General features: G+C 40.2%; 1 protein-coding gene across 1 annotated transcript; it reads left to right on the top strand.

Moving 5' to 3' along the window:
* Positions 1–29,136: 29,136 nt before the first annotated feature.
* TSEN15 (tRNA splicing endonuclease subunit 15) lies at positions 29,137–59,792 on the top strand. Its single transcript, XM_075182667.1, has 4 exons — positions 29,137–29,261; positions 32,624–32,705; positions 40,620–40,755; positions 58,932–59,792. The coding sequence occupies exons 1-4, from the start codon at positions 29,175–29,177 to the stop codon at positions 59,134–59,136; spliced, it is 510 nt and encodes a 169-aa protein (XP_075038768.1). The 5' UTR covers positions 29,137–29,174; the 3' UTR covers positions 59,137–59,792.
* Positions 59,793–72,089: the final 12,297 nt, after the last annotated feature.

The following is a 72,089-nucleotide window of genomic DNA, read 5'->3' as shown; positions in this document are numbered from 1 at the left end:
GGATATCATCTATATTTGATCCACAATCACGGAAATGTTGCTATTCCCGGAGGTATGTGGTATTTGATTTCTAATAGCTGCTGAAGCGCTAAGAAGCTGTGCCTCTGTTGGATGTTTTACACACACAGTGTGGTTCTGCATACAGGATCACAATTGTATTCTAGTCATGACTACGGCAAGAGACTTCATTTTGTTGATTACCAATAATATCCAATTATCCCCTTTTTTTGTTTACTTACTGGATATCATCTATATTCGATCCTTATAAGGACAGTTTTTTGAAGATCAAAACTCCAAAAAGAAAAATTCCGCATGTACGTGTAATAGTTTAATTTTATTTTTATTTAACCATCTGAAGAGAGAATTTCTCTGCTTTCTTCATATCCTGCAGGATCTAAAGATTTGGATATCCCAAGTATATTTACCAGCTGGTGATAGATAGGTACATTGGGTTACATCACAATATATGTATGCATATACATGTTTATGAGGTCATGTGATCTGTTCTTAATTGAGATTTATCCAAATCTTTATTTTATTTTATTTTAGAAGAGCTAGTGTATACACAGTTTATGTCATACCACAATTATGTGGCTTTTTGTATGTGATACATGTATCTTGTAGTTTTCTGAGATTTTATTATTAAATTCCTATTAGGTACTTCTGCGCAACTCTGTTTTCCTTTTTGTCATCCTGTTTACTGCCTCTTATTTTCAGCTGCGCTACAGCTGCTAAGGATAACCTTTTACTACAATATAGCTAAACACCTGGGGGCATCTAAGTACCTGTGAGCGCATAAAGTTTATCCTGGTAACCGTGAGCCCTAACAGCGTCATCATGAAGTTCCTTTTCTAGATTTCATGGTAAAAAGTAGGGGAAAAGAACTGTTTTAGCTTTAATTTAAGGAACATTATTTAAAATGAGTAACATTTAATTTAATGAGGTCTAGGTGCATGGCTGGAATTAATTGTTCACTTAATAGTCATATTAAGTCCCTTAGGGGGAAGATATAGTAAATATTTGACAAATATTCTCTAATGAATTACATGACAATTTGCCTAATCTACTAAAGACAAAAACATCAAACGTCAATTTCCCTGACCCGAGTAAAATCGTCCAAAATCACTAAGAAGTAAAATAACTTAATTTGTGTTATGTACAAAACAGAGAAGGAAAAGAAAAGCCTCTTTGATGGGGGCACTCTCAGTGGGTTCACACTAATCAATTAAAATGTATAGTTCTTTATTTTAACATATCTACAATAATTCAAACTAAATATCTTTTATAACAAAATTGTAAAATAATATATTGAGAAAGTGAGAAAAAAATGAAAAAGTGAATTTAAAAGATTGTTAATTTACAATCTTTAGAAGTCTGTCAATGGGTTTGATCTATTTGCTGTGCCTTAGGTCTATTATAATTTATAATATTAAATGATGTCACCTACATGCACTTCTTTATAATATGTATCACTCCTTCTCTCGTGAGGGCTTGTCTCTCTTATGTTTCTGACCTAAATATACCAGGCTATTTTTTAAATTATTATAAGTTTGCTTTTTGTCATGGACAGCATGGTGGCTTAGTGGTTAGCACTTCTGCCTCACAGCGCTGGGCTCGATTTCCGACCATAGCCTTATCTGTGTGGAGGTTGTATGTTCTCCCTGTGTTTGCGTGGGTTGCCTCCGGGTGCTCCGGTTTTCCCCCACACCAAAAACATACTAGTAGGTTAATTGGCTGCTATCAAATTGACCTTAGTCTCTCTCGGTCTGTCTGTGTGTGTTAGGGAATTTAGACTGTAAGCTCCAATGGGGCAGGTACTGATGTGAGTAAATTCTCTATACAATCCTGTGGAGTTAGTGACACTATATAAATAGCTGATGATGATGATGATGATGATTTGTTATAATTATCCATGTTATTGAATCTACTTTTATGGTTTGTTATCCTTCACTGTTATAATTTGTTTTAGGATTTTATCAGATTCACGTGTGTCACATTATGCTTCTAGCCTTATTTTCCTTGGTTGTATGTTCATCATCAGATAAGTGATGGTGTAGGGATCAGTTTTTTTAAAAAAATTGTTTTGCGTAATTATGGTGGTTGCAGCATGTAGAGGAAAATAGCCCTGCTGGTTTATCAGTATTACATATCTGTCCTTGAATACCAGATCCTCTGCATATCTATATATTCCTTGCTATTTGTATTAGTATTCTTAGAATAAACTTGCTTGCTACCATAATGGTTCACTGACCATTTTTTTTTAATTGGTGTAATTATGCTGTCTACACTGCTAGAAAAATGATTTTATGCCTCAGTTAAGTGACATAGCAATTTATACAATCACGGCTCTGATACTAGCAGCATTTAGTTCATAAGTTCACACTGTCTCATGTCATTAGTCTAGTTGTTCATTAAAATGTATTCATTCAGCATGTCATGATTTCTATGTTACTCAAAGAAACAATCCTGTGTGATCTCTGAGCTGCACTACGTTTTATATGATAAGAGTTTTAATTGTTTGCGGTATTCTGTTAATGTAATCCATACTAACATTTATAAGGCTATATTTAGCCTATTTACAGAGTTAGCATTAGGATCAGTTTAATTTAAGGATTAATACTGCCTCCTATCATTCCTCGGGTGGTCATTCAAGGTTACTTTAATGTGATACGATTCTATTACCATCATCATTCAGAAGAGTGATTCTGTGTCATTTTTCAGTGATATTGTATTTTGCATAGTCACAGCATTTATATTATCAAAATTGTCATGTTATTGCAGCATTCAATTCCTTGCTAAGATCATGATTATTATTCCCATTAAACAGATTTCTTAACTAGCGTCATACAATGCTATTGACATATATTTTGCTACTGCTTCGTCTGGGTATACACCTGTAAACCTGCTCATTAATGTAAATATCTAATCAGTCAATCATGTGGCAGCAACTTAGTGCTTAAAAGCATGCAGACATATAAATAGCTGCTGCTGCTGATGGTCAAGAGGTTCAGTTGTTATTCAGACCAAAAACCAGAATGGTAACGAAATGTGATATTAGTGACTTTGACCGTGGAATGATTGTTAGTGCCAGACAGTGTGGTTTGTGTATCTCGGAAACTGCTGATTTCCTGATATTTTCATGCACAAGAAAAAACATCCAATGTGCGACAGTTCTGTGGGCGAAGACACCTTGTTAATGAGAGATGTCAGTGGAGAATAGCCAGACTGTTTAAAGCTTACAGGAAAGAGAAAGTAACTCAAATAACCATGTGTTCCAATGGTCATATGCTGAAGATCGTCTCTGAATGCCCAGATGTCAAATCTTGAAGTGTATGGGCTACAGCAGCGGAAGACCACATTGGGATTCACTCCTGTAAGCTAAGAATAGAAAACTGAGGCTACAGGCTCACCAAAAGTGCACCGTTGAAGATTGGAAAAACATGGCCTGGTTTGTCAAATCTTGATTTCAGTGTCAATGTGCAGATGGTAAGAATACAATTTTGTGCAAACAACATAAATCCATGGATTTACCCTGCCCTGTGTCAACTGTGCAGGATGGTGGTGTAATGATGTGGGTAATAGTTTCTTGCCACACATTAGGCCCCCTAATATCAAATGAGAATTGTTTATATGCCACAGCCAGCCTAAGTGTTGTTTCTTGTCATTTGCAAACCATTATGGCCACAATCTACCCATCTGCTAATGACTACTTCCAGCAGGATAACGCACCATGTCACACGTCATTTTAAACTGGTTCCATGAGCATGGAAATGAGTTCGGTGTACTGCAATGGCCTCCACAGTCAACAGATCTCGATCCAATAGAGCACCTTTGGGATTTGGTGGAACAGGAGACTCATGGCATGAATGTGAAGCTAACAAGACCAGAATCTCTAATGAATGTTTCCAGCACATTCTTGAATTCATGCTACAAATAATTCAGGCTATTCTTTGGGCAAAGGCAGGGTCCTACCCAGTACTAGAAAGGTGTATGTAATAAAGTGGCCACTTCATTGATAAATGCAATTCATTAATAGCCTATGAGGGTCTATATGCAACTAGCAAATAAGAGTGTTTTTTTTTCACTCTGATTGGCTAGTAACGGACAGGCTGTTTTTCATTTCCATCGCAGCTCCAATAGGCGCAGGGTATGGATTTGTTAAACAGGGATTTTTTTTCTTATCAGATTCGATTACAACAGGAAATAATAAAATCATAAGTTTAATAAATATTGGAACAAGGGATTGTGTATTAATTTCTAATTATTTCTAATAAAGTTTTTTTTAAGGGTGTCTGTGTGATAATTAAGTATTACTTAAGTGGGTGGAACTATTGGCTCCTGCATGCCCTGACTGCCTGGGCCTGCTGGTGCTTGCAGTTCTACAAGCACCAGCATGCTTTGGCAGCCACAGGCATACTTTAATTTTACAAACACCAGTATGCCCAAACTGTATTGCTGCCAAGGCTTGCTGGAACTTATAGCTGACATACTAACTTTAACACACTACCCTGCATCCCACCACGTCAATTTGATAATGACTAAGGTATGTTTGATACAGCCACATAAATAAAATGCTTACAGCGTATACTTACAATTGTATTTTAAGTATGAGACACCAATTTGCAGCCTGCGCTAAATCAGCGGATTTTGTTTCAGATTTGTTTGTTACCTATGTTTTCTCTCTATTATTCATTTTCTTTTTTGTTTTATTCTATACACCAGTGACATCCAACAACTAAACCATACATGGAGAGATCCCAGTGGTGTCAGGATAAGATTGTGGTATGAACACGATAAGGTAGGTAATACCTACAACAGCATGCACTTTTTATTTTTCACTTTGTAAGTACTTAATTTAGATAGTTTAATAAAACATTTAACAGTACATCTGGCGAGTGGGCACTTTTTTGCCATCTGAGCAGAAAATACTGTACATTTATTGTTCATTCATTGCTTTACACTGTATATAAAGAAGTCATCTGGTGAGCAGAAACCTATTACATCTCCAGAGCATCTGTTCCTTGCTTTATATTGTACTGAAAAAAATTATTCTCCACATATCATGTCATGTGGATTTAAAGAAATCATCTGGTGAGTGGACAACTAATATATCTTCAGCATCTGAGAATAGATACTACAGGGTTCACAATACCTAACACTGTATAGAAAATTTTACTTAAAGCCCTAGAATAAATCACAGAATTCTAGACATATATTGGTCTTTTCCCTAAGACAGCTAATTCCTATTTGGTGCTTTTATTCGTTCAGGTTTGTACATGTTGGGAGAATGCTCCACATCTCATTCAGCACTTGAGAAAGCTGGATGGAAATATCAAACCTAGACTTTGACAAACAGGGGACGTATACTGAACAAAATGTGCGTTCTTTAAAAAAGGCACGTAAATTGGGTATACGGACGTTTGAATGCAAGAAGGAGCGGATGTGAAGATACATGTGGTGATGAATACAGGGCTAGGTCTGCTCTGATCTGCTAGACAGGACATTGCAGGATATGTCCAATGCCTATGTGGAATATAAGCTCACAAAAGAACGTACAGGAAAAAAACTATTCAATTAATGTCACCTGTTAATATAGGCATTATTGATAAACATTAAAAATTTAAGTTTGTTTTTTGTTTTTTTCCATGAAATACATTTATTAGGATGTTATGAATGTCTACTGTACATAAACTACATTTCTAGAGTTGCTCCTGATTGCAAACACACGGCCTAGCATAAATACTCAGCCGTCTTCACTAGTAATCGGCATTTAGACTAGTACTGTTGCTGAAGCAGGAGATATGGCTTAAAAACAGGTACCTGTGAGATGTGCTCGAGCTTGGCATGCACCTACTGTACATTAACTATGTCCATGTGCCCCATCCCCACCCCGTTCCATCCATGAAATAGTTGCAATAAGTGTCCTTTGCGCTCGAGATTAACTGAATGTTGCTGTTTTCCTTGCCACAGGGTAATTGTACGGATTATACGCACACAATCGCCGTTTATGTCACTTAATGAGTCAGGCCAATAGGATCACATGTATAACTGGACACATTTTACGTCCAGTAAGCAGGCGTGAGCATACTATGTAAGATACATGTGCTGCATAAAGTTATGTTTAAAGCATATCATATCAACTTGATAATGTTAACTGGAATTTTAATTAAAAGAAAAAAAAAAAGAAAAAGAATGACATGTCTCTCCCACCAAAGTGATATAGCCTAAGCAACAGCACTCATAGACTGGGCTAGTTGCAACAAATGTGGGGGTGGTGCAAGGGCCAGCATATCCAACCAGGTTATGACTGCCAGTACTTGCTGGGATCAGTAGGAACACATACAAAAATGCTAAAATTCTATAATTTAACCCTTTATTACTCCAACACCCTCCAGGCACTGTTGTTGGAAAGAGCCCAAGTGCTTTCAGCATAGGGCTGTTTTTATCCTGGGGGTCGCTGTATTTTTTTTTGGAGGGACCTTCCCAAAGCAATTTAGCCCCATGATGAACAGGTTGGGTCTGTGTCACATTATGACAAGGTTATCCCATGGTTCGGGTGTCTCTATTACAGTATGGACAGACGGGCTTGTCATAGCCTGGTGCAGATTGCGTCTTTTGCAGAACCCCTCTGTTCGTCCCCCAGTGCTTTCCACAACCAGTTCAGCTATGAACACTGGTACTTAGATTACTTTTGGGAGAGGGAAGGCATGCCAAATTTTATAAAACATATTTATTTCTTTTAAGACTGCCAAAGTCCGTGCTAATGATTATAATCATCAGCATGGATCCTGCACCAGGGGTCCAGCACCCACAACAGATACGCCTCCTGACCTCATATCTGCAGCAGCTTCCCCTTCTGAATGTGCTGCAATTATGTGAACACACCTTTACGGTACTTGCCCACCCTTCCCTCCACCGTTCTGCCTCTCTAAGTGGAAAGAGTAGTAAGATGTGTCCGAGTCTATAAATGGATGCAAGCATACACAGTTCAACTCTACCTGAGCCCCATAGTATCAAGGGACCAATATTTTGAAATTTCTCTTTTATATGATTGTGCTTATTTAGGAAATGTGTGCCAGTACAACTACCTCTGTATATTGTGGTTCCATAAACCCCCTGCCTAGCTGGTATTCCCTTATACTGCTGTAACAAGGTATCCACTGGAAAGAATAGCAGGTCATAGATATAAGATAGATATAATTGCTGACATGACTTTTTAATAAGTATGAAGGTGGTCAGGAGATGGTTAACATCTGAAATTAAAACAAAATAATCGCCACCCATCCATGCTAAGTTTAGTAGATCCTAGTAGGGGTGTGCACCGGCCACTTTTAGTGTTTTGGGTTCTAATTAGCCTGAGGTTTTGGGTTCTGATTTGTTTTGCCAAAACACCTGACGAAAGGTTTTGGTTCTGATTAAGGGTTTTGGGTTCTGATTTATTTTTAAAAAAGCATAAAAAGTGCTAAAATCCAGTTTTTGGTTTTTTTTATCACTCCTACGCTATTATTAACCTCAATAACATTCAATAACAATCATTTCCACTAATTTCCAGTCTATTCAGAACACCTCACACCTCACAATATTGTTTTTAGTCCAAAACGTTGCACCGAGGTAGCTGGATGTCTAAGCTAAGCGACACAAGTGGGCGGCACTAACACGTGGCCCATCGTAGGTGGCTGTGTAGGCTTGAATGGCCTTTTTCTGCTCCTCCATCCTCTGCAGCATATAGAGGGTGGAGTTCTAGCGCGTCACTACCTCTTGTTTTCGCTGATGACAGGACTCCCCAACCACAGGTCCCTCTGTAGTATCTGGAGGCCAGTGCTGTACTTGATTGAGGAATTGATAATTCATTTTTATGAACATCATTTTTTCAACGTTCTGCGGAAGCAACCTCCTTCGCCGCTCACTGACCAGGTTCCCCGCTGCACTAAAAACTCTTTCCGAGTACACACTGGAGGGGGGACAACTCAGGTAAAATAGAGCCAGTTTGTACAGGGGCTTACAAACTGCCTTTTTTTCCTGCCAGTAACAATATGGACTGTCTGACATGTCTATTTGGATGGTGTCAGCAAAATAATCCTCCACCATTTTTTCAATTGTGACAGCATCCAATGTAGCGACAGTAGACATGTCTGCAATGGTTGGCAGGTCCTTCAGTCCGGACCAGATTTTCTCAGCATCCCCGCCAGCGGGTCTTTTAGGAAAACTGAGCTTTTTCCTCTCAGCTACAGGTGTTGAAGATTGGGCATCGCCCTTGGCAGACGACGTTGATGGCATTTCATCGTCTATGTCATGACTAGTGGCAGCAGCTTCAGCATTAGGAGGAAGTGGGTCTTGATCTTTCCCTACTTTATCCTCCGAATTTTTGTACTCCATTATATGCAGCACAAGAGAGCGTACCCCTAAACCACACACACTTTGGGACTGCAGAAACAGTGAGCGTAGTAATATAGATTGCAGTTCCTATTTTTTGGACTGCTGAAACAGTGAACGTAGTAACATAGATTGCAGTTCCTATTTTTTGGGACTGCAGAAACAGTGAACGTAGTAATATAGATTGCAGTTCCTATTTTTTGGGACTGCAGAAACAGTGAACGTAGTAATCTAGATTGCAGTACCTATTTTTTGGGACTGCAATAATATACTGCTCTATAATATTTTTTATAATTTTTAAATTATTTTTTTATATTTTTTTTTAAGTTATTTTTTTTTTTATTTTTTTTTAAGATTTTGGGATAATTATCAAATTACTATGGACTTAGCAGAAAAAAATACAGGACAAAAGTACCACTGGACTCAGCAGGACAGACACTGGCCAAAGCACCACTGGAATCAGCAGGACAGAGCACTGGCCAAAGTACTACTGGACTCAGCAGGACAGAGCACCACTTGACTAAACTAATCAGCAGAACAGAGCACTGGCCAAAGTACTACTGGACTCAGCAGGAAAAGCACTACTTTACTAAAATAATCAGCAGGACAGAGCACATTCTACTAAAATAATCAGCAGGACAGAGCACACTTTACTAAAATAATCAGCAGGACAGAGCACACTTTACTAAAATAATCAGCAGGACAGAGCACACTTTACTAAAATAATCAGCAGGACAGAGCACACTTTACTAAAATAATCAGCAGGACAGAGCACACTGTACTAAAATAATCAGCAGGACAGAGCACACTTTACTAAAATAATCAGCAGGACAGAGCACAGCATCACTATCTCTTAACAATCTCCCTCTACACTACCCACAGGGAGAATGAAGATGGCGGCCACGAGCGGGGCATTTATGACATCCGAGTCTCACGAGATCCGACGCGAGACTTGGATGTCATAGCCTCGTTTTGGATTCCTTTGGCGGCCGGAAGTACCCGAACAGTGTTCGGATCCCGTCGGATCCGCACTGTTCGGGTGGGCTCGGATAAACGAAATCCGAGCCCGCTCATCCTTAGATCCTAGTAACACAGATGGATGGGCACCTTAATAAATAAAGGGTATAAATGTGGGAGTAAAGAACTCTTGTCACGGTGATGGTGCCAGTTCCTCTGGGACAATGACATTTAACATTTTGGATTTGCTTAATTTAATTTATTAACTTGGAAGATCAACCAAAGCATTCCAGCTCTTACATAATGTCTGAAAGAGAAACTTGGCAGAGAGGATGTTACATAAAATATGTCATTGGCAAAGGCCGCTAATGGATGATTTTACTTTACTTTTCCTAACCCAGAAATGTTTGGGATCATACTGAGTGATTAAAGCATAGCCTGCAAAACCATGATAAAAATTAGAGAGATGAACAGCTATGCCTCTTTCCATTGCATTTAGAGACGCAAGCAAAAATGATTTTGGTGGTAGGGTTGGAAAGCTGGGTTATTACCAAAGCTATAATCCCAGTGACGGAGTAAATATACTTGAATGCATCTGTATACATAGCATGCCTGGGAACTGTAAACCCCACAGAACTTGCTTGGGATGCACCAAGAAAAAAAAGTTAGAAGAATTTGGATCAAAAATTTGTTTGAATGTGACCTTTTCGTTAAAGGCATAACTGCACTGCACAGAAAATAACTGTGAAAAGGATTGCCATGTCCATGTTGTATAGTGTTTCTGACAGTTGACTAAATGAGATTAATTTAGCAGCATTTTTTCAAATCCTTAACACTGACACCTCTGAGATAAAATAAAACAAGTGCTTTCATTAACCAGGAGGAGGTGGAGGTTTTTTTCTTTTATTTCATTAATAATTTTATGGATTTCCTTGCCATGCAGCCCTAGATGTAGAAGTTGCTGCTCACACTCGCACTGCAGTCCACTACATCTCAGTTAATAGGAAAAGGATAACAGCGCCATGCAGAGCTGTAGTACAACAAGGGTAAACATAACACAAGTAGCATTACAAAACAGGGTAGCATAACACAAGTGTTACAACAAAGTCACAACAATGATAAAATAACACCAGTAACCTAACAAAATGCAATTTGCAATAATAGCATGGATAGCAGAATGCAGGAAACGTAGTTAGACATGGATATTGCGTGGACATAAGAAGAAATAATACAGCAAGACTGGATAACAGGATAAATAGCAAAAAAAACTGAAGGATAAGGCAACATATAATGCACACAAAGGCTAAAGAACAAAAAAGGAAAAGGGTGTGGGGGTGGAAACAAGAGGAAGGAGGGTGCGGCTTGTGAGAGTTTATATTCTATAGGGGAGGGGTTGGAGATGAAACACATGAAGGAGACACATAGAATATAAACTCTCACAAGCAGCACCCTCCTTCCTTTTGTTTCCACCCCCACCCCCTTTTCCTTTTTTGTGCTCTAGCCTTTGTGTGCATTATATGTTGCCTTATCCTTCAGTTTTTTTTGCTATTTATCCTGTTATCCAGTCTTGCTGTATTATAATGAGGGAGGGGAGAAGGGGTGGGGTTAGGTGGTGGATTTGTAGGCTTTATTGTACAGAAGAGTTTTGAGGGAGAGAGTTTGAAGCAATGGAGGCTTTTGGAGAGTCTGATAGAGCGAGGGAGAGTGTTCCAGAAATGACAAGCAGTATGGGAGAAATCTGGGAGGGAGGAGTGAGGCGTAGATACCAGAAGGGAGGTGAGGCAGTAGTAATTGACTGAGAGGAGAGGGCGGGTGGGCATGTGGAGGAGAAGAGGATGTAGATATAGGAGCAGGGGAGAGCAATGGCCTTTTATGTGAGGGTGAGGAGTTTGAGTTGGATTCTATAGGGGATAGGTAACCAGTGCAGGGATTGACAAGGGGGGAACACGAAGCAGAGCGGTAAGAGAGGAAGATCAGTCTTGCCACAACATTAAGGAGTGATTGAACAGGAGAGAAGCAGGTGAGGCCAGACAAGAGTTTGCAATAGTCAAAGAGATGATGAAAGAGTGGATTAAAGAGTTTTGGTGGCATCAAGGGTGAGGAAGGGTCTAACCCTTTTGATGTTTCATAGATGTAAGCAACAGGAGTGGGTGAGGGACTGGATGGTGGGAGCGTAGGAGAGGAACAAGTCACTGATAACTCACAGGCAGCGGACAGGAAGAGTAGAGGATATTTTGGTGTTGTCACAGTGAGGGAGAGGTGAGTGGAAAGACAAGGGGGCTAATCATTAGGGCATACATTCTGAGCACAACCCGCACTCAGAATTTGACACCCGTTTTTAGGTATTGCGTGTGTCCAAATTCATCAAACCACAGGTCTCAATATTCAGGCATGGGGCTGCTGTAGTACTCGGGCGCTGCTGAGCCGGCGGATCACCGCCGGATAATTGGTCTCCTGACATGCCCCACAAATGTCCCGATTTTGGTGGGTTATCCCAAACCGCAGGCCACAAAAGGGAGCAAGGCTTAACAGGAAAGTGGGTGGAGTTTACAAAATATGTTCATTTATGGCTGGAGTTTGGGTGGATAGAGGGCAGGGCATACTGTGTCCTGCTTTCTGGCATGTTGGGATATATGTCCCTATGTTCCGCCCTCCACATCAGGTTAACTGATCTCCAACTCTTCAAAATACTTGTTTAATTTATTTAGTTTCCAACGCATTTAGTCCGGTAAATGTAACGGAATATATGTCTTCATTCTTTGTGTGATTTCTTTCTTAAATAGATCCTTGTGGTTATTGCACATAGTTAATTAGTTTGTGAAGCTACTAAAAGTTATTTCAGGATCAATCGCTAATTAATATTTATTGTTAACTTGCCACAAACAAGCTGTATTGTATCATACAGCCATTCGGTCATTAGAGAGCTAGCTCTTCAGTGATGTAGTGATGTAGGAACCAGGAGCTCCAATAAAGATCTGGACCAGAGCAGAGAGGATGCATTTCAGCACTCCTAAGGGTGCAGGCCATGTGGATGAAACTAGGCAATTCGTCCATCGGGTTTTGCAGTTGAGCAGGCCAGACAGTACTGATAATTGAAAAGCAAAAAAAGTTTGGGAATAAGGCGCAAATAGGACGGTAGGTTGGAAAAAAAACAGGTAACAAGTGCCAATTATGCATGTATAGCAATCAATATAAACACTGGGAAACAGCCAGTCACTGAAATAAACATGCAAATTAATCATATCAAAAAGCGATAACTAGCAAGCTCCAAAAGTCCAAATATAAAAGTCATTTTCACAGAAGCATCTCAATGGTGTTCATTATAATCAGCGAGAATCATCTCCTATGTCTTTTCAAGTTCCTCACCGAATTACACCACATGTAGAAGGGAGACAAGAAGAGACATCGGTGCCCTGATAGTGTAGTACTTTAAAAATGTTTAATTGACATATAATAAAATAAACTTATATTTGGTAAGTAAGAACATGCACATCAAGGTTTCTTTCAAAAATTCCTCCGATCCTGGTAAGTGTATCAGCTTAGCTCCGTACAGCAGGACTCACTTCCGGGTTTAGTTGCCCCGGTAACCGATCTCAGCTCTCATTGGGCCCTACACGTTTCGTCATAAAGACTTTGTCAGGGGATGACAAATGAGGGCTGAGTAATGCCTTTTATAGGGTCTGTCTATCCAAATCATCTGCGGCCACTAATGAGACCGTGAGAGTACGAATCCAAAAACACTCAATACCTAATAAGGAGCCCTATATGGAATACAAACAGTAAATTCTAATAGCGGTAATTTTACGGAAGAAGAATATGCCATAACAAATCTATTTCATCATATGAAATTGAATAAAAAATTTAAAAGGCTCATAAATCTATACACTTATCAAAGGTAAAATAACATATCAATTAATTCCCTTACATCACCTCTATCGGAGTACATAGACCAATTTTTACAGACCATAGTGCAACCACAAAAGTCATATCTGAGAGACACTACACAGATATTGAACCTTTTGAGTCAAGTCCACTGGGAAGATCCTTTTATACTAGTTACCAGTGATTTTACGCATGCTTTATACATGCATCAATCACCTAGATGGGATCCATAGTATTAGGTCTTTTTTGGAAAAGGACTCCAATATCCCACCTATCCAGATTGAGTTTATCATAAAAGGAATACAATTTATTCTCACACACAACAATTTTTGGTTTGAAAACTCTCATTACCTCCAGACAAGAGGAACAGCGATGGGGACCAAGTTTGCACCAAGCTACACGAACCTCTTTATGAGAAAATGGGAAGAAGAAAACATCTGGTCACACCATGGCTTGGTGGCAAACTTGGTCCTCTGGAAACGATTCATAGATGACATCCTATTTATCTGGAAAGGGGGAGAAGACTAAAGGAGTTCATTCAAAATATGACCACCCCACAGAAGAATCTAGAATTTATCACAAATTTCAGCCAAGAAAAAGTGATTTTCCTGGATTTGGAAATCTTCATTAAGAATGGTAAGATTGAGACGCAAACTCATTTTAAACCAGTTGACTACAATAGTTTTATATCTATAAACAGTCATCATCATTTCAATTGGCTGGATAACATTCCTCTGAGCCAGTTTACCCGGATAAGTGTTTAAAACACAATCAGAGCAGCCGGGCAGCACACTATCCCTGCCTGTCACGGCTGGACGGACCTGCACATAGTGTGCAGCCGTTGGCAGCCTAAGATGTTAGAAAGGGGGCGGGGCCTAAATCCCCCCCCCCCCCTAAATTGCCCCGGGTACAACAGTTTTCTAGATCCGCCCCTGGTAATCCCCAGGATGAAAGTAGATTTAATCACGAATCTCTGTACCTCTAGAGAAATGTGTCCATCATGCTAGGCTGACAAGTCACGACATTTTTTGAAAACTTTTTGTTACTTATATGCAAAACAAAAAGAAAATTAAATTGTGTTAGACAGTTTTTAGCAGACAAAATAAATTATTTAAAACAAGTCTGTTTCCAGGTTTAGAAAGTGGCTATTACGATATCATAGTCAGCAGAAGGGATCATCTTTGCTACCCAAGCACACGTTCAGTTTGTTAGGTCATAAATACGGGTGAATCATTACTGACCAAAAATGTTACTTATACCCCTTTCATACAGAGGCATGCACCCAGGAATAACCCAGGTCATGGGTCTGTATGAAAGGGGTCGCGACCAGGGTTATTCCAGGGTTGAAGCCAGGTAAGTTTCTCTCTGCAAGGTTAACCCTGGTCGACCTGGGTTCACTTAAAAGCAGCTCATTGGAGGGGAGGAAACACTCTCCGATCACATGCTGCACAACGGCAAAGAGAAGGAGATGGCGAACTGGCAGGACTCAGAAGTCAGAGAGCTACTGGCTGTCAGAGGCGAGGAGGAGATAAAAAAAACAAATTACAGGCACAGTGAAAGATGCTACTATATATGGGAATATTGCAAAGATACTTACCGATTGGGGGAATAAAGCGCTCACAGCTGCAAGTTATCAACAAGCTCAAAATCCTCAAGAAGCAGTACAGCAAAATGTATGACCACAACAAAAAGAAAAGTGGCAATGGCCACATGGAGTGGCCATATTATGATTTCTGCAATGTTGTAGTTGGAAACTCAGCCCTACCAACCCCATTCACCTTTCTTCATCAAGCTGTGCTAACAGTAATGCAACCCTTGAAAACAGCTGGCTTGCCCTCATCACAGATTGTGGCTGAAGAGATTGCAGATAATAGTGAATATTATTCATCTATTAATGAAGACCTAGGGAGTAGTATTGAAGAAACAGCGGAGCAGACTGATACACAGCCTTTGCGTTCAAACAGTAAGTTAACTCACTTTGGGGCCTATGTATTAATAATTACTTCTCTGCTGCGTTTTTTTGTGATACATTTTGCAATCAATATTTTCAATCATAATGAAAATATCCACACTATATAGTAAGTGTTAATTATCAGTGTTACCAGCTGTCCCTGCAAGTTACCCTGCATTTTGGATGGCTGGAATGTGACTCTGCGCATTCCCACAGGCGCAAGAAGACATCTGTCTGCAGAGGTTCTTGGAGCATGAACTGGAGCAGCAAAACAATTTTATGGCTCAACTAATGACCCTGCATGAGCGTATCAGAAGAGACAATAGAGAGAGTCAGATGTCTTTCCTAGATCATTTGATTACTAGAGTGCTTGAGGTCCAACAGCACATCCACACCTTTTCGAAACACTATTCTGTGGGAAATTATTCCAATTACGGTGGAGGTTCAAGTTATTTTGAACCCAGCACAATGGAAACTGTTCCCAATTCTGATGTAAAGATGTACAGGCAGCTGCAATAGTTTTATCAGGTTTCCCATTATAATTGTTTTTTATAAAAAATATTGTTGATCTGTGATTGCGTACATTTTTGTTTTTGAACAAAGTTTCTTTAGTTAACACAAAGTACACAGGCTATTGTGTATGCAACCATATTTACAATGAAACAAATTACTGTTCATAGGTTTAAAGTGTTTATAGAAATGGGCTGTAGTGTACTGATGTGAAGTGCAATTTTGCACAGGTGTGACTTGATAGCAATAACAAAAGTTTGCAAATACTACTAATACTGTCTTAAATATAATCATTCCTAATGCTATCTCTGTATCTAGCATCTCTGTGATGTTGGCATAATGATGCTCTGGACGAGTTCAGCACTGTTAGGTCGCTCTCCCTCATAGGTGACTGCATCTACCTGACTGTCAAGCAGTTCAGGCTCCTCTATATTCCACTCAGGAAGAAACTGCTCTTTTTGTATTTCACATATATTATGCAAAATGCAACAAGCAGCAACCACATCTTGCATTAGGTTGATGTCAATGTCATTCCTTTTTTAACAAACAACGCCAATGTCCTTTTAGTCGTCCAAATGCATTTTCAACCACAGCACTCTGTCATCATGTGCATGACCAGGCCAGCCAATATAAACATCTGTGAAACTGAAAAGAATACCTTTTAATATACATATTCACATATATAACAGTAGAGGAGATACATTATGTATTATCTATTTTTTAACCAAAATATTAAGAATATATTATGCTTACCAGAAATTGTGGTCAATTACAGCCTGTAGAATAATTGAATGCCAACCATTTCTGTTGTAGTAGTCTGCCGGGTTGTCCCTGGGATCAATAATTAGGATGTGTCCCATCCCATCCAGCACACTGTGGATATCCCCGCTACTTGAAACCTTTAATCGTGCCATCAGCTGTCCATGTGGCATGTAGATGAAATGGTGGCACAGAGTTTCCACCAATGCTGTTGTCACTTTGTGCACTAGAGTGCAAACAGTGGATAGCCCTACACCGAACATGAAATAGTGTGGTATTGTCCCAACACCTTCCACAGTAGACCAGAAAGCTTGTCCATGACGTTGTTCTCTGACCTACATTCTTCTGTTTGTCGCAATGCTGAATTTTAGTATGGTGCCAATTGTGAACAACATAAAAGCTATCCTCCTGTGTAAGTATTGGCGTTGAATTTTAGCCCTCTCAGCCAAAAATTTCACCGTTCTCCTGCGAAAATAATACTGGGCCTGGTTACAGACTGTAACCAGCTGCATTAAGCTTTCATTTGCATCCATAAACAGAAGGATTCCACAATAATACAGGAACTCCATACTGCACAGTAGCTGCTGATATCTCTCATTGACCATGGCCACTTTTTATGACTCATCTTTAAGAGCCTGCTATGTCATCTATATGAGCCTCTGCTATCCCCTTCATGACTCATCTTGAAAATGTAGGGCTGACACGGGTCTAGTGTTAAAGGCGGAGACCCGGGATATACACGGGTTCAAAGTGCGGTGTATGGATTTCAACATGGGTTGAAACCATGTTCATTATCCCGTGTCTGACCCAGGATTTTGGTGTGAAAGGGGTATTACTTTTATTTTCTAAAACAATAAAAACAAATGTCATGTCATCAAGCTCTCTGTCACGAAGGAGGTTTCAGCACCTGCAAGTATTGGCACAACTACACAAGGAGGCACCGAGTCTAACACGCCGCCGGTTTTCACCAGGGACCCTCGCAAGGAGGTTTGGACTTTGCGGCGAAAGACGTGCAGGTCGCGGCCCTCCCAGGTAGCTACTTGCGAGATGGCGGAGATATTCGTGGTCGTACAGGCAGAGTCAGGAACCAAGCGGGCAGATAAGGTACCGAATCAGGAAGTGAAGAATAGTCAACAGGCCGAGGTCAAACCAGAGAATACAATGCTGGACAGAAGGGAGATCCAAGAGCGAGGTCAGAGAGAGCCGGGTCGGTAACAGGAATCAGACAGTATATATGTATATATATCAAGTAATACTGGAGGCTAGATAACTAGTTGCTCTGGCACCCTAGTGGTGTCAGAGCGGGATATTTATAGGAAGTGGCCATCCCTCATTGGTGGGCAGTGGTTCGGCGGTCAGACGTGCTGACCGCCGACAGGAAGCTCAACAGCGCGTCCCGTTGCTATGGCGACAGGCGCGCATGCGCACGACGCTGCCGGAAGAAGCGTCCCCGTTGCTTAGTCCCCATTGCCTAGCAACGGGGCACTCAGACGGAAGCATACGTCCGTCCCTGCTTAGCTAGGAGGCGCGGGGACGACGTCTGATAGTACCCCCCTCCTCACAATTGGGGGAAACATCGGGTAATGAGCGCCGCTTAAGGAAGGAGGCTAACAATCTTGGGGCATGCAAGTCTTCTTTAAAAACCCAAGACCTCTCCTCCGGTCCGAAGCCCCTCCAGTGCACCAGGTACTGAAAACGTCCTCGGAATTTGCATTCAGCAAGGACTTGACTAACCTCATATTCATCGCCCATAGTAGTTGTAATGGCTTGAGGAACAGAAGTGGCATGAAAAAATGTGTTGAGTACCAGAGGTTTAAGGAGGGAGATATGGAAGGTGTTATGGATCTTCAGCGCAGGAGGGAGTTGGAGTCTAACAGTAACTGGATTAATCACTTGAGTCACCGAAAAAGGCCCAATAAAGTGGGGTGCTAGTTTCATGGAGTGAACCTGTAGTTTCAGATTCCAAATGGATAACCAAACCTTGTCCCCAACCTGGAGGACCAGCACAAGTCTTCTATGGTGATTAGCGGAAGACTTATAATGACGTCCGGATTTTAGAAGGTTCTGCTTTTTGGAAACCCATAGTTTAGCCATATCTTGAGTCATGGCATGGGCGGCAGGAACCGTGGGAGGTGGGGAAGAAAACGTGGGTAGAATAGGATGGGTCCCATACACAGTGAAGACGGGGGAATATCCAGAAGAAGAATGACTATGATTGTTATGGGCAAATTCAGCCCAAGGCAGCAGGAGACTCCAATTGGACTGGTTGTGTGAGGAAAAGCAGCGAAGAAATAATTCTAAGTCTTGATTTACCCGCTCTGTCTGGCCATTGGTCTGTGGGTGATACCCAGAGGAGAATTTAAGGCCAATACCTAGATCTTTGCAAAAGGCTCTCCAGAAGCGAGAAATGAACTGGACGCCACGGTCAGAGATTATTTCATGAAGGCAACTGTGGAGGCAAAAGATCTCTTTGATAAAGACTTGTGCTGATTTGGATGCAGATGGAAGACCTTTTAGTGGAACAAAATGGGCCATCTTGGAAAATCTGTCCACTGTGACCCAAATGGTGTTGAAGCCACTGCTGGGTGGCAAATCAGTGATGAAGTCCATCGAGATGCTAGACCATGGATGATCAGGAATTGGAAGAGGTTGTAACAGTCCTGCGGGAAGTTGCCTAGGTACCTTATTCTGGGCACAGGTAGTGCACGAGGCTACGAACTCCCGAACATCTGTACGGACAGTTGGCCACCAATAATGCCGAGATAGCAGCGAGAGGGTCTTCTCTGTACCGGCATGACCAGCAATTTTATAGGCATGTGCCCAACGGAGCGCCTTCAGGCGTAGGTGTGGTTCCAGAAAGGAGCAACCGACAGGGGGTGTACGAGTGATAGCCACAATACATGAAGGTTCTATGACCGGTGGAGGTTCAACAGTAGGTGGAGTATCGGAGAAGTCAAAAGAGCGAGAGAGAGCATCAGCCTTGGAATTCAGAGGACCAGCACGGTAGGTGAGTTTTAGATTGAACCGAGCAAAAAATGAGGACCATCTGGCTTGACGAGGATTTAGACACCGGGCATCCCGAAGGCAGATGAGGTTCTTGTGATCGGTAAAGACAGTAACCGGGTAGCGAGCGCCCTCCAGAAGATGACGCCATTCCTCAAGCGCAGACTTCACTGCGAGTAACTCTTTATCTCCAATGTTGTAGTTAGACTCAGAGGGGGAGAACCTCCTAGAGAAGAAACCACAGGGGAATAGTTTCCCAGAAATAGACTCCTGCGACAGAACTGCCCCGACACCAACTGAGGAAGCATCAACTTCGACTAGGAATGGTTTGTTCTAATCGGCCAGAGCAAGCTGTCACGAAGGAGGTTTCAGCACCTGCAAGTATTGGCACAACTACACAAGGAGGCGCGGAGTCTATCACGCCGCCGGTTTTCACCAGGGACCCCTGTAAGGAGGTTTGGACTTCGCGGCGAACGACGTGCAGGTCGCGGCCCTCCCAGGTAGCTACTTGCGAGATGGCGGAGATATTCGTGGTCGTACAGGCAGAGTCAGGAACCAAGCGGCCAGATAAGGTACCGAATCAGGAAGCGAAGTATAGTCAACAGGCTGAGGTCAAACCGGAGAATACAATGCTGGACAGAAGGGAGATCCAAGAGCGAGGTCAGAGAGAGCCGGGTCGGTAACAGGAATCAGACAGTATATTTGTATATATATCAGGTAACGCTGGAGGCTAGATAACTAGTTGCTCTGGCATCCTAGTGGTGTCAGAGCAGGATATTTATAGGAAGTGGCCATCCCTCATTGGTGGGCAGTGGTTCGGCGGTCAGACGCGCTGACCGCTGACAGGAAGCTCAACAGCGCGTCCCGTTGCTATGGCGACGGGCGCGCATGCGCACCATGCCACCGTAAGAAGCGTCCCCGTTGCTTAGCAACGGGGCGCTCAGACAGAAGCAGACATCCGTCCCTGCTTAGCGAGGAGGCACGGGGACGGCGAATGATACTCTCCCATATCTTAAAGAACAATTCCACTTGTTTTTAATTTTCCTTTTAGCAATGCAGTTTCAATCCAGTCCACAATAAGAACATTAATTGATTGATGTTGAATATACCCACATGCACAACATGGACTTTTTCGCTGCAGTAGAGACAAACAGCTGTAGTTTTGATAACTACCCTATGTTATTGGTGAAGTGATAGTAGAATAGTAGGACTAAAAATCAAACACTGATGATAGTGTAAAAATTCACTAGATGTTGGGATTACCTGCATTCAAAATGTCTGGATTAGGGGTCAAGTCCACAGTTTATGGTAAGAATCATCTGCAAGTGTATATAAAGCATCGGTGAGAAGTAGGCAGTTGTGGAGGCTGACGACTCTGGATAGACACCATGAAATATATTCAGAAACATCTTTCATGAGGTGGGTGGTGCAGTTTTCAAGGAATAGTGCAATAATTTTAACATGGACTCCACTAAACATGGCTGGGACTGGATCACTTCAAAATAACTTATGGTATAAATGTATTTAAAGGAAATAATGCAGGGTGGTTATTTATATAATTACCAATGCACCTATTTTTGATATTGTGTATATTTTGATATAGGAAATCGTTATTTCTGAGACCAGGGTAGAAAATTAGTTTTTTCTCTTTTAACCTTGCTAAAGGCAATGCCTTATTTCTGATGTATATATCTGATACAATGAGCCTTTGTTTAGAAAGTCTTTGTGTATTGTGATGTGGGGAAATGACTTGTTTGGGGTTTGTACCTTTCTTTGGGAATGTGTATTTTGCAACTGTCTGAAGAAACTATTCATGTGAATTAGATCTTTTCACTTGCTGTGTCTAAAAACATTAGGCAGCACATCACATGATGCAGGACATCACAGCGTTTCTAGAATTTCACAGATAAGTGTAAATATTGTTAGCTTTGCAATGCATGTAAATCCATGTTTGTGTACACATTGCATCCTGATTCTAAAAATAGCCTGTGTCCAAATCAGCATAAAAAGCATTGTCTTGTCCACTGAGATGTATCATTCTGATGTTCCATCTGACCTGACCACTGATATCTTCAATCAGTGGAACTGTCCTTGTCAGGGCACCTGAGCAATAAACATCGCTCTGCTTCAAGACCCTGCTTGACAACTTCTTCAATATTGCTGTAATCCTGTGACCTGCAGATTAGACCCTAAATCTAATCTGTTCTCCGGCTGTTTCTGAGGTTGGACCCAGCTCTCCAGTACCACCGCTCTGCCACTACCCAACAGCTTTGGCCAGTGTGATAGGCCAGAGGGATCCATCCACAGCACCCTAAACCATAGTAAGCAGTCCAGGGTACCAGCCCAAGTGTACCAGCACAGGAGTACACTAGCAGCAACAGTTACTCAGGAGGAACGTGGTTCTGGGTGCCATAAAGGAGTCCAGTGGTGGCAGCATTTGTAAGCCCCTCCTACTGCAGCAAGAGTGCGCATTTGGGATAATGAAAGGGAACAGTGGCAAAGTAAGCCTAGCCGGTTCCCAGCAGCAACAGAGAGGGTGGCATAGGCGGTCCATCCTGTTACAATGGCCAATAAGGAAGTCCAGTAGTTCTTTATGCATAAATGAAGTTCTCTATCATAAACTAATATAAGCGAGAAACTTTGTGTTTATCTGCATTTTGGGGAGGAAATCATTGTATCTATTGGATTATCCCAGTCTTTGTCATATAGTTATAGAAAACACTCCAGTTATTACAGGATATTTTCCCATTGCTGTTGTGAAGACTAGAGTTTTCTTTTTAATGGTATGTTAGGTGTTTAATGTATTTGATGCTCACTTTTCCCTCCTAGAAGTCTAGGTTTCCCACCAGTAATAAAAAATATAGCTGTGTGTGGATTTACCAAATTAGATCTAGGTGAATCATCCAGTGATTGAAGTAAAGAACATTACCAGTGAATGAATATTTTCAGGTTTAATTGTCACGAGCCGCGGCGGTACTCACAGCCGCCGCGGCTCGCTTCTGGCGTCCCAGCCATCACCTTAACGACCGGGACGTCATTTCTCCTTCCTGTTCAGCCGCCTCTCGCATAGCGCTGCCTCCCGGCAGTGTTGGAAGCCGGGCGCATGCGCGAAAACGGGCACAGCCTGTGGGCTAATTAATACAGGGGGCTGAAGTTACAGGCATTAGCCTGCAACTGTGTGTGTGTCTGTCAGGGACTAGCCCTGATTGGTCTGGCTCTATATTGCTGATTAGTCTGCAGGGGTGCATGCAAGCTCTGATTGGGCCATCTGTGTATTTAAGGCAATGAGGTCTGCTGCCTCATTGCCGGTTATAGCTTCTGTTGCCAGTCTGCTGACCTGCTCTGTGCCTTGTTCCTGTCTGTTGGAAATTCTACTGATTACCCGTGTATGACCCTTGCCTGGATTTGGACCCTGCCTGTGTTTCTCGTGACCTTGACCTCTGGCTTGAATACCGACCTCCCTGTCTGCTCGTGACCCCTGACCTCGGCTTGTTTATCGGATCTGCTATCTGCTGCCGGCCCTTGACCTCTGCTTGGACTCCACTCCGCTTGCCTGGGTTCTCCCCAGCCGTTACACACTTCACGACCCTCTGTCCGTCTGCAGCCCAGCCTGTCCCCACCATCAGGGGCTCCAGTGAACACCTGACTGGCAGAGTAGACTCCGGGTTGTGTTGTGTCGGCTGGAGGGGGTTTTAACATTAATGCAGTAAAACAAGTTTTAAACTTCTCAGCCAAACATAACAAGTGTCTCATGTTATGCTTTGAAGCTTTCTTGGTTTAGGTAAATTCTGAAGTTACATGACTAGATTGCAAATGGCTTCCTGTATCTGGTTGGAATGAGTCTGGTCTGCTTTCATATTAAAATACTAACGTAATGTACTGCTTAACTAAAAGTTTGATAAAAATACTGTTGACCACTCTCTTCTCATACAAACGCTACAATCCCTAGGTCTTCAAGACACTGTCCTATCCTGATTCTCATCCTACGTATCTAAACGCTCTTTCAGTGTCAATTTACCTCTGCTCCGCTTCCTTTATCAGTAGGAGTCCCACAAGGGTCAGTACTGGGTCCTCTGCTGTTCTCTATCTATACTACTTCTCTTGGCAAAAGTAATAAGCTCCTTTGGATTTCAGTATCATCTCTATGTGGATGATACCCAAATTTATCTGTCCTCTCCTGATCTCTCGCCATCTATGTTGTCCCGTGTTACTGACTGTCTTTCTGCCATATCACCTTGGATGTCCTCTAGCCACCTGCAACTCAATCTTTGAAAAACAAAGTTAATAATATTCCCACCCACCAACAGAAGTTACCTACCTGACATTTCTATTTCTGTTGACAAGATGACTATCCTTTGTTTCCCACATTAACTCTAAATCATGTTACATACATCTAAAAAACATTTCCAGAATACGCACATATCTTACACAAGACACTGCAAAAACTTTAATTCATGCACTCATCATCTCCCGCATTGACTATTGTAATTCCCTTGTTACTGGTCTTCCCCTAAACAGACTCAAACCCCTTCAATCTATTTTGCACGCAGACTGATTTTCCTTGAAAATCGCTATTCCTCTGCTGAGCCACTTTGTCAGTCTCTACATTGGTTGCCTGTTTTTTACCGAATCCAATATAATATTCTTCTACTAACTTATAAGATCATCAATAGAACTGCACCAACATACATCTCCTCACTTGTCTCAAAATATCTCCCAGCTCAACAACTCCGTTCTGCACAAGATCTGCGTCTCTCATCTATTCTCATTACATCCTCCCATTCCCGTTTACAGGACTTTTTTCGAGCTGCACCCACTCTGTAGAATTCCCTCCCTTGCACTATAAGACTTTCCTCTGGTCTACAAACTTTCACGCATTCTCTGAAAACCCACTGTCATGAATTGGGGTCTTAGCCCTGTTTATGCCACTCTGCGATATCATATCACCATGCAACTCCCTCCTGTCAGAATGCAGCATTCTAAATCCTGGGACAAAGCGTGACTTCTGCCTGCTGTACTGGAGTCTGCCATCTTGGGTGAGACATTTTTCTACATTCTGCTTATTCTGAACACCAGACTTCATCCACCAATTGGCTCCCTCTGCACACTATAAAAGTCACCTCCTACACTCAGCTAATTGCCAATGCAACATGTTCCTGGTTCTAGCTTGCCACTGTTGCTGTTTGTTTGATGCTTCATTCTGCCTGCTTTAATACAGACTTCAGCCATTAACCCTTCGTGTGAATTCAGCTTAATTTTGCCTGCTGTACTACAGAATTTGACTATTAACCCTTTGTGTGGATTCAGGTTCATTCTATCTGCTGCTGTACAGATTCCAGCTGTCACCCCTCGTGTGTATCCAGCTCTCTTCAGACTATTCCTGTCTCACCTACTGGTTATTTGAGGTAATAGGTTACTGCTGAGTCTTCCAACTTCTGAAGCCAACTCTGTGTCTCTGGGTACTGGCTTTCAGTTCCAAGCTAACTCAGGTTCTGAGTTGTCCAAGGCCATTTCCAGACTTATACAGCTCAGGAGGTAGTCACCACTGATATTCGGTTGCCTGAGTTCTGAGCCTTCCCAGTCCCAGGTTTGGTACTATATTCGTATGAGTTTCTGGATCCCTGGAGGTACTGAGTCTCTGGCTGTGGGTTTATTCCCTCTGTTCCTGCATCCAGGCTCCTATCCACCAGGCCCATATTCCAGTTGTTTATTTCAGTACGGAGTCCAGTCCAGCATTTGAAAAACTATTAGGTCTGGCACTAGTAGCAAGTCAAGAATTCAATTTTTTTTCAAAAGGCATTCTACACAACAAACTTTCAGTGAAGTTGTCAGATGGTAAAGAAAGGGGTCACAACAGTACTGCTTCCTAAAGAAAAAGTCAGACTAGAAACCTGGATTTAAATAAAGCCAAACTTGGATTTCCAATGCACCCAGATGAAGTAAAAGTTGCAGTATAAAGAATTTTAAAAAGTGTGAATAATCCATTTACTGTCTAGACCCATTGCTTGTTTAGAATATGAGACAGCAATGAAAGTTACAGAAAGTGAAATGATGTCTTATCATTTTTTACATGTGTGGCAGGCACCCCTGGATAATTGCACACGCGTTAGGAAAGGAGAAAAACTATATCTCCAAAGCTGGGGAGAGGCAACAGGAGGAGTAAAGCCAGCCCAGTGTCAGGGGCAAACGCAGGATTTTTAAGGGGGGGTTTCCGCTCCCCCCCCCCCAAAAAAAAATAGAGCGAGAGAGCAGCTCCATTTCGGCGAGTCTGAATTGTACAGCAGCCGCGGCGCTGTCAAAGAAGCGTCCGCGGCAGTGCTGTTTTGTACTACAATACGCTTCTTTGACAGCACCGCGGCTGCTGTACAGTACCGTTCGTTCGCGGACGGGAGGGGTTTCTGGAGAACCAGAAACCCCCCCTGCGTGCGCCCCTGAGTGTATATCTCTGCTCAAAGGGAGAGTGGCGCCAAACTAGAAGGGTGATCAAAGAGTGTGAGAAGAAATCTGATGGAGAAGGCTATGAAGATAGAGAAGCTCAGGGCGGAAGACAACAAGTTTGTGAGAGGAGAGAAAACAGAACTGAAGCAGAGAGAGACAGCAGCAAAGCAGTGAGAGAGAGGTAGTGTGAAGATAGGAAAAAACAGGAGCCTGAAGCTGACTGTAGGGACAGAGTGAAAGACAATAGTCATTGAAGGAGAGTTCAAACAAGGATCTTTGGAGATTCTTTAGATTCTTAGGGGGAGATTCATTCAGCGGGAGGTGTCTCCGGAATGTACGCAGAGAAACCTCGCTCCAATGTTATGGCTGGATTTGACCTTTCGTAATTGGCGGTAATGTCCGTATGCCACATCGCTGACAATTGAATCTCCCCATAAGGGTCTATGGACGATGTAAGAAAGATGTGTATTTTCATTCTCTCTTCTATATTTGAGTGGTAATCTGTTGGGGAGAGAGCCTGGACGAGGAGTTGGGGTGGAACTAAATTGTGCAGGTATGTTAATGAGATTAATCAGTACAATGTAGCGTGTGCATAACTCACCTCCTGCTTTGTGCATAAGAATCCTCACTTCTGTTTTGTGAACAGAAAAACAATTCTTATACATGGAGCTACTGTGGTCCAAAAACAGAGCACTGCAACTCATATATTAAGTAGAAATGTACCTGACAACAGTACTAAATGAAAGCCTAATTTATCCCAAAAAGGCTATTCCTAAAACAGTGCAAAAATCCAAAAGACTGCAAATTCTACCAGTGAGGAGAATATCACTTATGTTTTTATATGAACAGTTATTATAACACATAAAAGCTATTTTTTGGTGCCAAATTCTCACATTAAATTACAAAACCTGTATAGAAATCTATACTGTTTCAAAATAATGTTCAGCATAATATCAGTTTTATAATCTAACTTCCAGCTCCCACCCGTAAAAATTTTAGATTTCAGAGCAAGTAGAAGACAGAACACGAAGAAGCAGGATTCAGAGACAAGAAAAGCTAAGGAGCCCTAATGTAAGTATATTTATTTCTTAGGGAGGGGGGCTTTAAAAAATGATGGTAGGGGAAGGGGGGCTGTAAAAAGACGGTGGGGGGATGGGGTTGTAAACAAATTGGGGGGAGTCAGGTGGCTTAAAAAAAATGGGGGGAGAAGGTGCTGTAAAAATCAGGGGGGGGGGGCTGTAAAAAAGAACGGAGGAGGAAGCGGGCTGTAAAGAACAGGGGAGGGGAGGCTGTAAAAAATAGGGCTGGAGAGAAGGTGGGGTTCTTTGGAGTATATAACTATATACTACATTAATATAATAAGTAATTAATTATGAAATATAAATAAGAACTATTTTCAAAAAGGCGGTGACATGTTTATTAATAATAATAATCTCTATTAGGTGTGGTGGAAATTTGTACGCCATTAATTTGATTGTGGGGCTGGTGGGGGAAAATAGGCCTTTGTAATAAATGGCAAAGCTATTAATGCCGGGACTGGTGAGGGCTAAAATTGGTTGGTTTATTAAATGTGTTATTGATTGTTATGTTATTAATGTAATATTGGGGTTGATGAGGGGGAATATGTCTGTTAAATGGGAATGCTATTACTTTAATGTTGGGGATGATGAGGGCTGAAAATAAGTCTGTTAAATAAATGGGAATACTATTCACTTAATGTTGGGACTGGTCGGGGGAAGAAATCGGTTAGTTTATCTAATGTGAATGCTTTTAATTTAATGGGGCTGGTTTGAGATAAGGAGCAGAGTACACAAAAACAGTACAGGAAATATATGTAATTTCCATCACTTAAAGATAAATTAAATAATTTGTAGTTCAATTCAAAATATTTTTGGGTGTTTGGTTGCAATATAAAAAGAATAAATGTGCATATACAACACTCAACTAGTTATGTTCTAGTCTGACCTACGGTACTTCTCTCATTAGAAAGAGCTACATTTTGCACCCCAGTATTCATCACCACCTTCACTTGCTAAACATGAGAAAACTTGTATAAAGAGCACAATTTGGGCAAAAATAGGTCAATGACATCTGAAAAGGTATGTTTGCTGCCGAGACAACGTTTTACATCTGTGTGAGCATTACTGTGTTTAAATGTATTAAAAAGATAAAAACAGCAGCCAGAACAATAGGGTCAAGAGACAGTTAATAAAGCATTTTATGTATGTCTTGGTTTGATGTGGCCAATGTAGAACTTGGTGCCAATGCAGTTATAAGGACATAAAGATATCAGAAACAGGAATATTTTCCAAAAAGAGCTGGCCATCCTACATATGTCATCTGCATCTTAGTAGTGGCAGTAAAATATCACAGTTTTATCGTTTTTTTTCAGGGTATTTTGGTGATAGCTCAAAATGTAACTACCAGTTTTATCATTAAGTTTTAATGCCTATTCAGTAAATGTAAGTGGCAAAAATCCCAATTAACAAACTAAACGCCATAGTTGGCAGTTTTAAAATAACTTCCAGGTACATTTTGCTAGTGAGTGAGTGCTTCAATCACATTGGGGCCTATTTGTTAAGCCATAAACCATTCGGAAACAGATTTTTTATGTTGTTACTATGTAACAGTAGGTTAAGTTTCGCATTATACTGCAGTCCCCATAATTTTCAATGGGGACTGCGATCCGGAAGCATTTAACAAGCTCCAAAAAGTCTAGCTTTTTTGGAGCTTGAGCCCCTTGGTTAACACCATATGAAGATGACATTATCCATTCTAGCCTATGGGGAAAACATTGCTGAAGTGCGATCTTCGGATCATTGTTTTGCATTTTAATTACTCCCCATCAATAAGAAAGATCCTATAAAGCTAAGAGGGTAAAAATAGATATTGAATATTCAATACAATATTAAGAATACAAAGACTATTGTGCAGTCACTCCGTGCTGAAAAACAATCACTAGTCTTTAAAACCTGTACTGGCCCCTAGGCACTATAGACGGAACTAAGGAACACAGGTTATAATGAAACTTCAACTCGTGTTCTCCGCTACTTGTATACTTCATAACCTTCTAGAACAGTCGTATGCGCAATACCAAGTGCTTTATTATAATCAATGCTGTTTTAAATACATACACCCGTTCCGCACTGACAGACAATTATATCATCTTATTTTTACCATGAAGGAATGACTTATACAGGACGCTCAGAGGAGTTAGTGTTACTGTGTTCCCGGAACTCCAGCTATAAGGAGTATGTTACCGGGGGAAGAGTATCTGTGCGTACCGTTCAGTCCGGTTGTCATGGACGCCGGGGGATTAGGAATCGCTGCTGAATTAAGAACCTGTACTGGGGGAGATGAGGAGCCCTGGATTCTGGAACATCCAAAGGTTAGGATGTGTCCTGACTTTCTCTGTCAATGTCACTATATCGGGGCTGCAATTCTAACAGGAGGCATAAATACTCCTTGGAAGTACTATTACACGTAAAACATTAGTGGCTTCTATTTATATCGAATACACAAATACTATTACAAGTATATATTCCTGTAAATAATATCTTTATAAATGGTGAGTTCATTTGGAAAACCTGTGTGTTACAAGGAATAACATACTGCCTACTGTGAATTATTGAACATATTAGTTATTAATATAATAGGGAAAATAGGCGCAATAGGTAAGGATAGGGAACACGGGCAGGTAAAGATTGTGGTCCCTATTTATTAATGACAGCATTTTTAACATGAACCCTTTCAATCCTTAACGCAAAGATAAGAATTGAAAGGTCGTGTGTTTATTAAAAATCTTCAAAATGAACAGTAGTCACGGAAGACTGCTGTTCCTGCGAAGACCCCTCTGAGGGGAGAGCAGTAAGATGTGGTGAGGGATCCGAAGATTCCTCTACCGCAATGCTGTCCCAATAGAGCAGACCTGAAAAGTAATATATTTATCATAACTGCTGCGATGCTCTATTAATAATTTAGAATAATTCTTAGCTTTGCGTGTATTCCCTGAAAATGGCAGTTTTTGGGGAATTTACAGTAAAATAATGATTAATAAATAGGCCCCAATATCCCCTAGCACTCCAGTAGCTGTGCTGAGAGTTGTAGTGTTATTTGTTAAATGTTTGGTACTGTTGTTATACCATGTACAGTCTTGTTGTTTTCCCTCTGTACGGCACTGTGGACCTCATGGTGCCCTATAGATAAAGGTTAATAATAAATATAATATTATTGTTAGTATTATTTTTAAAGTATCGGTAAAGGAATTGATAAAAAATAATTTGTTTTAATAAGTAAGACGCTAAACCAGTGTGTAAAGATTCATGTGATGAGGATATTACAGGTTAGAATAATCTGTTCAGGTTTCTCAGTATCTTGCAAAAAAACTTGCTGCCCTAATACCATGAGTTTGAAATATAACATGCGCTTAAAATGAAACAAAATCAAGTTCCGATTCCCAGTGCAGGGTTAGAACACAGAGTCAATATTCTGTAATATCACTGAAGAAAAGAATGTCCATATATCCAGTGAAATACAATGTTCAATAAGTCTTATTAGTGATGTGTGCAGCTTCAGACCTTAATGAAATGAGCGATTCTTCTTAAATTTGTCTCATCTTATAGATGAACTTAGCACTGACTTAGTAACTGGCTTAATTAACCTGAGATCAAATAATGTATTGATGTAAAACACTAGTTTCCTATAAAGTATTAAATTAACTGAGCCCAGTTCATTCTTTCAGGTAGTGCTAGATTCAGGACAAATAGCTTCCAGATGCAATGGGTCAGTTTGATGTTTCTGTAACTGAAATATTTATGAAAAATGGGGCATAAATAATTGTTCAAAAAAAGTTCCTGTTTGCCAGACATTTGCCTTTGTTTTCTAAAATATATAATCTGGTCTCTATGGGTTACAGTACTTGGGTATCAACTTTCACAAATGCCCTCATGTCTGTTTTTCACATAACAAAAAGAAAGCCCAAGAATATATATTTTCATTTATGTCAATCCTCACAATGTTGTTCTAAGTGTAGAGACATCTAGGACTCAGTTAGAGTTAGGAGCAAAGCAAAGACATCTGTGCTTTACAGGGGCTGGCTGGGCTAGGGGGCAGGGGGCATCTGTCCCCCCAGGCCATTCAGTAGTGGGTTACCTTGGGCTGGGTCACTGCCTGGGCCACCTGCATCTTTTCCCCCCTTTAAAATAGATTGCTGAGTCGAGTCTTGCCCCCGGGCTAAAATTTGTAAAGCCCTCTCCTGGTGCTTTATGATGTCAAATGCCAATTTTTCTAGTTGTCTCTGAAAGCAAAAAACAGTGGAGACCAGTTTAAAGTAAGCCAGCAGGTAAACATAAAATATAACCACAGTGTTTTATCCACTTCATGATTCGACTGATTTTTACATCTTGGTGATATGCAGGGTAACATTTTTTTAATTCTTTAATTTACACAAATAAATTCAATATGATTATTTATCTGGACATAATGATCCCCCCTCTACACAATTCTAATTGACATCATCCAGGCATCTTCCTACCAATGAATACAAAATTGCATACAAATACATTTTGCACACTGCACTCATATTAAGCACTGTGTGCTGGTGATCGGAGGGGCAGGAACCCTTCAAAGGACTCCTCAACTGTTAATGACAGCCCAGGTCCAGTAATGGCGGAGCATGCGGCCTCCATTTAGAGGCTTTGTAATGAAAAGTCACCAGCCTACAATAAATCTACTGTTCATGGCACTTGTTTATGAGAATGTTTATTTGCAAATTGTACCTACATTAGCTGGACCAGTAGGCAAATGTATTGTTTGCTGTTTTAGGAATAACTGTATACTTAATTATAGAATTCCTTTGTTAGGGTCGTTGTTACGCATGTTGGATATTGGGAAGATAACTGCTAAGAGCGTGTGTGTATGTTCGCTACACTAACAGGACCAAATGTACAAGTGATTCCATTCAAGCACTGAACATCATTGTTACCATCAATGTGTATTGCCAAAGTGTACATTAATCCTGTTGCTCAGTGCTTGGGCCTAGCATCAGGATTGGCCCATTTGGCCAGCTGAATCATGGAAAAGTGCTTACGCTGCATCCACATTCACTAACGCCACAATAACTCATATTTTTACCAACCTGTTTGGTACTGTGACGCCTTTGATGACCCTGATGATACAAGATCCATTTTATTGTGAGAAATCCTTTGAAACATGATAAATATGAAATTCTGAATAGATGTAATGGAAACCCAAAGGGCATTATATCTAAGTTGTGTCACTAATAAATAAGTGCTCCTATATAAATATTATTTTAGAGATTTTCCTCTACTATTCGTACATTATGTGACACATGCAGCCTGGTGTTCTGACACACTGGTTTGGGAATCCCTGTCCAAACATAAGTTTTATTTCTACAATTATAATCCACACTGAGCACGTTGGGGTTACTTTTGCTATTACCATATAAGGTTTTAAAAAAAATAATTCTAAATTGATACTAATGCCTTGCAATCATTAAAGCCAAAAACATAGGTTATCACAATGTGGATCCTTACTTCCTAGTTAGTCCAGGATGTTTATTTTTGGTTTGGTTTTTTGTGTTTTCATGGGGGAGCGGGAGAAGAGCGTATTGACCTCATGACAAGTTGGTAGATCGCCCATATTATATTTTGTTTGCTGAAAACAACTCAAACTTTTACCACAAAGTCACATTACAATAAGGGGTTTTGTTTATTCAATTCTCTTTTGCAGTTTAAGGAGATGATGGCATTGGATGTAGCAGACAGTGCACAAGTTTATGCGGCCTTTCTAGTGTACATGGATCTTTTAGAAGGTAAGTTCAATAAGATTAAGACTGAGAGTAGTGCTGTATTTTTCCTCCATGTCTTAAAGACAGATAACAATAATGTATAATTAAGGCTTGGACAAATTTATTCTAAAGTTGGTATCTACCAATTTGTACATTTGACAATCCACACATATTCTTTTTGATGTGTGTTAGGTAAACAATATGTAATCAGCATATTATACCTTCCTGTGGCACCCTGTTGCAGTCTGTAACCTTTACCCCCATTTAGCACTTTTCAGTGGCCTGTGGCTCTCATTTTAGCACTGTGTAATGGTCTGTGACTCTACCCTCTAACACCATGTAGAAGCTTGTGGTTTCCTCCTATTTAGCACTCTCTGCTGAAGTCAGTCATCCTGCTGTTTCTGGCAAATGCAGGACCACAGCTCTGACTTCTGTAGTATTACTGTGTATGATAATGTTGCATCTGCAAGCTGCAATAGCTGTTGTAATGGTTTCTGTGCAAAGTTCATACCATGAAGAAAAGAAAAAGGAATTAATTACCGTTGGTTCCATTTTTCCCAAACCATTTGGTATCGGGACAGGCACTGGGTTATAATTCTGTGCTGACTGGAAACAGGAGAAATGTTTGAATTTAAATCTGACTCATCCACATTCCATTTTCTCATATGTCCAATTGGGGGACATTGCTATACATAAGAGTATAGTAGGTGGTGCCAGGAGTCCAGGCACTTAAACAGTTAAATCTGTGAGTGACACTCCACCCCTGCTATACCCCTCCCACAGGAAGGATATTCAGTTTAGTGTTAGTGTCTCAGGAGTCGGGCATGTTTAATGTTATTCGTTTTTGTTTTTTCTACAGGGGGGAAAATTCTGGGCTCAGGGATGCCTCTCAGGGGGTGGATAGTCTGCGGGCTTCCTCCACCCCGGGTCCCTGAGCTGGTTTTTCCCTCTTTAAAAAACAAATGAAACAACTTTCTTTTCCTCCTTCGGCTCAATTAATGGAAATTATTTCAGACGCCTGGAAAAAGCCTGATCAGCGTTTTTCCATGCCAGCGGAGTTTAAAACGCTCTATCCTCTTCCAGCTAAAGATTGTGACAAATGGGAGGCACTTCCAAGGGTGGAACCTCCCATAGTCAGGTTGACTAGAACAACCACTTTACTAGTTGAGGTGTTATTTCCCTCAAAGATGCCACAGACAAAAATTTTGATTTTTTTTTTTTTTCCGCTCAGGTCAGCCTCTGAAGCAGCTAGTAGTGTTTTCAGGCTGGCCATGTCCACGGCCCGGGTCAATAAGGCTATCCAAGCATGGTCAGAGCAGTTGTCAAAGGGTCTGTGGGATGAAGCCCCTAGTGACGAATTAATGGTGCTCTCTGATCATATTAGAGAGGCTTTGGAGTTTGTAGGGTAGACTTCTTTGGATGTCAATTCTCTCGCTGCTAAGCTCTTCCATTTGATGGCTCCTCTCTCTTTGGAGCTAGATTACCCCAGCTCATTTCGGAGGCTTTGGGAGGGAAGAGCCCTTTCTTGCCTGTCTCTCAGACCAGGCCTACACAGCCTAGGTTTCGGTCCTTTCGGCCCTTCCAGAGATCCAGAGGATTCCCTGCTAGGGGCAGTCATATGCCCCCGCTAGGGTCTGTTTCCGTAGGGGCAAGGGTACCTCATGTAGGGGACATCCTAAGCCGACAGAGTCGGCTTCAGCATGATGTGACCTTCACACACACAGAAATGTGGTGGGGGCATGTGTTTTGCTTTTTGGGGCAGATGGCTGGAATCATCATTATACCCTTGAATCAGTGGCATTGACACGAGGGGGTACAGCATAGACTTACTTCAGTTTCCTCGATGCCAGTTTTTCACCACAGGGCTTCCAGCCTGCGGTATTCTGTGCAAGGCCCTACAGATAGCGATCCAGACCTAAGGATAATGGTGTGGGCAGAGAAACACATTCCAATTATATCAGCATTATTCGTTCCAGGTGTGGACAACTGGGAGACCGATTATCTCAGCCGGAACAGAGTTCATCCAGAAGAATGGTCCCTTCATCCGGAGGTCTTCCATCTCCTGGTTCAACGCTGGGGTTGTCCAGAAGTAGATCTGATGGCCTCGTGTTTGAACTTCAAGGTTCCTCTCTTTTGCTCAAATACCAGGGACCCCGTGGCGGGATTCGTGGATGCTCTAGTGATCCCTTGGCAGTTTCACTTAGTTTACCTATTCCCTCCTCTTCCTATGATTCCGAAGGTTCTCAAGAAACTGAAGAAGGAACGTGTGAAGGTCATCTTAGGGGCTCCGGACTGGTTGCGCCAAGCCTGGTACTCAGACCTGCTAGGAGTGGTAGTAGAACCTCCGTTCACACTGCCTCTCAGGCCAGACTTAATCACTCAGGGTCCCCTTCGTGCCACTCGTTAGGTCGGCTGACTTTAACGGCGTGGCTATTGAAACCATGATTTTGAAGGGGTTTTTCTAAAGTAGTTAAGACCATGATCAAGGCCAGGAAGCCTTCATAAGCTGCTAATTATTACAGATCATGGAAGACTTATGTTTTATGGTGTGAATCAAATCATTTTCACACTTCCCGTTTCAAGCTCTCTAGGATGCTGGCCTTTCTTCAAGGGGATGCGTTTAGCCTCATTGAAATTGCAGGTTTCAGCGTGGTCCATTTGTTTCCAGCATAAACTTGCCTCCCTCCCGGAAGTTCATACTTTCTTTCAGGGAGCGCTTCATATTTTGCCTCCATTTGTTCATCCTGTCGAGCCATGGGACTTGAATTTGATTCTCCAGGCTTTGATTAAGGATCCTTTTGACCCTTACAGTCGGCTGAACTTTGTTCCCTTACTTGGAAGGTAGCTTTTCTTTTGGTGATGTCTTCAGCATGCCTAGTTTCTGAGTTGGGGGCTCTATCTTGTTCTTCCCCCTTTTTGAAGGAATGTAAGAACTCACGTTTCCTTATGGGTGATATAGGTTTCCCAAAGAAGAAGAGTGATCGTTGATATATAGATTTTGGCAAAGATGACCATGACTCTTTGCTGTATACTTGTTTAGAATTAGTCTAGTTTCAACAAGTCCAGAGCGCTCTTGTGTAGTGTGCTGAAACTGATTTTGAAAGGGGTTTGTCCTCCTTTTTTTTGAGCTGTGAAGATGATTAACTGACTGTTAGAGGAACAAGCAGGAGCCACCTTGGCCATGTAGTAAAAGAAGTGCCATCACCACATTGAGTTGTGTAGATATTTTTCTTTAGAATGTTTGGGATTGGGACAAAAAGACTACTATATATTGATTTATATGAACTAAAAAATTAAATTGGGATTAAAACTAATCAGAAAAGCTTTTGTCTATATGGAAAGCAACGTGTTCCTTAACAGAAAGGGCCAGTAACTCTTTCGGAACCCGGCCTGTGTTTGCACACCCCTTTCTTTCCTTGTTCCGCCTCTCCAGTTGTAAAGAGGTGCATGCGTCGGATACACGCAAGTTTGCATTGGCGCCTAGGCATCTTTTATCTTTTGTGGGTGTGCAGATTTGCGCTATTTATGCTACACAAACTGGCTTAAGTTCATCTCTGCGAAAGGCCCTATATTGTCTGTAGTAACATTTTCTTGAGATATTAGCTGTCCTAATAAAAATGACTTCTCATAATCCCATGATCAATGCAGTTCATATTGTAAAGATCAAAAATAATGACCATCTCATCTGCAGTTATTGCACACAACTATCGGTGTATTCCTTCTCTCATCAGTTTTTTTTTTTTTGTTTTTTTTTTGCAAGATTGCCCTGCTTTTCCAGGATGTTCAGTTATTGACCTTGGAAATACGGCTGTGACCAATGCTTTCTATGTGAGCTTCTGTCTATTTGGAAAATGACATGTTCCTTAACTGAAAGGGCCAGTGATTTAGGGACCTGTCTGGCAGAAGTGATACCCAACAGAAAAGTAACTTTTTTATGGTAACATAAAAGTCAAATTTTGTCTTTGATTCAAATGGAGGTTTAATTAGAGCATTGTTGAGGTTCCAGGGTGGGACAGGATCTTTAATAGTTGATTGAAGGAGTCCTGCTGCGGACTGATCTTCTTAATGTAAGGAGTAGCATGTGGATGATAACTTTTTAAGACAAAGCACATATGTGCACTTTTAACGTTTAGACAACTAGACCTTTTGAAAATCTAGGTTGGAGACAGTCCAGAATTTGAGAGATTTTAGCATCTGACCAGGATGCTTAAAATCACCTAAGTTACAAATATTATCTAGACCTTATTACAAATCCGCGATTTCTGAGTAATGTGGTCAAATAGTTAAAGTGAAGCATTGCTCTTTGGGAGGGAAGGTTGGGGGTCTCTGTGGAATTTTCCACGGTGTCCGAATGGACACATTAGGAGAAGGAAGTACCAACTGCAAGGCCAAGACAGTGCTATAAGAACTACATGAATATTCTCATTGTGGGACATGCACTGCCCCAGGTCCATGGAGTGACTACATAGATAACTGGAAGGTAGACTATCAAATCCCTGATGGAAAGTCATAGTAAGGCTCAACACATGAGAGACTGCCCATTTGAGGATCATCCATACTTATATGTAACTTTATGATTTGAATTCTTTATGGCTTGATCTAGATATTAATTATCCCAATTGAGAAGGTCAGGTTTGACTGTAATGAGCTCAAAAATGTTGATGGGGGAATTTTTGTATTTTAGACCCTAACACCGATTGTGTCTCCATATATGGATTAATCCTTTTCTTCAGTCTTTTGAGCATTTTGTGGGTTAAAAAAGTAAGTTGAGATAAATCTTATGGATTTTAGTTCCACCGATTGTCGCATACAGCTATTGCATGTTAACATGTGAAAATATACCAGCCTCTAGTTAACCTGCCATTAAATGCAGAATGTGAAGGTTGTCACTGTTTTTGCTTGAATTATGTTCAGAACAGTCTTGACTCTAGATCACCTTGAATAATTTCAGAATTTTGCCTTCTTGAAGAAACACTTTCCCCTGATTTTGTTCTGAAGACTCAAAATAGTAATGGAATGTGAAGGTTCCAGAGACATCTTGGGATAATTTCTTATCCGCCTGAAGTTTTGAATTGTTTTAAGTGATGTTCATTTGTGAATAACTTCCAATACTTTTATTAATAAAGCATTTAGATTTGCTGTTAAAGATACGCATTCCTCCTTGGAAGTCTGGAAGCAACCACTACTATGACTTCTGAAAACTCTTGGTAACCATATTAACCCAAAAGCTAGATCTCTGAATTCACGATTGGGAATAAAATGTGAAAACGTGAAACTCAGGATTGGGTGACGGATACCATCCTTTTTTGGAAGAATATACAAGTTTGAGTAGTAACAATTTAGCACAGTGTTGAGGACACAATTGTCTGAAATATGAATCCCCAAAAATAGATAATCTGGTTTAGACACAGTTTCATTGGTAATTTAGTTATTCTAAAACTCAGAACCAAAATTCAGTCATCCTTGAAAGGGAACTGAGATTAGATTATTTTTGAGGAGACATCAGTTGACCAAGTTTTTATCCAGAGTTTGCCACAAGTTTCCACTAATATATGTAAATCTTGCCGTGAGTAGAACGTGAATGACAAGTAAAAGTCCAGAGCCTTATCTACATGTTTTGTAATGTATGTGGATATAAAAATGTTTTTCATTTCCACAATTTTCTGGAAGAAATGGTGCATTATTACACCCGTCCCTCCAAAAAAAAGCAAAAACAAAACAAGCGTGCCAATATTTTTGGCCACGACTGCACCTAACTTAAAATTAGATTATGATGTGGGTTAAAGTCTACAACGCATAATTACAATTTTAGAATGCAATTGTGTGAACTACATTATTGAATGGTAGCTTGTTATATTTTAGCGCATTTTTCTTGTGTTAACGCATAAAATGAGTATTAAAAGCCACTAATTCCGCAGCGCTGTACTCGCACACATCAGTCACTGCTCTATTGGGGCTTACAGTCTAAATTCCCTAACACACTCACAGACAGAAACACAGACTAGGGTCAATTTGTTAGCAGCCAATTAACCTACCAGTATGTTTTTTGGAGTGTGGGAGGAAACCAGAGCACCTTGAGGAAACCCACTCAAACACAGGAAAACATACAAACTCTTCACAGATGAGGCCATTGTCAGGAATTGAACTCAAGACTCCAGTGGTGTAAGGCAGAAGTGCTAACCACCGTGCTGCCCATCATCATCATCTGCCCTGTAGCAGGTGAAAAAGATACACCTCTTAACAGGCATATATTGGAGTTTCTTCAGGTCTGCATGAGCTGCATCTGCATAAAAATGCCTTTACTATTCTTGGTTAGCAATAGAGCGGTTCTCCCTTCCTTTCCAGGTGTAAGCAGGCATAAGTGCCAGAATGGTAAAAGTCTGCATAGGCGTTCATGTGTGTGCCAGTTTTCTGGACATGCACAAAACGATTTCACGTAAGAAGCACTAAGCAAACTGGCATATGTCCCGCTGTGCAGTAGGCCCTATCTAGTTTGCCTAAGCAAACTGGGTTCCCCTTTTTGCAAACACATTTTATTCAGGAACCATATCATCATCATTTTATTCATGCAGCATTCCTCTGGGCAGACTTCCTCCAGGAGAGCCCAAGAATGAGAACTCTGACAGGCTTACTCCCTTTTCAAGTGGAACTTTCAGACAGCACTTTCCAGTTATTCAGGCTGGCCTTTCTAAGAGCAAAAGCATAGCGTGCTGAATAAAAGTATTTCTCCCAGACACAAGACTCTATTTAGTAAAGGTTAGGGTCCTATAACACTATGTCACTTAGTAACAATTCTCCTTTAACTACACAATCTTTAAATAGTAGTATAATAAATAAAAATGTCTTAAAGACTATGGGGCTGGTGCAGAGTAGGTCACATAATGGGTGTAAATTGCTCAAATAAACACGCACAATATAGCATATTTCCACCCTTATGCAGAGCTGTACACATCTCGAGCATGTGTGCCAGATTCACGCCAATTCATCATCATCAGCATCTATTTGCACACACATAAACCATCTAACTGGTTTATATGCGTGGCACTATCACGAACAGGCTCTTTCGGAATCCTACCTGTGTTTGCACACCCCTTCTGTCCCTTGTTCTGCATCTCCAGTTGTAAAGAGGTGCATGCGCCAGATACACGCAAGTTTACATTGGCGCATATGCATCTTTTATCTTTGAGTGCAGATTTGCGCTATTTATGCTACACAAACTGGCTTAAGTTCAGCTCTGCAAAAGGCCCTATAAGTCTCTAGTAACAATTTCTTGAGATACTAACTTCTCATGATCCCATGATCAATGCAGTAAATATTGTAAAGATCAAAAATAATGACGATCTCATCTGCAGTTATTGCACACAACTATCGGTGGATTCCTTCTCTCCTCAATTTTTTTTGTTCTGTAAGATTGTCTTACTTTTCCGGGATGTTTAGTTATCGACCTTGGAAATACGGTTGTGACCAATGCTCTCTATGTGAGCTTACATTTCTCCTCCATTCACCTATATATGAAGGAAACAGAGGAGAGGTGATTTCAACAAACAGTTGTGTGCACTGACTTTTGTCAAAAAATGTTTTCTCTTTTGTAGCTCACTTTTATGGAGAAGGCATGGTATAAGCTGTTTGTCGGGGCAGCACTTGGCTTTGATCCATGTTCACAATACAGAAAAACAATGTAGCACTCTTTAGGTCTCCAGTTGTTTTGCATGGATTACTAGAGGATTCTAGATTGGAATACTTTTCTACATATTATAATACAACAATTCACTTTTATAGTCCATGTTTTTATAGAACTTTAAAATACATTATATGGCTGTGTATGTGTTGAGCTTTGCCACTAAACTGGCAATGGTAAAAGTGCCTCTGTGAGACAATAAACTGCACAAAAGCAATTAACACATAAAATAAAGTAAATTTTTAGTTTTGTTTCCTTAGTGAGAAACTGGCACGAAGTGCAGATTTTGGGCTCATCTGAACTCCATCTCGTGTGCCTGCGTGGGCAAGAGAAAGATGACAACATGCCTCAAGTCATAGTCCCTACACCGGTTACCATGTCATGCAGCCATGAGAGGTACGTGATCTGATGACATCTTTCAGAGCTTGGCTTCTATTCATTTTTCTTTTTATTCCAACCTCTTATACTTTTAGTGCTGCTTAGCTATGTCTAGAACAGGGGTCAGGGAACTTTTTTACCTTTTACCCCAAAATATATTTTGATACGCCAACGTTACCCCCTTGTTTTGAAAGGAAGGAAATCATATATTATTAATTATTGGAACTCAAAATTTTAATGAATCTATTAAAAATTTCTTTGAAAGCTTCAACTTCAAAACTTCTGGATTTGGACAAATGATGTTGCTTTATTTTTGATACGAGAGCATCGATATTGGGGAATTTTGATGTTGGAGCAATTTGGATACAGTCTTTAGCATCCAATCAATTTCTCTGCTTTGTTTTTATGTTAGAGTGAAAAATCCTTGTTCACAAAGGTAGGTTGTTGCAAAAGGCAGCTACTTTTTGACTGCCTCCTCATGTGCAATATTGAATGCCTTTGCAGCTGTTGACATCCAAAAATATGACAGATTTGCTTTGTTTTCAAATGCAATACGTGCTTCATTATTGCATCGAATCTCAAGAAGTGCCTCTGCCAACCCTTGAGGCTCTTCTGGTACAACAGCAATTTCACATTTAAAGGGATCTACAATCCAACTGACAGCATTACCCCCAGGAATTTCATTTTTATCCCATTTTGGGTAATTTACCCCTGTTCCCTGACCACTGGTCTAGAATGTTAAAGACTTTCACCTTGCAGAGCCTTTCAATGTCACTGTTGCCTGCAATGATATTTTAAAAGTGGACGGCACTTTCACCATATGTCCAGAAGGGTAACACAATAAAAAAAAAAGAGGAGAAAAGAACATTTTCACAGGACACAAATAAATAACGTCATACAATAAATGAAATGGAGTTCCCAGTGAAGCTAGGGGACCTGAATTAAAAGTGTGTATTTATTTCTGTAAACTGATTTACTAAAAACAAACTTGTCATATTTTAAACATCTTTAAAATATTCTGCCATCTGCTCTGCATTTTTAACAGCCTTTGGTTAACAATTTGTTATCCTTTCTTGTGTGTCCCTATATTTACTTTGCTAAAACACATAGGAGGCTGCTCAGGTTTATAGGAAGGCTAGAGGTAACAAACATTAATTTGGTGGTATGCGTCTTGCACATCAGTGGCTTGCTGTTGTTGTGTTATCCTTTAGGATTTAGGTTGTTTTATTGGATGGGCCCTCCTTTTTATTTGCCAGATATTGACAATCATCCTACTAAGAGTAACCATCTAAATCTATTATATACTGTATGTCCGATTAAGGCTCGTTGCTCTTACACACCATATAAAATTTAAAAAACTATTGAAGCTCTTCCTCTCAAACTCCAACAATCTATGAAATTATGATGATTACAGGCTGAAGCCTTAATGGACGTGTTCCTTGTGCAATACAGACATGTTATGCCATCATATCCTGTGATTAGCTGCAGATTGAACACTATCATGGAGTGAGATTGCGGTCTCACCTCAGTGACATCACTTAATTTATTCCAGCACTGCTGGCAATAAGGCGATAACTAAATAACACTATGAAGTCCCCTATCTTGTAAAAAAGGCTGAACGTTTCTCAAAAATTTCACCACTCAAAGGCACTCCAGTGTCACAGTAGTTTTCTAACAAAACAAACCCTTAGGGGTAAAGGTATTAACTTCCGATATTTGCTAGTCACCGCTATTTAGTGAGTTTGCAGTAAAAATGTAAAACGCCAATGGCTTTAAAGGCAAAACAATGCCTTTAAAGCCATTGCCTCTAAATTTTCACTGCAGACTCGCCAAATAGCGTTTACTTGCAAAAATCGGAAGTTAATACATTTACCCCCTAGTCTTAAAACGCCCTGTACACCTAGTTACGCTCTCCCAAAAAAACAGAAGTACTATGACTTTTTGCAAAACATGGAAAAAAACTGAAATTTTCAAATTTAGACTATTCCAAATTAGTCATTTTTTTTTCCTGAAACTTGGCATGCAGCACTCTGAGGCGGTTCTCCAGTTGCATGCCAAATTTCAGCTCAATAGCTTATACTTTTTAAGATGTAGTCCTCTCACATAATTAATATAGCGAAATGCAATTTATTAGAGTCAACCTCTAATAAGCTGTGCCCTTATAATATATATCTAATATATTCTATATACTTTTTACAGGATATATAGCTAGAGGTAGATCATCTCCAACATACAACACAGCTTTGCATTAAACTAATAAATCAACTCTAATAATCCATCTCTGTGGACCTCGAGACTATTTACGCAACACTACAAATGATTTAAAAGCACATAAGAATATGTCTACAGTCTGCCATTAAAATGCAGTTGATGTCATGCTGTCTTGTTAAATATATTATTAATGACATCCAAAATGTGCTTGCGTGTAATAATGTAATAAACCTAAACATTTCGTCCCTGAAACTAATGTTGCATTCTTCCAGTAGTTTGTCACATATTTTACATTCGCTATAAAGGAGAGCAGCATCTTATTTTCTCAGGTACAACTTATTTCTTGTAGAGCTTCACATGCATCATTTTTAGTCTTTAATAAACTTAGCATAGAAATAATATTGATTCAATATAACTGGTATACTGTCACCAACTGCTGTCACCTTTTTGATTAACTTATCATACATCATACATCATATTCTTTAATATGAAAAATGTAATACTTACTAACCATAACATGCACCGTGCCACTCACATTTAAGAGTGTTTTTAAGCATATTTTAATGGGGTGACTCAATTCAGAGCGAGTTGCTTTGCACATTGGTTATCTGTGTCTAAGGCCGACAACTCGCTCTGAATTGAATTGTCCCTTAAGTGTGTTCAGGCCTAGGAGCAATATCTGAGGGGTGTGGTATTCTGTCCCCTCAAGGTGGTAGATGTACTAAAGGCCAGTTTTTCTGCTGGTTTAGGTGTTTTCATACCGCCACTCATCGCTGGCATTTTAACATTCCAGACTCAAACTGCCCTATAGTAAATGCAGAGTTTTGGAACACTAAGCTGCTACCAAACGCAATTTTAGTGGCTCTACCTCAAGATATGTATTGAAGCATAGGATGCAAACTAGAAAGAAAATAAACAATGAATAAAAACTGAATGTGAGTGTTTAATTTAATAAACACAATTGAGTCACAATTGCAATAGTAAGGTAATGAAACCATGCAAATTAAAATATGATTATATCCTTTCCACAAGCCCCTCAACACCCAGTATTCCCCATACAATCCTCTCCTGTTACCTTGTTATTCCTATACCCTCCTGTCCAGCCCCCATCACTACTAGCAACCTCTTGGCAAGGAGTAAAAAGCTGACTGTACTCGTGTACCTTTATGTCCTTGTATATATTTTTTAGAAGAATTTCCTGGTTATCCAGACTTGTTTTTTGTTTCTCACATGTGGTACACAGCTGGCTGGGATAATGGTCATCTTCTAGGGCCTGAGTTTCTAGTTTATTATAATAAGAGACTAGGGACAGACTGCACTTCCCAACATGCATATGTATTGCTTAGATTTAGTTTTTGTTTTGTGTTTGTTTTTTTAATACAAGTGTTAATATGTTTTTCTGTGTTCTTAAATTGTATAGTTTCAACAGAAAGGGGTTATGTAGACAATGCACTAAATGGTAGCATTGAGCATATGCAGTTTTTACTACAAATTAGAATGCAACAGGTGCATATAAATGCATCTATTTGTGAAATATTTGGTGGAAAATTGCACCAGAAAGAGGTGACAAAAGATCAGGATAAAGCCACCAAGTTTTCAGGACGAGGCAATACACACACACACACACACACACACACACACACTCTGACATTTTTTAAAACTAATGCAAAGGAGGATAATAATAAGAATATAGATTTGTAATGCACTTGACAGATATTTTTCCTGACAAAACCAGTGTTGAAGTGGGGGTGTAAAGTGTGGTATGCCATACCGCCACTTCTACTGCCTTCATTGTAAAACTATCCAAATCCATTCACTTAGATTCCAATTAAATGTTCATATTCCCACGTCTAAATTTACATACCGACACTTCTATAATATCCACTTCGATCACTGGACAAAACTATGTTCTCAATATGAAAGGGCTAAGGGGTTCCCATAGATGTCTGACTACTGGCTGTACATCTTCCCATAGCAACTGTAGAATAAAAATACATTCTGGCCAGGAATTGCTTAGAGATTGCTTGGTGTTCATAAACACCTGGGACCTAGCGTAGAAATGAGTATGATGTTTTTTCTAATTGAAAATAATGTTTGGGGACTGTTTGGCAAGACATATGAAACCATACTTGCCCACTATCACAGAATGTTCGGGAGACCCCTGAATTCTGGGTAGTTCTCCTGGGACTCCTAGGAGAGCAGGCCATTCTCCCGCATTCTGCCCACTTCCTAGTGAAGTGGTCAGGATGGGAGCCTCAATAACGTGATTCGCAGTGAATCACATAAATTTAGTCCCACCCCTAGGGCAAAATGTCATGATTGCGTCTCAGGGGCAGGGCCAAAATTACTTGATTCACCGCACTCCGCCAGCTTTCATCCTCCCACTTCACCCCCTCCGCCTGGAATCTCCCGGAGGGCAAGACTACAAGGTTGGTAAGTATGTATTAAACCATAGCTAAGCTTAAAAGCCCTTTAAAAGTCAAACAGTGCTGCTACCTGCGTAGAGGCAGTGTACACACTGCAGTAAGGCTCTAGCTCTTGCAAAGGAAAAACTGCTCAGAACTGTGTTTAGCAAATTGAAGTAATGGAACAACAATTGGCATGGTTTCTGGTCACATTATCACTATAACAACGAATCATGCTGGTCACAGTAAATGTTTGTATACAATATGTGGCAAGAGCCCGCTACTGCTGAAGCACACGCAAACAACTTCTTCCTTTTTATGTAGTTTTATTGTCAGGATGGTAAATGTTTTGACACCGTACAGATTTCACAGCAATTATTGGAGACCCTAAACGCTAGCTAGACATAGCTCAGCTCTCTCAAGATCAGCCAGCTTCCCCAGCGTTGGTCTCAGTGCACAAATGACACAAACAAGCTTTTATGCATGATACTCCTTCCTCAGCCCTAGCTTGATGGGCAGGTGACACACCCACCTTCTCTTTAAGAGAAAATGCCCATCACTGGCTCTGTTTGCACTAACAGACACACCCTGTCTGTTTGCTGAGAGGAAATCATGTAAGTTAACAAAACTTTAAACTACACATAAGTTTTTACCTGGTTTAATCTCAATCTAGGTGCATAACTGTGCCAATGTTTTATTCTGCTTGTATGTTTTCTCTGCATCTTGTCAGATAAATGCCTCCCTTTGTTACAAATAATAAACATTTACTAGCTTGCACACTTCTCTAATCTCACATCTATTTCAGCTGCCTGACAAAGGGAGAGGTAGAGAGTATTGTGCTAGTTTAACAGCATCAAACAAAACAAATAAAATATAGTTTGTTTTTACAGGAGAAATTTATAACAGCAAAGTCTTTAAAGGCAAGTTTTGCCTTTAAAGACATTGCCATTTTAAATTTGCCCTGCAAAGTCGCCGAATATCGGCGACTTGCAAAATCCGCAGTTTAATACATTTACCTCAAGGAGTTTGTTTGAGAATAATTTTATCAAAACAAACTATATTTTATTTGTTTTGTTTGATGCTGTTAAACTAGCACAATACTCTCTCCCTGCAGGAATACAAGGAGGTAAATGTATTATTTAGGCAATTTATCTTTAGTTTTGGTTAGTTAGGGGGAAAAAAAAAAGTATCACTGGTGGGAAAAAATCTCTGAGGCATAAAAGTAACTATGGGAATAATTCCAGAGAAGAGTAGATTTTGAGTGTGCCTGTTTATCCATATCTTTACTAATCTAATAACCTATTAATAGCAAGCCGTATTTCTCCTGGAAAAAACAAACAATAAAAAGGTGCTTAGGCTTAGAAATAAAACTTTCTCCTGGTAAAAGCAGTGCAGAACACAAATTGTTTTTGTGCAAATTACAGTCATGGAATGGTTAATGTTAAGGATTTGCATAATTTGCAGTCTTAGATTATTTATTTCTGTACTCTGGAGAACTTGCTGCATCTTACTATTAATACATTTATGTGCGTAAACCATGTAGTAGCTTAATCCTGTTAAAGATCTTTGGTATATAGACCAGATGCCCACACTTTATTTTTATTTGCAGTCCTACATTCACCTTGTAATAGATGTGAGAACAAATCAGTGCAGAAAGAATATATACCAACTGTACATAAACAAAACATGTTGTGGTTTGTAGAAGTCAGCATAGTGTATTAAATGCAATGTAAGGTGCTGGACTCTGTTTTTATTTTGCTTGTGAACAGAAAAACCTAATGTCAAAATGAAAGCTCTGAATTTTTTTGTTGCCAAATGTAGGCTTGCCAGTAGTACAAGTACTTGATTGTTCTGCTTTCTAGCTGGGGACCAACTTCCTTTCATTTCTTGCAGTCACTTGTACAAATGTGTTGCGGTGTGTAAGCTACTGTGTCTGTCTTTGAATATTCAAGGAGGAGCAGGGCTGGACTGGAGACTCTGGTGTTCTGTTGTGTAAGGCAATAGAGACATTACTGTTCCCGTGAATAACTTTTATTCATACACATTGTTAAGTTCCTTTAAAAGCAATGATAGAAAGTATACTGGGATTTCATTCCAACATAACACATTTTAAAGGCCTCCTTTGTTTGCTGAAAAGAGTGTAAGAGGAAGTCCTTTTACTGTGCTTAGGCTTTTCTGGATCTTTAGGGCTTTTAGACGTGAAGAGTTTCTACAGTATATGTGATAAATGTTTAGTGAGGGACAGAGATGAGAAAATATATCGGTCCTTTCATTTTAAATTTGACATAATGAAAATAAGATATGCTTCAGTTACTATATACTAAAATAACAAAAGCAACCATATGGTTAAAATTAATGGATGTTTATTCAAGAAATATTAAATGTAGTTGCATAAAATTTTACTTTTACATTTAATTATTATTTATTTAGAAAATGTGTAAATTATTGTGGAACATGTTAAGAACTCTCTTGGATTTTCAGTCCCTTTATTGGCCAAAGCTATAGCTAAACTGAAATAACCCAACTCAACAAGTGGAAAATCATATATTAAAAACAGCTTGTTATTTGATTTCCTCAAACTGGGAACCTCAGCAACTACAATGAAACTGTGACTAAGTAAAACCCATGGAATATCTCAACACCAGGCTCCATACAGCATCCATTGAAAATGATTGACTCCTAGGGAATGCTTTGGATGGTTTATCCAATTGATGTGATGTGTAGTTGACTATATACTGACAGGGTCAGTCTGCAAATTAGTTGTCTAAATCAAAATTAGAGTAGATTTTAAATTTCCTACAAATGATCATCACCCAAAGTTTACCAATATCCCCTCAATGTTTTTAATATTATCATTGAAATATATAATACTGACATATTTCACAGTTATATGTTTGCCATTTTAAATTTGTTTATTATGACCGTTTTCAGTGAAATCGATTCTTTTATGCTGTTTTGTTCATGTATATGTAGAATAAACTCAGAGCCCTGTACCCCTCTAGCTTATTCAGTGATGTCTAACATTTTATCATAGACTGATCAGATAATAATGGTAAGACTTAGTGTAAAATAATAGTTTAAAATCAGATGGATTTAGATTACAGTATGACTTGGAGCTAGAATAAAATACACAACTAAAATAATACAATGTATAAAACCAATAAATTAGCAGAAATAAAATTCACACATCTGATATTAAATTGACAATGTGGCATTTTTCAGTAAAGAATCAGAAAATTGCATACAGCTAATTGGTGTTAACCTGTGTACAACCATAAAACTGTGTAAACAGAGAAATGTTTAAAAATCTGTGGTGGCTTTTAAAATTCACAAGCAAAAATTAGAATACATGTCATACTATTCTTATCTAGAAAGTCTCATTTAGAGCCATTTCAATTTAAAGCCAAATGTTTAATGACCTTGAAGGCACATCTTTTCTCCTGTTATCCATACATAAAAAGCAAATGAGGGAAACTAAAATTAACCCAAAACAACCCATTGTTCAACAGGTTTCACATAGAAAATGAAATCAGCTGATTCTTATACCCAATAACTACGATAGGGTAGCTTACGATACTCCAACCTATACTACCCTCACAACTGACCCAATGTCTACTCTGAGTCATCGCGCTCCTTTTGTTTCAGCTGTACCCGCTTCTGATTAAATTGTAAGCTGTAAGCAGAAGCCTCTCTACCCATTGTTATCATGTTTGCATTTATTTTGTCTACCTTGTACTATATGTTCTGTTTTCCCCACTGTCCGGCGCTGTGGTGCACTGGTAGCGCCTTATAAATCAACAGTAATAGAGGGAATTGCTTAAATAGGTGCATATAAAAATGGAGCTAACTGAGCAGCTTTATTACTCACTGCAAAGTCTGTGTCTGTCTGTGAAGAATAACCTCAGCTGGGGGAATCCTCAAGTAGCAACAGTTGTGGAATTCTGAAATGTACATCTCCAAAATTTCTACTTGATCTCACTGCTGAGTGTTCTAAGACCTATTAAGCTGTGTTTATGGTCCCGCAATAGCCAATATGTTTCATCCTTAGGGACTGTCATTATTATCAATCACATGGGGGCTTTCGTTATTCCAAATATGCCCCTCCTGTCGCAGTAGGAGAAGCCTGCTGCCACCACTGGGCTCCTTTATGGCGCCCAGAACCAAGTTCCTTCTGGGTAACTGTCACTGCTAGTGTACTCCTGTGCTGGTACACTTGGGCTGGTACCCCTGACTGCTTACTATGGATCAGGGTGCTGTGGATGGATGCCCTCTGGCCTATCACACTGGCCAAAGCTGCTGGGTAGCTGCAGAGCGGTGGTACTGGAGAGCTGGGTCCAAACCTCAGATACAGCCGGAGAATGGACTAAATTTAGGATCTAATCTGCAGGTCACAGGATTACAGCAATATTGGATAAGTTGTCAAGCAGGGTCTTGAAGCAAAGAGTGATGTTTTATTTCGCTCAGGTGCCCTGAAAAGGACAGTTCCACTGATTCCCCGTCCCTTCCTCTCTCAAGATGCCACCAAAACTATCATTCATGCCCTCATCATCTCCCGCCTCGACTACTGCAACCTACTCCTTACTGGCCTCCCCTGTTCCCACCTCGCCCCCCTCCGCTCTATACTCAATGCGGCTGCGAGACTCATCTTCCTCCCACGCCGCTCCTCCTCTGCCTCCCCTCTCTGTCTTGCCTTACACTGGCTCCCCTTCCCCTATAGAATCCTTTTCAAACTCCTTACCACCACTTACAAGGCTCTCTCCAAGTCTACTGCCCCTTATATCTCTAACCTCCTCTCCATTCACACTCCTGCCCGCTCCCTGCGCTCAGCCAATGATCGCCGACTCTCCTCCACTCTGATCACCTCTTCCCACTCTAGAATCCAAGACTTCTCCCGCGCTGCCCCCCTTCACTGGAACAACCTCCCTCGCTCCATCCGTCTCTCACCCAACCTGTGCTCCTTCAAACGGGCACTTAAAACTCACCTGTTCCTTAACGCCTACCAACCATACACTTAACCTCTCATCTCTTCTGTTCTCCCCTGGCCCCACTTTTTCTCTCCCCTTTGCTTCACTGGCTCCCTTCGGTGCCTGATTTTGTTCACCCTCCCTTAGGATGTAAGCTCGTATGAGCAGGGCCCTCTTTCCTCCTGTCTCCATACCTGTTCTTCCGCTCCGTCTCTACTGTATTTGCCTGCCCGGAGTTTCTGAAGTATTGGTATTTTATGTTTAATGTTCTGTACTGTTTTACCCTGTATGGTCTACTGTTTGTACTGTGTACGGTGCTGCGGAAACCATGTGGCACCTTACAAATAAACGCTAATAATAATAATTAAAGGTATCAGTGATCAGGTCAGATGGAACATTAGAATGATACATTTCAGTGTGCAAGACAGTGCTTTTTATACTGATTTGGACACAGGCTATTTTTAGAATCTGGGTTGCAATGTGTTTACACAAACATGGATTTACATGCACTGCAAAGCTGACAATATTTACACTTATCTATGATATCTTAAAACCTTGCTGTAATATTCTGCATCTTACAGTGGACAGCAAGTCTAATTACATCTTGCTATGACCCTCACACATCAAAAGGTCTAATTAGCATGAGTCCTTTCTTCAAACAGTTGCAGAATACACATTTCCTCCAAAGAAAAGAATTACCCAGGAAAAGTTGTAAACCCCAAACAAGACATTTCCTTACATCAAAATGCACAAAAGGCTTTCAAAAGAAAGGCTTATTGTATCAGATATACCTAGCAAATCATGCATTCCCTCTAGCAAGGTTAAAACAAACAAATTTCTTCCCTGGTCTCAGAAATAAGGATTTCCTATATCAAAATATGCACAATATCAAAAATAAGTGCATCAGCAATTATATAAATAAGCGCCCTGCGCTATTTCCTTTAAATAAATTTATACCATAAGTTATTTGTAAGTGATCCAGTCACAGGACTATTCTAGCTCTTAATCATACAATGTATTATATGCAACTGATGTTGGATAAACCTATTTTAAAATAATTATGTCTCTTACTATTAGTATCTTATTTGTTGATGTTTGGGGTAAGTATTTTATTTATATTTACGGAGTACTATTTGTTTAGCTTTGTATACTTGACAACAGATATGGCTTTGTATATGGTGCTCATTTTAATATACATGCGATTAAATATTGCAGAGAAGGAATTTGTGCAAAAGTAGACAAGTCACCTCACAAAACAGCGCTTTGATTGTGCTTTTGCAAATTCATAAATTAGCTTTAGATTTGTCATTGGATGCGGAACCCCCTAATAGTCCATATAGTCCGATGAGCACAAAGAGAAATTCTAGCAATACACAGGAGATAGACACATTAATAAATAGCATATGCAGCTTAAGGATGCAAATTTGCACCTGGACAAACCATGTTGTAATGCAAAGGGTGCAAATGCATTTAAATTTATCCCATCTGTGGAGCAGCATAGTTTTGTAAGCTGCAACTTTGTACATTCTGGCTGGTTTTACTCTAAGGGGGGTATTCAATTGACGGCGGGATCGCCGAAAATCCCGCGCTCGAAAGATATTACCGTTAATACGGTAATATCTCGCTGAATTTCAGCTCACGGCTCCCTGAGCTGCGAGCTGAAATCCAGCGAGTAAATTACCGTATTAACGGTATTTACGCGCAGGATTACCGTATTAACGGTAATATTTTTCGAGCGCGGGATTTTCGGCGATCCCGCCGTCAAATGAATACCCCCCTAAGTGTAAATAAAGCCCATTGAGTATAGGTTATGAGTCAACTTTAATGTTTTTTTTTATTATTTTTTTAATATCAGTGATGTTGCTAATTCAGGTCATAGGAACTACAAATATCCTATACATTGGTAGCTACACTCATACAGCTTACCTTGTAACACCTTGTAACATAATTGGGCAAATTCAACCACACCCCTAATCTGTCCAAACTTCTGCTCTACCCATTCATGCCATGTTCCACTCAACCCCCTTTCCATGATGGATCATACCTTTTTTGACTTGCAGAATTCAAGACTGTAGGGAGATATGCATATAGACATATACGCAATTATTTAGTTATACACTGCCTCTGTATAGTTAGAGGCAGTGTACTTGTAGTTAGAAATAACTGTAACACACAATTGCAAAGGAGTCTGCAGACATTGAGAATGGAACAGACTACCAGTCAGAAGCAGACAAGACAGTTATAGGGATTACTTAGAGATACTTCTGTTTCCAGGTTCAGTTTCAACCAAGTAACACTCATTCACAATTTTAAATGATCTGTTCAGTTATTAATTATTAGTGCTTAGTCTCCAGTGTCTAGATGAAAGGACAAAGATCATCTGCAGAGCAGTGAGCATTTATATTCTATTATATTGTATTATGTTACCAAGTGACAGCATATTTCAAACCGCTTTTGGGGTAAAAGCAGTCAAGGATTTAATATCGTTCTTGAGGATATCCTTTGTGATTAAGAAGTCAAGAAGTACTTGAACCAGCTGAGCACTGTACTGTTCACTTTGCAAAAAGTTTAGATGCTTAAATTTTTTTAAACATTTCATGGGTGAGCATGTAAAGCTCAGCAGAGGTCAATGAGGATTAAGACAAAACATTTATCTTTTGTCTCTAGAATTTAGTATTCAGTGCACGTACCAATGCTGTTTTCAGGACTATGTTTTCTCTGGAAACCTGATTGGAATGTGTAGATGCTGCAAATTCAAGACCGGGCTTCCGGTTGGTTAGCTTCAGTTTTCTGTGTTACCAGGGCAGTGTTTATTCTCATTTCAAAGAACTCTGTGTGTCTATTGTGCAACCACAATCTGACAATAATAGGAAGTGTAATTTCTTTTTCACTATTAGAGTTTGATATTCATTAGAGTCGTAGTGTTTTTTTTTTGTCCTTTTGTTGTATGAATCTTCTTCATTGTGTTTTAATCACATCCACTAACTCCATAGAGGTGAAAGGAGCATCCGACATTTCTTTTTCTGGTTCTAAGAGAGTGGGGAAGCCAGCATCTGCTAGATAGGAGGCAATGTTTACTTGTTTCTCAAGTTTGTCGTTCTTAACGTGTTAGGGACAAATTATATAATTTGGAATAATAGGTATGAAATGCTTTAGCTAGATCTTGGGTGGAAATTAGATAGTGCCCTTTGTTATTGTCTGAATAAACGTAGTGGCCAGCATCCTCCCCGGCTTTTTGTCCCATTGGAAGAAGCGACTTCATCACTTTCACAAATCTAGTTTTTATCTTGTCTGACATAAGCTTTTTCAGAGCTGTTCTCGTCTCTGTTAATTCAGACATAATGTCCGCTGACAAGGTAGCTTTATAACTTATCTCTAAAGTTTTTAGTTAATTTAAAAGGGAAATCTTATATGCCTCTTTTTCGACTTTCATGAAAGCTCCAGATTGAATTAGTTTGCCTCTTATAACACACTTATGAGCCTCCCAAATTGAGAGTTTAGAAATCTCCAGAATGTCATTGATGACACTATCAATAATTACATTACTCACAATCTGTCACTTACAGTAAGAGTTCTGCAGTAATGCTTCATTTAGTTTCAAGAAACAAGGTTTTTTATAAATGTTTATCAAATTGGAGCGTAAGAGAAACCGGGGCATGATTAGACTTGGCTTGACCAATTGCTGTGTCCTGTACCAAGTGCAAATGTCTGTGAAAGAAATAGATAATCTAATCTAGAATAAACTCTGTGTGGGTGAGAAAAGAAAGTATAATCACGATCAGTAGAATGGCGGAGGCTCCATACATCAGCCAGCTGATGGCCATGGAGGGTGCTTCTTTCGGTACAGTTTGTCGTGGTACCTATGAGTCTTTCTCCGGATGCAGAGTTAAGGTACCCACCAACCACCAAAATTCCCTTTTGAAATGAGTCAACTTTCTCCATAATTTTCTCGAAGAAGCTAGGTTAGGTGAGTAAATATTAACGAAGGTGAATGTTTGGTTATAAATATTACATGTCAGCAGGATACCCCTCCCCTCCTCCAACCTATGTTTTTTTACATTCATTAGTGGAAGTCGTTTAGAAAAGAGGTTGATCATTCCCACAGTTTGTCCTCTTACTGTTTAATCTTGTTTGAAATGCGTTTCTTGAAAGATAGCTATTTCAACCTTATCAGCCTAGAGTTCACATAATGCCCTTGATCTTTTTTCTGGGATTTTTAACCTGTTTGCATTGATAGAAGCAATCTTGAGTTTCACTGCTATGTGATTACTATTAGCCAAATGAACATCCAGTCAACCTTGTCACAATCACTTGTGAAGGGGCAAAACAATAGAAAAGCATAGAAATTACTTTTACATCTGTAAGAGCATATGAAGAGTGGACCCTGAGGGGTAGAGGAAAGAGGGGGAGGGTCAGAGGGTGGGGGACAAGGGGGTAAGAGATAAAAGTAAGATTAAAACAACATACAACCAAAAAGAACCCTACCACATTAAAATGTGGCAAGGTTTAAACCGCTCCTCATACAAAAGGATGAAAAAAAGATCATCCATGTGCTGGAATTGGGGTGTGTGGTAAGGACGGGGGGGGGGGGTAACGGGGTGGTGACAGTGTTCAAATAAATCTATGCAAAAACAGATATACGTTTAAAGTACATAAATAACAAATTAGAACAGTCGAATAATGTACAAGAAAACATCCTTGAGAATTACAAGCTTATTTGAGTGGTAAAATGCAGTACATATGTAATAGACCTTTGGTGGACCTATATATTGTAACACTCAAACCTACAAAAAGGGGGTATCAAATCTACTAAACCATAAACCAATTTAACCAATTAATACTTAAAATTCAAAAGGACGTTCTAACTGGATCTGGCTCCTACTATGTCTGTACCAACGATCAGAGCATAAGCCAATCTTGTCTAATCCGCCTGTAGAGAAAGAGGAAAAGGTAAGAGACATACAGGTGAGAATTGGCTATAGATCACCAACTAGGAAATCCTTGAGATCAGCAAAGCATCCAAGACCTGTGAGGTCAATTCAAGACAAATTAATGTAGATGGGTATGTTCAAGTATTTTCTTCAATCAAAGAACTTTGTCGTTGTGACAGGATGGACTGTCTATGCCACCCTGTCTGTTGTTGCTGGGAGCCGGCTGGGCTTACTTTGCCATCGTTCCCTTTCGTTATCCCAAATGCGCCCTCTTGCCACAGTAGGAGGGGCTTACAAGGCTGCCACCACTGAGCTCCTTTATCACGCTCAGAACCACGTTCCTTCTGGGTAACTGTCTCTACTAGTGTACTCCTGTGCTGGTAACTCCTGACCTCTTACTATGGATCCGGGTTGCTGTGGATGGATCCTCCCTGGCCTATCGCACTGACCAGAGCTGCATGGGTAGCAGAGCGGTGGTACTGGAAAAGCTTGGGTCCAAACCTCAGACAGCCGTAGAACTAATTAGATTTAGGGTCTAATCTGCAGGTCACAGGATCACAGCAATATTGATGAAGTTGTCAAGCAGGTCTTTGAAGCAGAGTGATATTTATTGCTCAAGTGTCCTAACAAGGACAGTCCCACTGATTTTAAGGTATCAGTGGTCAGGTCAGATGGAACATCAGAATGATACATTACATGCTCACACAGCTCATCTTTTATACAGTTTCGAAATAGTCTATTTTTAGAATCGGGATGTACTCTAAAATTATGGTCAGATTTATTTCTAGTCTTAATTTCCTGATCTAATAATCTAAGAAAGGTTTTTACATTTGGATTATTGGATTGTGGGTCAAATGTACTGTTCATTTTCTTTTTTGGACCCAAATGAGGTTGGATGTTTTTTTCTTTCATATTTAGTGGGAAATATTCTCTAAGTCTTAATTTCCTCCCCATTTGATAATGATCGACTGCCCCCTGAAAATAATCATGTTGTATAGTAGGGACAAAGGTAAGTCCCAAAGACAATGATGTCTCAGTCTAGGTTAAAATGTATGTGGATAGATTGAATATTAGTTTTGGGTCTTTTTCCTGCTGTATTTTCTTATATCCCCCTCTACTTGTATGTGACCTCTCTGTCTTTTTGCATTTGTAGTCTATTTGGATCTGGTGGCTACCCCTAAAAAAGAGGGAGAGGTGCCCGTTGGGGGTAACATATCTCATGAATCTGTTTTTGATGTAGACTGTGAAGAAATTGGTGCTCTATTACTTTGTTCCTTGATGTTCTAAAGTTTTGTCTGGCAGCGGTATCACCCATCCACCATCCATAGACTTTGTGTCCTATAGTCACTATGACTGTTTGTTTCTAATTTTTTCTTTTTGAATATGATTAAGTTACGTTTAGAATTTTCAATTTGGGTTTGGATTTTATCCATCCACTTATCTGGAGTTGTGTTTTGGAACTCTTAAATGTTTCTAGTTCCTCTCTAGTATTAGATAACTCATGGCCAACCTCTACAACCACCAAAAGTATAAGGTCTAGGGAACATTTGTTAAGTATCCCACACCATTTACTACAAAATGTAGGATTATTTCTACCAATTGTAGGTGTATTGTGTATTCGGACGCCCCTCGGGATCTTTTTATTTTATTTATATATATATATATATATATATATATATATATATATATATATTTATATTATATATATATACATACACATACACACACACACACACACAATAACAATCTGACTAATATTGTTTAGGCACCCCTCATGCCACCAAAAACAGCATTGACTCAACAAGGCCTCTGATGGTGTGCTGTGGTATCTGACACCAAGAGGTTAGCTGCTGATCCTTTAAGTTCGTAAGTTGCGAGTTGGGGCCTCCATGACTCATAATTATTTTTCCAGCATGGATATTAAGACATTTGCAAAGTGATCTCCAAAATGTAAAAATGAATTGAGCTTCACAGTCCGAAGCAATCTCTTGTGGGCACAGATCATCATCATCATCACCATTTATATAGCGCCACTGATTCCACAGTGCTGTACAGAGAACTCACATCCGTCCCTGGTCCATTGGAGCTTACAGTCTAAATTCTCTAACACACACACAAAGAGACTAGGGTCAATTTGATAGCAGCCAATTAACCTAGCAGTATGTTTTTGGAGTGTGGGAGAAAACCGGAGCACCCGGAGGAAACCCACGCAAACACTGGGAGAACATACAAACTCCACACAGATAAGGCCGTGATCAGGAATTGAACTCATGACCCCAGCGCTGTGAGGCAGAAGTGCTAACCACTTAGCCACCGTGCTGCCCAGGTGCTTGATTGGATTGAGATCTGGGGAATTTGTAGGCCAGGTGAATACCTTGAACTCTTTGTCCCATTCCTCAGACCATTCCTGAACAATTTTTGCAGTGGGAATACCGTTGCTATGAATGGGTGTACTTGGTGTGCAACAATGTTTAGGTAGGTGTTACGTGTCAAAGCAACGTCCACATGAATGCCAGGACCCAAAGTTACATAGCCTCTGCCGGGTTGCCTTCTTCCCATAGTGCATCCTGGTGCCATCTCTTCCCCAGATAAATCATGCACCCGAACATCCACATGATGTAAAAGAAAACCTAAATTGTCAGAACAGGCCACCTTCCTCCATTGCTCCATGGTCCAGTTCTGGCACTCACGTGCACATTGTAGGCGCTTTCAGTGTTGGACAAGGGTCTGATTGGTCTGTGGCTACACAACAGGCTGAGATGCACTGTGTGTTCTAACATCTTTCTATCATAGCCAACATGAACTTTTTCAGTAATTTCTGCTACATTAGCTCTTTTGTGGTATTGGACCAGACGGGCTAATCTTCGCTGCCCACGCACATCAATGAGCCTTGGGCGCCCATGACCTTGTGTCGATTCACCGGCTGTCCTTCTTTGGACTACATTTGGCAGATACAAACCACAAGACCTGCCATTTTGAAGATGCCTTGACCCAGGCGTCTAGCCATCACAATTGGGCCCTTGTCAAACACATCATCTTCAAGATCTGACTGTTCATATTCTGCCTAATTTATCCCACCCCTTGACAGGTGCCATTGTAATGAGATAATAAACTTTATTCACCTCACTTGTAAGTGGTTTTAATGTTGTGGCTGATCGGCATATACTGGTAGTGCTCTTAACTAATTATCTCTATCTTTGTTGAAAACAAATCTGGTAGTGTTAAACACCTTCATGGAAATATTTGGCTGTTATAGAGTTTTTATGCATTTTTTTAAGGTTGTCATATTGCACCCTTTTAAGGTATTACGTCTCTAGGATCACAGCTCAGCGCCACGTGTCTTATGTCCCCAGTTTTAAAGTGTGTAGGGATAAGAACAGCTTGCAATTAGAAAGTTTGCAGTAGAGCAGAACATTTCAGGAGATGTGCAAATCTTCTGGGAGGCTGTGACCTTTCCACTTGTGTGTGTGTTTGTTTTGTTTTTTTTTATTTAGTGAGTACATGGCTCCATGTGTCATGGTCAAAGTCATGATGTCTTGAGACAAGCACAAAACCACAGACTGAGATGATCTTAAAGAGTAAAAATTCCTGTCAAACTGATTGGGGTGACACACCTCTGTAAATTATTTATCTTGTATAAATCTTACTTGTTTAAAATTACATGTTTTTTTATATTTTTCCAGAATTCAGCAATTTCTGAACCTGGGTCCCACATCAGAAGCGGATCAAAGGACATCAAATTATATTCTTTTAGCTATAGTTGAATCTGATTCAACTATCGTCTATTACAAATTGACGGATGGATTTGTGATACCAGATCCCCCAGATTTTGCAGAGGATGTGGACAACAAACGTTGGAAAAGGAAGAAAATTAGGTATTTGAGGTAGCCATAATGTGTATACCTTGATAAAGGTGTGGTTACTTTTTATAGGCTTCGTTTAATTCTTTCTTTTTTTTTTTAATGCAATTTGAAGTTCATCCTTAACAGCTCCTTAAGGATTCCTTTCACTGTTTCATTTTTAATATGCAATTCTAGATATTTCAACTAGCCTGGATTGAAAGAAGAAAAGGGTTTCTTTTTTATTTTATTTTTTTTACTCCTGAAAATATGTAGCACTCAAATAAGGGAGGACTGGCAAATTTTTGGTATGTTGTTGAGCGCAATAAAGGCAGATAGAACCAGATCCCCACACCTTGCTGTAACATTTGCTGTATAACTGCTCATATAAGCCATTGGCGGCAATGGCCCTCAACTGTAAAATATAAGTGGCCCAGGAAAAAAAAAGGAAGAAATTGGCTTCCTGTACTCAAAATACCATTCACATTGTTTCCCTGACTGATACGAATATCCACAATGCTAGGTACCCAGTTCAGTTTTAGGTTGAAACATTCAGAAATTTCAATTTGTTTGTAAAAATGCACACTTTAACAGTGAAATAATATTGTTGAACATGCTAATAAAATTCAAATAAATGTGAATATGTTTTTTAACCTACATACAGATTGATGTTAAGCTGAAAATAAAAGCCTTTGTTTAAATGTTTTCTGCAGTCTTCTGTGATAATATGCTGGCCTCTGCAACAACGTATATTTCATCCTGTAGCCTAGATATTACAGCATTTAATAAGGCTTCTATTTTTTTGTGTAATTTAGCAAAGTAATCCCTATGTCTTACCTGAATTGTTAGGGTCCCTCCCCTGGATCCCTCTCCTTTGCTGGTAAGGTCCATGGTGAAATTAGGCCCCCACAAAAAAGTACACAATCTCAGGAAGGCTAGGTCAGCTCCACTTCCTACATCTGTCCTTCTATATTGCTTCAGGCTGCTGATATCCAATTTTCCACCAGTAGTTATCATTCTGGGACCACTGCATCAGCATTCTGAAGTGCAGCAGTGACAGGAGTAGGAGACTTGGTCAACGGAACAATCCGCTTGCAGTCTGCTCACAAGATATTTGGAATTATACTTTAACTCTTGCTGTTACATATAATGAATCAACTTGAATATTAACAGTTTAGTGGTCTATCTCTGGTATTGAAGTACCGTATTTTTCACTCCATAAGACACAAATGACCATAAGACGCACCTAGTTTTTAGAGAAGAAAACCAGGAAAAAAAATATTCTTAACCTAATAGTGTAATAAAATATTTAATAAATATATGTTGACAGTGGGTATGCAATACAGAGAAATTCATAAAATGCAATACAATGATATGCATTATGTATAACCAAGCAGGTGTTAGTCACTGTTATGGTGGTATAACAAAGTGTCAGTTTAGCAGACAAAACGGCAGTGCTAGTATCTATAGCTCTGTGGATTAACAGCAAAGAAATGTTCGGAGGGATGGCAGCTGAGGTGAACGAGGTGCAGCGATATATTGCAATTACCTTGAGATGGTAGTCAATGTGCTTTTGACTAACGGCATGCGTGATGTCTTGGATCCTGTGTGGAGTCCCCACTTTGGTTGTTTATGCTGTGCGCAGTAAGTCCGGTCTGCCCGTAGATGTAGGATGTCGTAGGAGTCAGGCGGGCACTGGTGGTCTGGTTCGGCTATGTAGTATGTCGCTGGGCGCCAATACGACCTCCCGCTGTTCTGACTTGGATTAGCACTGTGAGCCGCACGTGCGCGGTATATGAGGCTCGGGGAAATACCGTAAATGAGGGCTACATGTGACTCCTTTTTGCAGTATTCGCTCCATAAGACGCACACACTTTTTCCCCCACTTTTTTGGGGGGAAAAAGTGCGTCTTATGGAGCGAAAAATACGGTATATTTTATTTGGTGGTCAAGAATTGTGCATGGTAGTTTGGCATTAGCTAGATTGCTATGTGTGTTTTTTGAATTACAAATGGTGTGAAAGTTAATTCTTCTTGGAGTAATGGTAGAGAGGATGGTTTGCAACCTTGTACATGTAATTTTACAGCTACTAAAAGTCCATTGATTTGAACCTTTGACTTATTTCCATATAAAGCCATAAGCTCTGTAGTTTAGTTTGAGTTAATGGTTGATTCAGTTTGTCTTCTGCATCTTACTAATGCATCTGCTATTTGCTTCCTGTGTTCTCTAACACTTACCAATGTAATTACCAATGTAATGACTCTGATCACTAAGCCTCAAAAATTGTGTTATTGTTATTCCTTTTATGAATAGATTATGTACTTTTAGCTCATTTTATTGTTACTGTGTAGCAGTAGAGCATCTCTATAACATCATGCACTGTGTTCATACTTTATCTGATCACTCTCCCTTAATACTGCTGACATTTCTTGGCCTTGCTTAAAAATAGGCCTTGTTCTAAAATTTTATGCTCTTAACCAACTAGTAAAAAAAGTGTTTAAATTAACAGATGTACATGAAATTTTTAGGCTTTGCAATCTAACTAGTTACAGAAAGAAACAACTGCCAGGGGTATGAAATAATACTATATAACACTAAATATACACAACCTATCTATATTAACATGTAAAAAACACTGCTCGGCACTCGCATTTTGACACAATGACATGTATATAAGTTGGAGAAAATAAGCCAACTGGCGTAAAATAATATAGAAAAAAGTTACTTAAGCGTGTGTTCAAACTTTCAGAGCAAAAGATGAGTTGCTGATTTGAAATTATGTACAAACAAAATTATACCTATATACATAAGTGATACACACATGCATATAAGTCCAGCGCTGAGCTATTCATATACAGAAAAAGGTTTATATAATATAATTAAAAAATGTTGGGAATAAAAGTAATTAGTTAGGTCACAGCTGTAATAAAAGGACTTTGCCTACGTCGTACCTAACGTTAAAAAAAAGATTGGATTATACAGCGCTGTCAATAATTTAAATAATATAGAATAATTAATCCACAACTGATAAAGGAAAATAAAATAATTGTGTATGTATTCCATTCCCCAAATAGGAAAATAGAATATCAAGGGAAATTCAGCCAGGTACAGTTGTAGCGCAAGAAGGAAGAAAAACGGTTCTCTAAAGCATAATAATTTATTAAACACAAAAACAGAAATAGTGTAATGAAAAGCATAATGGACTAATCATCCAAGTTAAAAACCTTGTAATCTACATACACACATAATGCAGCCACACTCAGTTACCAATACATGATTAGAATGTTATACACATGAGCTAGTACTCCCGTTGATTGATATGCATGCAATTAGAAGTTAGCAGCTTTTAAATGTTTTAAATAGGAACTATTAAAAAAAATTGTTAATATTGTTAGGTCCACACTCCAGAATGGAATACAAAAAACTAATATGTATCTTCAAGTAGCTTCTGAAAAAAAATATAAAGGGAGAACTAGTTCCAATGAAAACAAGCAATCCATTTACACGCTGATGGTAATCATTATGTTATTTTTACATCACATCCATGTAATTACTAGCATATCAAACCTTTGTTGTTGGATAGGGAATAATAAGTGCAGGCTCCTTGGTAGCAGAGTATATACTGTTGCACTGTTTTTCACTCATAGTCGTCCGGATACAATTGCGGTCGCCGGGCAATGAGAGTGATGGCTCACTCGCTTCATATGGTGGAGTAATTTTTCAAGTTGGTGCACAAACAGGTAATCCTCACATAACACCACAAAAGGAGCTGCAGTGCTATTGGAGAGAGCGCTTATCTTTAACATTTTATTAGGTAATCCTCACATACCACAGTTTGTGGAAAATAAAGGAAAAACGCTTGCATTGGCTTTCCTATGTCCAGTGTAGAAATAGATAAATGGTAACTGGATGAATGGAGAAGTGATGTCAAAGGCAGTTCATATGCAGTGCAGACCTATGTATCCTCTCAAACTTTTTCAAAGACAAAAAGTTTAAGAGATTCAGACGAAATGCTTCAAACAGAGATCTGTTTGATCTTCTGTTTGACAAATTTGGCTTGTCTGATTACTCCTACAGCTTTGACCATAAGGTTGTGTCCTTTTGCACATCTTCCTAGTTGTCTTATCTTCATTATAAGCACAAGTCCTGAGGGTAACTAAGGACCAGTAAACACATCTACATTCTTTATTCAATTTTTATTATTTGTTGGAATTGAATTTCCCGATCTTGGTTGCAGGATAGAAAACGGAAAGTTGTCCATACAAAGAACTAGGAATCAAATAGGGTTTGAGGTTACCATAGTTTAAATATGGGCAGACTAGATGGGCCAAATTGTTTTTATCTGCCGTCAAACTCTATTTCTATGTAGAGCTGAGGAGGGAAGGGGGTATAAGTGTTGAAAAAGGAGAAAAGGCAGGAGGATATAATGTAGGGACTGACAAATTACAGGAAATGCTACCAACACAAAGTGCTATTTTTATGTGCTACCTAGCCAGAGCCAGAGAGACTTTGAGATTCATCTGAGCCTAGCTAGAGTCATTTTGGTGTCTAAGCTGATATCTAGCCAAGTCCCACTGGTGAAATGTCCTTTACTGGATTAACGGTGTTGCACAGCATTTTGTATTTTTCTGATTCTTAACATTCTAGCCAACAGCACCGTATAGCATAGAAATCCTACATGTCCCCATACTGCTCCATGTCAATATAAAATTTGATTCTTGTGAACCAGTCTCAGGGTTGGAGATGAAGGGGGTCTTTATAGGGTGGACACCACTGCCTTTGCTGTATTGTTTAAGTGTTTCAATTCTGACTTTTAGCAGAGTAAGAACACAGGAACCCTCTCTCCCCAAAAGTTCCTTGAAGGATTGTGTTACACTCAATAAATAACGTTGAACTGGTTTTCAACTACAGCCACTCTGGAGGGGGGCAAGCATATGGAATGAAAATATTTTAGCCCAATTCTTTTCTTTACCTAGCCTTTAAGTCCTTCCCTCATTCCCTTGTATACTTTGGCAATGTATCATGTAGGTTTTTTGTAATGAGCTTGGATATAGAGGAAATTGTATGAGTGGGAATATGGAGTGCTGCACACAACCTTTCAAAGGGGGTTTGTTTTCTACCCACATGCTTGAAAATTCCTGCTTTTCTCAGGAAATGACTAGTTTGGCGGTATCTGCAGTATATATATAAACTGGCAGATCCCGATTAGCTTGGACCTCAGAGAAGGGACGTATACCTTTTGAACTAAGCAGCTCGTATGTCTGGGTGACCCATTCCCTTGACCAGCTCTTGAAAGCTATGAGGTTGATCTCAGGAGGCAGATTTAGTTCACTATTAGAGATGTTTGTGGAGAGAGCAGCAATGCGTTTTAAACCCCTTTGTCTCTTCCATCATGCAAGAGTGGGACTATTTGTGAGATGGAGTGATTTTGGTAAATTTAGGTAGCCATAGTACAACGTTTGCAGTGCTCTTTAGAAAATTATATTAGTTTGTGTTCACTGTTTCCCACCCAGACCCCCAGAGATATCTGGAACTCTTATTGGTCTTGTCAGTGCTTCCATTATGAGGACAAAAATAATATACAACATCGAACATCCTTGTCTGATGGACCAGACAGGGAGGTGTTTATTTTCATTCTGGTTCAGTGCAGGTACGTAGATGTTCCAGCAAACCTCTTATGAAACTCCAGTCCACCCTATCAAAGGCCTTCTCAGCATCTATTTACAGGAGCTGTAGTTCTGTCGTCCATAACTGCAAAAAAGGGTAGTGGACGCGCTGATAGCAATATTTAGTAGAGTAGGGTTTCCTATTGAGGTCCTAACCGAACAAGGGACACAGTTCATGAGTGAATTGGTCTATTGTCTCTGGGCAAAGTATGGTGTAAGACAACTTCGTACCGCCCCCTATCATCCCCTGACTAATGGACTGTGAGAGCGGTTCAACAGCACTCTAAAGCACGTTTACAGGCATTTGTAGTTTCTGAAGGAGGGGACTGGGAGCGCTACCTGCCACACCTCCTGTTTGCTTATCAGGAGATGCCACAGGAGTCTATAATTTTTTTTGCCCTTTTGAGTTACTATATGGCCGCAGAGTCCGGGAATCTCTTGACCTATTCTGGGAGTCTTTGGAAGGCAAGCTACCCACCCAGGAAATCTCTGTGGTAGACTACGTGATCAAGCTCAGAGATCGGTTAGAGAATCTCTTGTGGCTCACGCATGCTAAACTAGCAGAAGCGCAGACCAAACAGAAGACTTGGTACCCGATCAGTGCTTGCGCTCCAGAGTATTTGAGGTAGAGCATAAAGTCCTTGTTCTGATGCCCACATGTCAGAACAAGCTCCAGGCTGCCTGGGCTAGACTGTACAGGTCTTAAAATGCCTAAATGACTTCACCTACGTGGTGTAATTTAATAGCGACTGTAGGCGGCAGCAGACTTACCATGTGAATTTGTTGAAGGCATACGACGAGTGCGTGGAGTCAGTAGCTGTGGTTTGCTGTTTACCAACTGAGGGACCAGGAAGTGATTCGCTGCCTGACCTCCTCGGTGCCAGAGGTGAATGTGGTATAGAGGAACTGGACTGGTATGAGCAGTTGAGTGCCCGCAAAAAGGAGCAGATTGTGGCAGTGTTGCGGCCCTATGCGACTCAGTTTGGTAGGAAGCCCAGCTGGACTTCCTTGCTCATGCACCATGTGGACACTGGTGAGCATAGTCCAATGAGGCAACCCTGCTTATTGGGTCTCACCAGAGGCCATTAAGTGCATATGCAAGGAGGTACAGGAGATGCTTGAGCTAGGTGTGATCTAGCCATCACACAGTCCGTAGGCATCCTCTGTTGTATTGGTTCCCAAGAAAGACAAGACAGCACAGTTTTGCATGGACTACCACTGGTTGAACGAGGTGACAGTGTCTGATGCCTATCCCCTGCCCTGCATTGACGCTCTGTTAGCCGAGTTAGCTGGATCAAAGTATATTATTGCATTTGGCTTAAGCAAGGGGAATTGGGAGATAACTGACCCAAGATGTTCAAGAATGGTCTGCGTTCATCACCCAATTATTCGAGTTTAAGTCCATGTCATTTAGGATGAAGAACACGCCAGCCACCTTCCAGCGTGTGGTTGATTACCTGCTGGAAGGTTGTAAAGGCTTTGCTCAGGGTTAATTGGACGACATTGCCATTTTTAGTCAGTCCTGGGAGATCAAATTGAAACGTGTAGTTGTTGGAGAAGATTTAGTGGGTAGGTTTGATCATCCGAGCAGATAAATGTCAAATGGGAATGTCAGAGGTACAGTTCCTGGGGCATCATGTGGAGGAAGGTAGTTTTAAGCCAGAACTAGGTAAAGTAGAAGCAATCTGAGACTGGCCCCTTCCCACAACCCAAAGACAAGTACTGGCCTTACAGACATTTTGTTCCAGACTTTGGCACTGTAAGAAAGCCCCTGACAGATCTCACTAAGAAGAAACTCCTCAATGTAGTTGCCTGGACACCCGCTTTTAAGCTGGCATTTCAGTCGTTGAAGGAAGCCTTGGTACATGCTCCAGTACTGCTGGCGCCCAATTATGACAAGGACTTTTTTGTGCAGACTGATGCGTCACAGTACAGACTGGGAGCAGTACTTAGCTAGGTGGGCAGGAGCACCCTGTAGCCTATTTGAGCAGGTAACTGCAAACCTTGGAGGAGGGGTATGGCAAAATTGAGAGAGAATGTTTGGGCAATGAAAAAACTTCAACCTTATTTGTATGGACGACATTTCACAGTGGTGACTGACCACAGCCCTTCAAGTGGCTACAATACAGGTCAGGGGAGAATGGCAGACTTTTGCGGTGGAGCCTTACACTTCAAATTTTTTACTTTCATATTGTTCACAAGCAAGGAAAGGCCCACAGCAATGCGGGTGGACTGCCACGGCAGGAAAAGCTGAATCTCCGGGTCACCTCCAGTAACCCCAAGAAACTGCGGGACTAGGAACCAAATCTTCGGGATTTGTCCCGCATGGAAAAGGGGGAGGACTGTGGCTGGATCACGTAAAAATAATTTATTGTAGAAATTTATTTCAATTAGTCGCCAATTGATATAATCGCAAATGTACTGATTTTTGATACTGTTATATTTCTGTATTAGAAATTAACTGATTTCTGAGGCAATAGTGTAAAAAAACACATTTCCTCCTCACATATGCCTGTCTGAAGGCAGGTAATCTCATGTTAATTAGAGCTTTTCATCTCAGTGACCAACGCGTCTTTTTAGCCTAAAAACATAGGAGGGGGTAATTAGACTTGCTGTTAGGTTTCCTATCTCTGTGAGACTCAGGATGCAAGTGATTTAGAAATTACAAATTGATGTGAATTTTTTAAGTTAAATTGTGTTAAATGCGAGATTAGAGAATATCATAGCCTGGTGGTAAGCATTCAATGTTAAATTTTAAATATTGCGGTGCCGGCTAAGACGGGTTAGGTTACCTCCTGCCAGACTAGGGCTGCAAGACTATATATAATGAGCTATGTTTTGCCATGTTTAGCATCATTCCATCTATAACTTCTGGATAATCAACAATGCCTTAAACTGGTGTGTAAAAGTCCTTGTCAGGACTCTCAGGCAATAAAACATAACTGTTTAAATATTCTGCTTGTGACTAGTACCTGCTGTTATCCTGTTGCCTACAGATAAGAGCTTACACTTTAATCAGTTCCTTGACTGTCTTGTGTTGAACCTCGCATCTCTGTGTCAACGCTCTGTCTGCTACCCAGCAGTCTTGATCCATAGTAAGCAGTCGGGAGGTACCAGCCAGCCCACACCAAAGAGGCAGGGCAGCAGCTATTCTAGCTACCCCCAAAGTAAGCGGTTCTGGGCATTGCATTATCAATTATTGCGCAGTCGACGAGTGTCTGGTGGCTAGGTGACACCAGTAGAAGTGGTCGGTAACAGACAGTTACTAACGACAAGAAGAAAACCCAGATAAACTGTGCAGGAAGAACTGTCCTTCATTCCTCTTCCCCTTGCAGACTGGGTGGATAAGTAAGCCCATCCGGTCACACTATAATCCCTCTATTATGTGTTCTATCATTTTCTCCTATATAAGCTAAAGATTAAATTGGAATCTATCAGTCGCAGAAATACAAATATAAATTATCAGAAGATATATTTTAATATTTTACATCTTGTGATATTTTATATTTGTTTTTCATGCAATTGATAGATTACAACTAGTGGAAAGCCTAGGGGTAGAACCGAAAATAATTGTGGCATCTATGATGGGGATACATTTATTTACCTTTTAATAATTTAGATAGAGGACATTGCTGTTTTTTTTCTCCATTAAAGACTAAGTTGGGATTTTATCTTTTTTAGCAGTAAGTAGAGAGATTATAGGTATACTCAGAAGTTTTAAATATCACATTTAACTCACTATTTCACTCTGTTACTTCTTTGATTTTCAGATCAATAATTTATTTATTTTTTAAAATGGATTCACAATCCTTAGATAAGAAGATATAATCATGAGACTGTCAGTGCACTACACTAAACAAATTCTGTTCTTTGAAATCTTCTATAGAGAAAATTCCAAGAATTAGAGAGCTAATGTTTTTTTCAGACCACTCCAAATCATGGAACAAAAACAATCTTGTACAGTCTGTGTGTGACATAAAATTCCTAGGCAAAACTCCCTTGGGTCCCCTTTGATCATTATATATCCCCGACAAACCAAGGTTCATCTTCTCCATCGATTGCATTAAAGATCTGCCTGATAACAAATGCCTTAACACTAACCAGGTAACGGTAGACTGTTTTTCTAAAATGGCTGCCTTTGTACCCCTAAAAGGATTACACTCTGCTCCAACCCTGACCACCTTCTTCATTAAAGAAATCTTTAGTTGCTATGGCTGTCCTCAAGATATCATTTCATAGTGGACAGCATGGTAGCTTAGTGGTTAGCACTTTTGCCTCTAAGCACTGGGGTCATGAGTTTGAGTCCCAACCATGGCCTTATCTGTGTGGAGTTTTTTATGTTATCCCTGTATTTGCGTGGGTTGCCTCCGGGTGCTCCGGGTTTCTCCCATACTCCAAAAACTTACTAGTAGGTTAATTGGCTGCTGTTAAATTGACCCTAATCTGTGTGTGTATGTTGGGGAATTTAGACTGTAAGCTCCAGTGGGGCAGGGACTGAGGTGAGCGAGTTCTCTGTACAGCGCTGCGGAATTAGTGGTCCTATATGAATAAATGATGATTTCAGACCGAGGTGTTCAGTCTATCCTCTGGTTTCAACCCTAGGGCACCAGCTCTCAAGCCAGCATTAGAGTGTGTGCCTCCAGCAGAGGGGCCATGGGCAGCCTTACAAATTGATTTCATAGGACCAATACCAGCAGGCAGTCGCAAATTGTCGCTATCCCTTGGTAGTTGTTGCATGTGTTCTGGAAGTGGGTAGAAGCCATTCCAACAGTGAATGACTCTGCTACCACTACTGCACGGGTCCTATGGGAGCAAATTTTGTCACGTTGGGGATTCCCTAGGATCATAGAATCTGACACGGCAAGGTCATGAAAGCACTTTGTGAACTACTGGACATAAAGCAATGATTTCATGTTCCTTATCATCCCCAGTTAGCAGGGATAGTAGAGCGCATGAACCAGTCCATCAAGACCCGATTAGCCAAGGCATTGTTACAGAAGGGATCTTCTTGGGTAACAGCTTTACCGGCAATACTTATGGGTATTAGGGCAATGGAAGCATCCACAACAGGGCTCACTTCGTTTGAGCTCATGACAGGTCACAAAATGCCACTTTGCATCAGCTGTCAAATCCCATTTAAGGTTGCAATTGCCAGAGATGTGTTCCTACAACAGGTACAAGATAACCTGAAGGGACTGCTGCCATATGCAGCAATACGGCTACACAAACCTTATCTACAGGGGGAGACCTCAATGCCCTTTGTAGGAGATTTAGTAATGGTCAAAGTTTTCCGTAAAGCAGGGATGCAAACTGGGAGGGACCATATCAGGTTTTCGAGACAATGGGTGATAGCATGCTGAAAGTACAGAGGCCAGTGACTACCAAGAAAAACTGTCCGAAAGGGCGCAAGGTATTGTAGGTTCATATTGACCAGGCAAAAATTAAACATAAAAACAATTAAAATAAAAATAAAACAGCTCCACTGGCAGTGATCTGGCTGGAGGGGGAAACGGACTGAATATTCATTATAGTATTACTCTACATCATAATAGAAAACAAATTTTTGTGTTATAATCACGAATCTAGTATGAATATATAGATCACCAATATATATCATAAACTATGAATGGAATGTTGTCCTAGTAACGAACCTCAGCTATAACCAATTCTTGTCCAAAAAGGCTATCTAGGAGTTTATTAGTGTGCATCCAGTGATTTTATCACACAGTATGTATACTCACTAATCACATACACTTATATGTTTCGCTAATTTGAACTCAATATCTTTTAAGATAAATCAATAACAGTTATATTTTATTACTCTCATTTTGATGTTCAATAAATAATTGAGATATTAAGGAAACAGGGAACTTAGTGCACCTACTTTTTGAAAAAACTTCTAAATCTCCCCTTTTTGAATGTACATATGTATAGGTTTTTGGTTGCACCCCTTTCCCTATCTATTAAGAGGAATCTATAGATTTACAGGAAGGAGGGCGTTCCCTATAATCTGTGCGATAGAAAAACTTTTCTTTTGAGCATATACACTAGTACATATAAATGTATATACACACACACAACAGAATAGGATATTATATACATCTGAAATTTTAGCATTGTCTGTTTAATCTATAATGTATTATCTGTATTGTATGTTTGATTATCTTTGTAAAGTAAAAGACTTTTCGCTTGCTTTGTATGTTTAGATAACTGGAATAAAAAGGATGAATGGATGTTTATATAGATAATGCAGTATAGTGAGGTAAATGATAGATTGGTATTAATTTAGCGACTAACACATAATGATGGGCTATTTGACAGTGGAGGTCAATAGATGTGTTTAATATTTAGGCGATACATATATATAGCCTTGTCAAACAGGGATCGCGCAAGTCACTCTTACGGATTTCTAGTTTGGGATGCGCAAAAATAACAATTGGAATATCTTGTTTATGGTTGGCATGGTATTAGGGGAAAGCTCAAAAGGTTGTATGAAATAATTCCTCTAAAGTACATCTGAGATGTCACAGGTGCGTATTATTCGACGTGACTAAAATAGCGAAAAAGACGCAAATTGCATTATATCCCAATAATTAATGAGATTGGTTATTAATAAGATCAAAGGCATTGTATCATTATTATGGCGGATCCCAGGATCCTATTACAAAGCGCAAGATGAAAACTTCTATTTCCTTTCCCTTCTCCATGGTCGCCCTTACAATGGGTTAATCCCTGATCAGCTAGTGTAGACAGGAAGAAATTTGTCGCACCTGACCCCTATATAAGGCAGCTCCTCCTCTTCCTCAGTGTCTTTTCTTCCTGTCTCAGTAGTGTTAGGACAGGATAATGTAGTGAGTGTTTGTTATTTTTGTTTATGTTATTCGAGAGGGCTTACCTGAGGTTATGTCTTTTCCGCTGGGCTGGCTGCAGGGCAGTTTCAGCTGGGCACGGGTGTTCTCTTTGATTGAATCTTCTGAGCCTCCCGGGGTTGTGCACACTGGAGTGCACGGAGGACAAGGCGCATGGAGGACAGTGCACGCGCTATACGTTGCCAGCAGCGCTGATTCTCTTGCAGACTCACCTGTGGAAAGAATCAGGTGATAAATATGCTATGACTCACTATGATGATGTCGAGAGCAGGCACCATATTAAGCAGCTGCAGCCCATTATCAATGAGGTTCAGTCTTTGCTTGGTGTTGGAAGCTGCAGGACTTGGCAGCTATTAGTGCACTATGGACCAAGAACCCGCCCCAAAAAAGCTGAAGAACACCCCAAGGTAAGCCCTTAGTAAGGGGTCCTTTTTTATTCCTAAGGATAGGTTACTTAGTTTTTTTTCT

Source organism: Mixophyes fleayi, chromosome 8 (genome assembly GCF_038048845.1).
Source record: "Mixophyes fleayi isolate aMixFle1 chromosome 8, aMixFle1.hap1, whole genome shotgun sequence".
Lineage (NCBI taxonomy): Eukaryota > Metazoa > Chordata > Amphibia > Anura > Limnodynastidae > Mixophyes > Mixophyes fleayi.
The sequence above is the reverse complement of the archived record's forward strand: the minus strand, read 5'-3'. Positions and strand labels throughout refer to the sequence as shown.

Bases quoted from the DNA above. Each gene is read 5' to 3' on its own strand.
- TSEN15 (XM_075182667.1), top strand. From the start codon at position 29,175: ATGGACGCCGGGGGATTAGGAATCGCTGCTGAATTAAGAACCTGTACT. The intron at 29,262-32,623 runs GTTAGGATGTGT...TCTCTTTTGCAG, and splicing joins GGATTCTGGAACATCCAAAG to TTTAAGGAGATGATGGCATT. The intron at 40,756-58,931 runs GTACGTGATCTG...ATATTTTTCCAG, and splicing joins ATGTCATGCAGCCATGAGAG to AATTCAGCAATTTCTGAACC.